Source organism: Acipenser ruthenus, chromosome 14, assembly GCF_902713425.1.
Source record: "Acipenser ruthenus chromosome 14, fAciRut3.2 maternal haplotype, whole genome shotgun sequence".
Lineage (NCBI taxonomy): Eukaryota > Metazoa > Chordata > Actinopteri > Acipenseriformes > Acipenseridae > Acipenser > Acipenser ruthenus.
In genome coordinates this window covers 27,269,477-27,341,565 of record NC_081202.1, presented here as the reverse complement: position 1 = coordinate 27,341,565, position 72,089 = coordinate 27,269,477, and the positions used below count along the sequence as shown (strand labels likewise).

The window sequence follows — 72,089 nt, the reverse complement described above, 5'->3', positions numbered from 1 at the left end:
AATAAAATGTTGGATCATCAGGAGAAAAACACATCCAAAACATTGTTTAGATTGAGGCATATCTGACCAGTTTTAGACTGGCCCATGACACATAAATACCATTATCACGACTCCTATTGTACCATCGTTAAATACTGCTGTACACAGGTTGTGTTGGTTGAATATGGCTTGTTGCACTGTATTTTGGTATGTAACAAGATAATCCAAGTAAGGATTTTTTTGGGGGGGGAACTAACCCATATGATGCCTAATTTCTAGGTAGCTGATTTATTTTCATTAAATAGCAAACTAGACACAAGAGAGGAATCTATACATGTTTTGTGATTTACAGTTATTTTAATATAAGTAAGTCTGACCAAGAGTTTTAAGTCAGGATCATAGGTCAAACCTACTTGTGAACCAGCTATAAGTTATGAACTACAGAAGTGAAAGTCTTCCCGAGGGCTGCTCTTTAAAATGCAGTTTGCACCCTATTTAGCAAATATGTGCGCAACCAATAAGGATTCAACATTCCCTTTAAGAGCACCTGTGCATCTGTGATAGTGAACGGAGGGCATTTTGAAACCCCAAAATAGAAGAAAGGAGACAAAAGCACAAAATAATTTAAACTGTCCAGCAGCCCAAGTGACGAGGATGACCAAGCCCCTCAAGCAAGGCTAACATTTTTAAAATGTCCAGCAGGAGGATGACCAAGCCTCTCAAGCAAGGCTAACATTTTTAAAATGTCCAGCAGGAGGATGACCAAGCCCCTCAAGCAAGGCTAACATTTTTAAAATGTCCAGCAGGAGGATGACCAAGCCTCTCAAGCAAGGCTAACATTTTTAAAATGTCCAGCAGGAGGATGACCAAGCCTCTCAAGCAAGGCTAACATTTTTAAAATGTCCAGCAGGAGGATGACCAAGCCCCTCAAGCAAGGCTAACATTTTTAAAATGTCCAGCAGGAGGATGACCAAGCCCCTCAAGCAAGGCTAACATTTTTAAAATGTCCAGCAGGAGGATGACCAAGCCCCTCAAGCAAGGCTACGATTTTTTTTAGCAGCCTGGAGGTGGAGAGTGAATACTTACAAAATAAAAAAAGTCAGCATGTGTAATCTTTCCTCTCTAAGTTCAACCTCACATCCATTACAGAGAGCTATGTTATGTAAAACACAACCAGCCAGGATGATATTGCTAACCTTCTGAGGAGTGTAATGTATTGCTTCCCCAGAGATTTATGTAGAGGTGCCTATTCTGTGTTGGTGCGCATAGCTGCACATGTGTACAATCGATGGCTGCCAGGACACCAGGAAACCACACCTCGCAAAACAACCCTGCTTTGTATTTTGTTGAAGCCTGTGAGAGACAGGGAAATGGATGAATTCTCCTGGCCGCTTTACTAAAGCTGCAGGTACGTTTCACAATGCACATGATACAGCCGACTGGCTCATGTCTACAGTATACTGTAAACCATAAATATTTGCGAGCCTTTTATTATGCATTTTTGGCCATGTAGAAATCCAGTGCGGACTCCATATTTGTTTTATTTCTCTTTTTTCTCTCTCCCTCTTTTCTTTACCTGCTTCCCCGGTAGTTTCAGCGGTATTTATATTTGACCATGTTATTTGCGCACAGTGTAGACCTGGTTTTCACATGTCAATTGAAACGCAAATGCTAACACAGTTGATGGTTTGCTAAACCGCTAGTGTTTTACGATTGCCTTAGGGGTTTCCAAATGCTGCTAATAGGGCCCCATATGTGCCATTTGGGATTGTTCTGACTCATCTTTTTTTAGTCATGTTGCACCTCCTCTGTGCAAATCTCAGCCCAAGGATACAGTATTAGAAATGCTACCACTCTTCCACTTTCCAAGAAATGTTGACTTTTATTGTAAAATGTTTTGTTGAAATCTTATCCTCATTTAGTAAACTCCACTAGTTACTGGTTGCATTTCAATTTCTTCACCTTACCTATAAAGCTGTAGGTGGCCGTGCTTATCTATATGAATTATTGACAGGCTGCACCTCTTCTTTGTTCCCTGCTTTCTGTCTCATAACACAAAGCAGGTAAGCTTTGTTCTACGCTGCCCCAAGCCAACTAACAAAATAACATATGACGTGAATTAAAGGAGTTTAAATCACATAAACATATATGGATTGTCTTGACAGTCCTTTTGTAAGATACAGAGTCTAGAGATTCTTTTGCTATTGAGGTCCTATTAAAATGTAAATTATACGTAGGATAGATAGAATTCGGTGACAGAATTGTTAGCACAAATGCTCTCTAGATGGACAGCCCATCAGAAAGCAATCTGTTGTAATGCACATGGTGCAAGTCATTAACTTCTTTACAAAGACATGTTCAAGGAGACCACATTAAATGTTAATTAATGCACTTTAAGAATCGCTACAAACAAGTCTTCTTTTTTGAATAAACTGCCAGTCTTTCAAGATATTGCAGAGGTCATTTTCAAAGAGCACCATTCAAGTTAAAATTCAGCAGAAACTGAGGACCTTCGTGTGGGAACCTCTGGGGAAATTACTGAAGATGCGAAATGGGGAAAAACTATTGGTTTTAATCTGCAAATCATGACTTACAGGCCAGACCTTTTGGTCAAACTTGCTATGTAACCTCAGCTTTACAGCTAGTATGGCCAAAAGTGCATCACCCTATAGAAATAACTAATTTTGCTTTGTAAAGTGGAATGAAATGTGCTGAATAATGTTACATTAGCATATTGAATTACATACCGCTTTGTAGTTCTCTATATACTTAATGAAAAACTGACAAAAATAGAAAAATGTGACATTTCACTAACATGAAATACTGTACTAATATTATGGCTTCTGTAGACTTTTGCGATATTCCAATCGGTAGTTCAAACAATAATTCCATCGATACGTGTTTTATGGAAGTTTTTTTACACCACAACTATTGTGGTTTTGATTTGGACCCCAATTTTTTTCTGAATGAGTTTAGTCAAAAATGCCAGTTATCTGTCTGGTCTGACTTACCCAAACAGCCTGTAGCCACTTGATTAACGCAGGTAACGGTAGGAAACAACAGAGACCGGCCTAATGAAAACAAACGATTTAAATCAATAGATAGAGCCCTCTGAAATTCTTCACAAATTTTGTTTTGTCCACTAGAAATGTTGTTTTAATTTGTTTTATTACAGCTACACGTTAATAAAATAACTCAAATAGATGTATATAAATAAAAACAAAGTATACATCATGTTTTAACTATATACATATTTTTATTAAACGTTATCCTCTTTTTTTATATATTTTGACAGAAACAGACCTAGCACAGAAAAAACATTTAATTTCCATCATTTCTCATAAGTGGCAGTAACAGTAACATATGTGAAGTCCCCCACTATTTTTAATTAACTGCCTATTTACAGTAAATACTGCCCATATCCTCTATAAAAATACAATAAGATCAAATACAAAATCTATACTTATATTGCTCTACTATTGTGGGGCTGTCATAATAATTGCACATACAGCAATCTACCAATTAAAAAACAATAGGAATTGTATTTCAATCCCATTGCACTGAAACAGGGCTCAAGTACACAACAAGCTTGGGTTATCTCAGTATTTAAACACTAAGCAAAGCAGATTCATTCATTCAAATCCATTCAAAACCAAAATAGCATTTACTCCAGTGCAAAGTTTGCACCAGTTGAAATAAAACAAAGAATTAGCATACTAATACAAAATACAAGATATATTTTCCCCAAAAAGAATAAACAGCTAATGCTTAAAGACAGTATATTTCGACAGCCATTCCAACCAACAGTTGCAAAATCAGTACATCATTATTTTGTCACCGTCAGCTGCATACACCCCCTCATGCTCAAATTCTTTGCAGTGTTGTTTAATTGTTATGCACGGTTTAGACATTTTAGAGACAAACACCTCTTCTCTTTCATCACAATTTTAATTCCCAAAAGTGCTAGAGTGTGCAAGTGCTAGACAGAGCTACCGTTTCCCTTCAGACCGTGTCTAGGGTAATGGCTGAGCCTTGACAACTACAACTGCAAATATTTATTTAAAGTATTATTTGTATAAACCTCCCAATTAAAAAATGTAATTCTAGCAGCAACTGTCTGTGGTTGAGACGGAAAGATTCTGGTTGGGGATCTCAAGCACAATAGAAAGAAAGAAACACTGATGTACAGGTAAGTAAGCTGGGCTGGGTTGAGTGGGGGACGGAGGAGGGTGATGCTGGGACGCCAAAATCACTGTCGAGCCCTCTTGAGGTGTCGTGGGCTAGTCGATGGAAGGTTAGGATGGAAGGTGCCCACTTGAAGACCCCAGAGATGTATCCTTAGCTCAATCCAGACGGTTGTCATGCTGATGCGCTGGGGAGACCGCACTGTGGTTGATCCCCGGAGCCAGCATCACAGCCGTTGTGTGTGCTGATGCGCTAGGGAGGCAATAAGCTGATCCCTGGAGCCAGCATTACACTTCAGCCATCAACACCAGACAGAAGGTTATCTACAACATCATATGGAAGGAATCGCAAATGGATGGAGACACAGATGGATCATATTAGTTTACTGTAAAGCTACATCTTAGTTGGTGCTTATCTTGGCGAGAGCCGAGTTCAAATCAGCATGAAGTTTTAACATCTAATCTCGTGTAATGGAAATCAAATAATTATGTTTGCTTTATAATGATTTTTATTATATTTTGTTTTATATGTTGCATTTCGTTTTATTTCGTATTTGCGAAAAACACAGGGCTCTATCAATAGATATTGCCGAAATGAAAAGTTTCCTAAAAGACAATGAAAACTAAAATACAGTAAATAAAACAAAATATTATGTCTCCCTCTCAATGATTTTTATCAGCAACATCCTGCTGAATTCAATCAATACATGTCAACATTTCTTGTCTCTATAAAAACAATGACAGTTAAGACTGTGAGCCTTCTTCACTACAAACAATCTATAGTGTGGAAAGGGAGTTAAAAAAAACTAAAATTACAACTATTCACTGTCAACTGACAAAGGATGCTGAAACTTCTTAAAAGTCAAACAAAAAGCTCTAAAAAAAAGAAGGAAAAGACAACTAGAATCACTCAGCTGATGAACTGACTGACAACATGACTGAAAGGCAGCTCGGTCCTCACAACCCTCAAGCTATTATGAATTATTAATGTTATGCACTTTGGCATGAGAGGCACTATCGAGCAGTACAATCTTTGCTGGGGTGACATAATCGCTCTCAAACAAGATGCTTCCGGTTCAGAGTACACAAATGAAAGAGCAACAAAAACCTGCATTGGATTAAACCCTCGTGACAACAGGCTGTATAAACCAAAAGTATGTGAACTACTTGACATCCCAGATCACTGTCCTGTAAGGTTATTTGAACTTTATTCTACAAACTTTTTTTTTTCTGAGCAGCCAACATGAAAGCCCTTATTTCCTCAGTGTTATATGTACTCTCCACTTCACGATCAAGTTTAGTACACAGCTAAAGCACTAGGAATCAACACAACTGCCGGAATCTGTGATACAAAACTCTGATATTTCTACCGACAAGAAAATAACGAATCATTCTCCTAGAAAGCATCAAGTGCAAAAACTTGCAGACTGTAACATGCCACCAACTGACATAATCCAGGTTACTGGTCAAAAAACCTTGCTGGTGTTATCAGCTACTCCACCATGAATGATGAACAGCAAAAGAACATCTGAAAAATGTTATCCTTGACTGATACTGCTGGATGTGACAATGTAGAAAACCCTGTTGCAGCCACCACTATTTCTTTTGGACTCGTCTTGTACAGCACTCTCTGAGATTCTCTACAGCAGTACATTCAACGGGTGTGTTTTTTGGGGGGTTTGTTTCCAACCATTAGCTACCTAACTCCAGCAGTACTTCAAAGAAACAAAAACACCCATGTATGACTCTGATGAATCCGATTGAGATGATTTAATAAATGTAATTTGTTCTAAAACAACTGTATTGAAAATAGTTAATTAAAATTCTGTCAGGGCTTGTGGTTTACTGGGACATCCTCCTGCGGTGAATAAAAAACGTATACCACAAATGATCATTCAGTATCTTCTATATAAACTAAGGGCACAACCCGAGTCAATTATTACCATCCAAGGAAAATGTTCTAAAAAGACAGATCTTCAGATTGAAAGAGACTGGAGGCCTTGCAGATTAATTGTCTTTATAGTGAACTAATCAGTATGTGGTGTTTTACTGTAATAACACAGCACATGTAGTTCCAACAGAAAGAGCCTAATTGGGCAGGATTGTTTGATGGTTAATCCATTTAATGGCAGGCTAATATTTTATGAATTTGGCCCCTCTTTTTTATTGATTAATTGATTGATTTTTTTTTTACAATGGCTTAGTCTGGAAATATCTGCACATTTATTTGCCATAAGAGTCCAGGAGGAGATCCACTGTAACAGCAAAGTGAAAACTGCCATGGGAACAGACCGGTAGTCATTTTGATCCTCTTTGGTGGTGAACTGTAGTAAGTAGTTTATAGTGACCTAGAATATAGACAAAAATGCATCCATTCTGTATGTGATAGGCAATGCAGCTTCAGATTGTTGAGTTCTAAAAAAAACAAAATTCTTATCCTGATCCTCTACATAAAAGACATCTGGTAAATCAATACATTAAATATGCAGTATATAATTTGAAAGGTTACCTAGTCAGTTTAGGAAAGATGCTTATGAAGGGGGCTTAGATGGTAAAGTAAAATCTAATTTGTCACAGCCCCAGTCAGCAGGAGCCTTTGTTCTATCTGCTTCCCTTCTTCAGGTAAATTATAGGGCTTTGCACATTAATGACATTAGACAACCATCTCTATTATTTATATGGTAATGAAGGTATTTACAGTTCAGCAGTGTTAACTGTACAGTATCAGTATACATCAGCATGCCTGGCTATAAGTGCCCATGTCAGCTTAACCAGAAAGACAGCCTAACTCAAGGACCAAATCATCCTGCCTTCAATAATAGGGGAAAACAACCCCCAAGCCAGACTAATCAAAATAGAGAACTTTGACGCATATCATTAAGCCCCCTGTCGTGACCCAATCTCAATATCTAATTGAAATGTTTATGTTTTTCTTTAAAATCATAGCACAATATTTGAAGAGGTTTTCGAGAATTTTAATTAGAGATGATAGAACATTACTTTAGCAACAACAGCTAAAGTAACTTTGCAATTACATAGCACAAGGTATTGTAGCTAATAAGGGTGTGCCAAGTACTTGGATCATATGGGTATCTATTATGATTGTTGGAAAATAGCCTATTACTCATTATTTGTATCGTATTTATTTTCAATGTAAAAATGCATTAAATCATCTCCCAGTCGCTACTTGGCAGTGATGACTGTCAACCTGAATTCTAGGCACAGAGAGCCATTCCATGTGAGGCGGTGGAGGGGTTAGTACTGCACAAATATATTACATGATAAAACAAAATCCACATTCGGTCTTCACAAAAACATGAAAGAACTGCCTTGTAGTTTCTGAAGAAAGTCAATGCCAGAAATGCAATTTGAATGAATCTTGGTTATAAATCTCCCTCCCGATCTGTGAGGACGCTGGGTAAAGGGAACAGTGAGCTCGTACTGGATGGTCTGACGGGAAGCGATGTGGCAACGGCGTATTGGAGGAAAAATGGTTGCACTCACTAACCAAGGGGGCGTGACTGGCGGTACAAAAGGGGATGTGGCTAAGCGATCTGTTCCTTTGTTATGGTTGAGAGATAACCTCTGAAGGAAAATAAAAAGTAACTGTGAGTGTTTAGTGTTTGTTTATTTTGTCGTTTCTAATTGTACTTGTTTGTTCTTATTAGACGGCTAACACTTACCGGGAGCTGTCGCTTAAGGCCAGCACCAACCCGGACAACACTTTACCACTGTGCACAAATAAATTGTATTTCACCACTTGCATGTTAGCACTCACTCTGGACTTGTGATCGTGTGTGTGTCTTTGTGTGTTTTTATACTGTGTTTATTTTTTCAGGACTGTAACCCGTGTTTAAACCTGTGCAATACACATTGAAAAATTGAATGGAAGACTACAGTGGCCCCTGCTCTTATTGGAATTTTTTTTCAGGTTTATTCTGTCATGATGAATTGCTGCTGATTCAAAGTTTTTTTTAGCAAATTCATAATTGCTGCCATGTGACACCGTCGCAACAGATGGCATGCTGTAATCCACGGTGCAGGGGTAGGAACATTTGAATCCCACTGTACTGTATACGTGACAGTGCAAGACAGTGCAAATTGTTACTGAAACTAAACTGTTGGTTTTCTTTCCATTACCCTCACCTTGACCTGGATGTCCTAATCTTATATATAACTATTTACGTAGCTTTTTACGTCAAATGGTCTTTGTAAAAAGGCAGCTCCCTTTTTATGTGCACATCCTTGCACAAAATATTGAAAGATGTTGGCATTTGGCTGGTTTTGCACTGTGGTCAAGGCATGACAGATGAAAGGTCTTTCACAAAGCTCAACCTTTTAGAACACACTTCAAAAGCCCTGTAGGCCAGAGGAGTAAGGATGTGTGCTTGCGTCAATGGAGAAGAATGTGTGCTTGCGTCAATGGCTCCCACTTCTGCAGTTTGTATAACTGCTATGAAAAGGTGACAAGAGCCTCGTGAGTTACAGATTGGGAACAGATACATGTTAGTCAAAGCGAATCCATAATTACGGGACAACAAGTTTGAAGGTACCACTTAATCAATATGCAAAGTGTCCTTGCATCTGGGGCTTAAAATATAAATTGATGTCTTCAAAGCTTAGCATAGCGTATGTTAGTTTAATAAAAACAGGCTCTTAAGGTCACGATGCCCCTTCATAAAAGCTTTTGAAAATCTAATTTTACATAACTGCCTTGCATCCTTGAAAAAAAGCATTTACTAAAAAGAAAGTTTTGGTTCTCGGTCTAAACTGAATTTTGTTTTTCAATGATGTTTACTGTGCTAAAACAAAGTGCATATTGTTCCTCTCCCAGAAGAAGAAGAAGAAGAAGAAGAAGAAGAAGAAGAAGAAGAAGAAGAAGAAGAAGAAGAAAATTTATCACCGTTCATCCAAAATGAAAAACAAAGGTTTTAAGTTTAGGGTATGATTGCAGACAAAATCATAAATTAGTGAACAAATATTGACAGAACTTCAAAGGACAAGTGTTTTGACAATATTACTTTATTTGCTTTTTTTAAAGTCCTGAGCCTGGGCCCCCCCAATGGCATCACTGGTTAAGCCTACAGCTATTTCTCCACCTGGATGTTTAAAACAATATGGCAGATTATGGAGTTGGGTCTTGCAACAAGGTTAATGCTGATTTTGTTGTTCATCATGAAACTAGGGGCTTGTCTACAGTAATAGGTATGCACATTTATAATGTTTTTTGTTTTTTTTTTGTAATGAGAGACCAGTAACATAACCTGCTGTACCACAGGACAAGCAAATCAAAATGACATATGAACTCACAAGCATCCTACACAGGGCTTTGCTTAGCTGATGTTACAGGGATTGACAGCCCTGGAATGAAGGCTAATTATTCAAACCAGTGAGGTGGAAATCAAGTTATTCATACCACCAGCTAAATTCCATACAGTACAGAAAATGTATATTAAGAAAAAAAATAGAAATGTTTTTTTTGCTGATTGTGATATGATAGGGGAATTGCAAATGTTGCTTTTGTATTATATTTAGTATTCTATGCCCTTGAAATTAATGAATCGATGCCTTAAAAGAAGAACAACTGAAGGTAGCTTCAGAAAGTCACAGTTGTGATACCAGTTGTTATTCACATCAATCTAATGTATGCATTTTCACCTTCCATTACAAAATCCACACACAATAAAGGGTGTCTCACGCAAACATGCCTACTCAAGTCAGTAGGCATATTCAAATTGTTTTCTTTACAGTATTCCGCCACCATCATTTATAATGTGAATACTTGAATGGTCAATTTATATACCAGAGGTGGTCAAACCGCGGCTCACGAGACACATGTGGCTTCCGGATAGTTCAAGTGCGGCTCCTGGTGAAATGCTGGGTGACGCACTCTTTGTGGCTCGAATGAACTGAAAAGAAAAGAGAAAGATTTTAATAAACACGAGTTTATTAGTTGTGTTTCTTATTCTTTTTCTCACCCATTCTCTCTTCAGTTTCTTTGAGCCTGCATGTTCATGGCAAGGACATTTTGTCACTTGATGGTGCATACGAAGGTGCATGCGTATTTCGATCGCCTCGAGTGAAAGCCGGCTGTGCAGTTGAAAGTGAATTTCGTGGAGACAATGGCATTGAGTAAACCATCCACGAGTAATAAATGAAAGTGTAAGGCTTTAAGCCAGAATGGGAGGTCACTTAAAACAGTGGTAAACCCCTGTGTCTCATCTGCAACAAATCACTTACACACTGTGGATGTTTTTTATTACTGGCTAGTTTCAATACTCTTTCTTTTTTATCCCAGCAGCTATACTCATTTATAGTTTTCATGGTTTCCACTTTGGTACCTAATGTGTGAGTTTCACCTGATATTCCACTGGAGTTCAACATAATGCCTAGCAATAATTATTTTTATCCACGTTCGTTTTTCATCCACCACAAAATAATGGCTATGTTTATAATGACTTTTAGCAAGCCAGATTGGTATGTTGTCTTCCCATAATTCACTATTTTGTTATGCACTTAATTTAAATGTGGGGTTCCAGGCCATTTTGGCTTGATAAACAGCACACCGTACCAACGTCATATGGTAGGGACAACTGGAAGAATTCTTCATATAGCTGCAACAAGAACAGAGAGAAATCTCAATCCAAAATCCCTGGCTTGTCCTAAAGGTGCAAAAAACACATTTTTAAACATGTTTTGTGGTGCTTGACAAGATTATTTAATTCATATGTATTTAAAATACTCACAGTTTTAATAAAGTATATTTAAAGAGTTCCCTGGCACTAGGAACAGGCTTAGCCTACGTCAAACACTCAGAGGATGTGTCAGGGCAAAGGTCAATGAAGAAAAAGTGGGAGACAGCAGCTGCTAGCAAATCAGGAGCAACTGACATTGCTTTTAAGAAAACGATAGCCCTAACAATTGCCTTTGCTGTGATCTTGATGAACAAAAAGCTGCTCTTTATAGCCTTGCACCATTTGTCAATGCAGTATTTAGAAATACTTACATTCATTCAACAAATTTGGCATATGTGACTACAGGGTTTCATTATATTCATTAACATTTTTATACTTTCAGCCATACATAGACCTACACCACATACTTCATCATTTCTGGAAGTAATTTAGTCCAGTGTGTTTTAAATTTAAATCTGCACTTTATCTTACTGCCAGTCTCCCGAATATCTTTCAAACCTGTCACACCAAGAAAAGGGCCACATCCTCCAAAGCAGACCTGTATGATGTCCGCTTTTGTAATTGGTCGGGTTTTTAACATTTTTAAAAGACAACAGGTGGTACAGTGGTAAAATAGGCACTTTATAAACCTGTTGATGAGGGCTCAATTTCAGTCTTCCAAACCTACAAACACAGCGGCTTTACAGATTTCAAAGAAGAGAGAGAAAAAATGTATTTAAAAAAAGAATTGTTATTATAAGCTATCTTTTTTTTTTTTCAAGAGACCATGCTGTGCTATTTTGCTTTGCTATATGGTTGAGGTATGTCTCAAATGTATTTTACTTTTAACTTTACCATTTTAGCATAGCCACACCTCAATTTAAACACAATGTCACTCACCTCAGGCCACATATACATTTATTGTAAACCCATTTTGCATGATTCAAAAGCATTAATTTAAATTCTGCAATGACTATGGAAAATGTACATGCATGCAACTTCTGATTCTTTTTTATGGCACATATGACATTCAGCCTTTAATTAGGGATTTTTGCATGACAGCTTGATTGAGATCCACTTCATTGTTAGTCATTACAGTAATTGTGGTTCATGGATAAATGCAAATCTTGCTCACTCCCCAGGCTGTGCAGTTCCTCAGTTTCAGCCCACTGTTCAAAATGGTTCGATGCTGGCTACATGAATGGAATGGAGAGCTTGTTGATGTTTGCAGAGGAATGTGGTAGGTAAACAATGCAAACATAAGTCAAAGGCAAATGCAAGGAGAATATTAAAGAGTAGACATTGAAGTGAAGTGTACAGGAGGAGCCTTCGGTTTTTGCCCCCAATATACAGTACTTAATTATCTCAGCAATGTAAAATTCCTGTTCTTGGAGCTAAACATTGTCTCGGGTATGTTGCAGTGCAATTTGTCTTAGATGAGTGTAATTTAGTGTTGGAAACGCCATTCTTAGTTATACAGTGCAAAAACTGAAGAATATTGAAACAGAAGTTACAAATAGAAATAATGACAGCCTTTAAAAAGACCAAATGTCATTTTAGTGCATTGAATCAGGGGCTAAAACATACTTTTTGATATGGAAATCTTGATACTTCCACATGTACTCACTGTTTTGCAGCCCTATACTTCAGGAATATCTGACATAGAGAGCTGCTTATTTCTGTGGATAGATTAATCTGCCATACATCTCAGATGGAAAGTTCAGAATGTTCTAGACTCAATGTCCTTCTACTTGACGGGTAACTTAAATATGTCTTGACAAGATACCAGGTTTCATAAAGTATTTACATGCAAAGAGGCTTTCTCTGGAATGTCAAGTTTTACTGCAGCAGCTGTTGTAATTTTCGTGATAAAATGAACCAAGATACAAAAATGTGTACATTGAGTCTGGACTGGAGGTCAGTTTATTAATACTGTATGTACCACTGACATTAATGTCCATCCCAAGAAGGTTAGGTACATGTGTTCCTGTGATCTCATAAAAGGTTAGCTCAGTGGTCCAGGTATGATCATTTTTTCTCTCAACATTTAACTAATTGCTTATTCCGAAATGTAAAATTGAATGATATTAAAATACAGATTTCTCAAATGACATAAAATCGGACATTAAGAGCAGAGTATTGCAGTGTTGCATGTTCATTTTAGTTTTGAGAGTCTCATGGGCAATCTGTGCTACAGGAAAGGCTTTGGTAATCTTAACACAAAATGGACACTGTTTTGAAACATTCTGGGTGTAAAACATTCACTATGGTAAAAGCAAGGATACAATACTGAACCTGGAATTTTCCCAGAACTAACAATACAGCACCCCTGTCATTATCAAACCCAGCTGAATTCAGTAACTTTGTCATTGCATGAAACATAATGAACATTTCTAAACCAAATTGGAGTTGGAAAGCATGTGAAATGAACTTGGCTTATCCCTCCCAGTTAGGTTGTGTAATATTTATCTATGTACTCACTCACAAGAAGCTATTTGCAGGATCCGTTTCTCAAAGAAACATGCTCCCAGTCTGAAACTCATATTCCAAACATTTCTAAGCTGTTGCAGCAGAGAGCACGTAATGTAGCTTGTCTTTGATGAAATCTGTGTATACATTTCCACATTGAGGGAACATCGCGCTGGTTCTAAAAACAATCCTCACACGCAGTTAGCATTCCGAGGGCAGAACACAGTGCTATGCTGGGAATACACTAAGCTGGAACTCACTGAAACGTGCCTTCAGCTCTTACACTGTGCTATCCTGGGAATACACTATGCTGGAACTCACTGAAACGTGCCCTCAGCTCTTACACTGGGCTTACTGATTCATACTTGATTCTTTCATTTTCGAATTATCTGAGAACAGCCATTAATAAGCCCTTACTTATAGTTACAAATATTTCCTCCTAGACTTTTGCTACCACTTAATATTCCCATATTTTACTAATTTTAGCATGATTTTACTCCATACCTAACGTGCTCTGTTTTCATTGTAGCTGTGTTTTGGATGGGCTTTTTAGTTTGTTTGTTTGTTTTAAGTCTCTGGTTTAACTTTGAATCGTGCCCCTGTGGCAACTTATTTGTGAACAAGCAGCACTATAGCTCTTTCTTTTGATGAATACAATTATCTAAATAAATAAATACAAAATGCAAACTACTTATTCTTCCACAATAAAATATTTATTTCCAGTATTCCCTGCTTAAAGTGACAGTAAAAGGCATTTCTACTAGCTAATACAGAACATTGTGTGTTCTGCAGCTATAAAGTAGGTGAATATAACTTGAGGACCAAGAGAAATGTTGTAAGGAAAGATATACGTTACAGAGCACTTTAATTCTAAAATTAGAGTTTCCACATTATGTTCTCCACAATTGCCGTCAGGGGATATAGTTCTGTTACTAGCATATGTGCTGTATAAACTAAAGGTTAGCTTTGTCCAGCACAGACAATGTGCTGGTCTTGTAAACCTTTATTAAGTCAGTAAGAGCAAAACCATGGCATCCAGGAACTGGGAATCAAGAAGAAAGATGGCCTTTTAATGTGATATATAATGTAGAGTAATATAACTGTTTATAATGTTGTGCCAAGAATGGATACTGTAATTTTCAGCAAACAGAAATCACACTGGAATAAATTCTTGGAATGATGAAGTACGGTGACACATTACACAGTGTGAAACATCACGTGACACTGGAAATTGTCACTACGCAGTGACTAATACCTTTTCTCCCACAATGCTGTATAGTCCCCAAGTGACTTAATAATCGCACTGTATATGTACTACAGGGAGCAACATTTCAATCCCATTTTCTTAACTAGCTTGCTGTAGTTGACGGAAAATGATTTAAACTTCAAATAGCAGTTGTTTTTAATTGAGAATGGAAGTTGCAAATGTTTCTGTTAATAACGAGTCTGCTTTTAGTTTTTAAATATATTATCTTTATTGCTTGTGTGCACTTTCTCTCTGATAAATTGAAGAGTGCATTAATTCAATGTTGGATCAAATTTGGCACACTTTCTTACTCAAGAACAATCATAAAGACCATTCAAATACAAGGACCTCTACTGCTATTCCAAATTCCCACAAGCAAAATCTTACTGCTTCTCCAGACAGAAGTCAAATACCAGCCAGACTGGAGTGCTACTGGCAGGAATTGTACTCCCATTGACCCTGTAATTCAGTCAGACAGTATGCTATTATGCAGCTGAACAGCCTAATGAGCCTTCTTTCTCTTTTAAGACAAGTTTTGTCAGTTTGATCTAATTAAATAAGGTCAGGGTGGCTTACATATGTCCTTTATTGGAAGGTGATTGCCTCTGCAGTCAGACCATTGGGAATCTGTAGCTTCTGTTGGGCATTTTTCTGTACACGTGACACATTTGCAGGTAACAGTAAGTGTTGGATTCAGACAAAAAATCATACCATGTGTGTGTGGAGGATGGGGTGGGGAGAGATTGCTGCATAAAACCACAGATAAGTCCACAGGTCAGGGTGGATGTCGATGACTTTATAGCAGTGGCAATGGAACAATTTTTAAAGTGGGGGGTGCTGAAAGCCATTGAACAAAACTGTAACCCCTGTATAATATGGAAGCCATGCAAAGCCAACCCCTGTTCCAGCGCCCTTGCTTTAAAGTCTGTGGGTATGATCCCCATACATGTTTTACATATTCCTGGGCAATAAAGGAAAGCACAGAATGTATTCCAAAAACAATAAACAAAACTAGCTCATGCATATGAAAAAAGCTAATGAGTTCTTCTACAGGATATTTAGCAGTACTTTTAATATAGATGAATGTGTTAAAATGAATAATTTACCCCGACCTAGACATATGGCACTACACAAAGTAGCACATGGCTGGTTTCTTGCCAGTGATAACCACTGCACACTACAGGCCATTGTCCTCCAGTGCCCACATTGCAATAAATAGAGTCTACCCAGTTCGCCCTACACATAAAGGCTTTGAAAGGACTCTTTGTAAACAACTTTTTTTTTTATCTGCTTGAAATGCGTTGGAACAATTAGTTAATGCAACCACTGCCCCAAAGCCTCCTTGGCAAAGCTAGCCATGTCTGTTGGACAAGACTATTTGTGCCAGCAGGGGGTCTGGGGTTAATTGCACTTTTTTAATGGGACTCTATTGAAGCATGCTGGCACAGGAGCAGGGTCCCCTGGTTTATCCACGGGGTTGACACCATTACCTCCTCTTGTTCCCTGCTGCTGCCATGTTTTGTTCCCGACCGCCTGGTACATTTAAAATCCAATGCTCATCACACAGCTGCATTCATGCTTGGTTATGTAAGAGCAGCAAGTTGCAGTAAGCCCATTAAAAATAGAATCATGTAGTTCTGAGCTGTGTTTCATTTGATTTTCTTTCTTTTTTCCATTTCATTTCATTACGTCCCATCCATGAATTTGGATACTACCTCATATATTTTTAAAGACCTATATGTACTCTGAAAATACTCACTAACTCCCAGTCAGAGTTATATGAACTAAAGTATCCTTCTTGTTTAGATTCACTTTGTAAAATGTTCTTTTTTCTGTTACCACATCTTGTGACTTTTTAAAATTAAGTTTAAACACCCTTGCATGTGGCCATAGTTTTCAGAACCCTCCAAATATATCTGGTATACCAAAGTGTAAACATTCACCTGTCCCCCCAACAACTATCTGCCCCTTGTGGATTTGGATAGAAGTATTTATTACATTCAGGAGGACAGGTTAAAGTTTACACTCCAGCGTATCAAAGGTAATAGGAGGTTATATATGATTCTGAGTGCTTTATTGAGGTCACAGCTGGGATTTATCATAAAGGAAGTATCCAGGATGCAATGGCTGAAATAGAAAATGATACAAAGTGAATCTAAACAATGAAAGTATTAATAAATGGTTAATGCATCAATTTTAGATGTTTTACTTCCTTGAGAGGAACGGGCTCTGTGGAAAAATCCCCAGCCTTCATGGCTCAGGGGACCATTATACTGTGCCTAATCTTCATATGAGCCAGCATTGTATCAGATTGAAGAGTTTAATACCCTGTTTATACCTGGCAAATATAAGCTATTGTAATACTGTTTTAAAGGGCAGAAGTACATGATCTGTTTATGTAAATAACATCTTTTTTTTAATCCTGGTCCATTGCTGAATCAATGCCGTGACAGACACAGATTAAGCCTGGTCTAAAAACAATCATAGCTGACTGAGATTTTCAAATGTTGTTTTCATCTTTTATATTGCATTTATTAGCACATTTTGGGTATTGGAATTGGACTATGAAAGTGGCTTATGCTTATGCTTATACACTACTGAATGCACAAAAAAATAGGAACACAGTCCCATTCAGTCACAAGTTATTGTTAAAAACACATCAATTATTGTAAGATAAACAATAAAAACGCCACATATTGATTGGCTTACGCACAAATCTTGCATATGATAACCTGACAACATCTGTGCCTCATAAATTGTAGCCACAAACTAAAAAATGAAAGAAATTTCCTGGTGTTAAATGGAAAACAATTATTTAGAAAAGAGAAAATACACATAGGTTAAGATATTAAGCCAGTGAAGCTGTAAAAGGTTTCTAAGAAAAAATTTACAGGACGACTTGTGCTTCAGCTTGTGCCTGTTAATTCTTTGATGCTGTGAACCCTCTAACATCTGTTATGCATACTGTGATTATAGACCTTTAGATGCAAAAGCTTTTTGAACACCTAGAAAATAAATGACAGAATAGAGGTTATTTAAAGTAAAGATTCCAGTAACTCATCTAGAGTGCTGTGCAGACACCAGTGATTCTCAAATAAATTGTTCTGAAGGATCTTTAATGCAAAGTGTATTGCAGAATAATTTGCAGCACAGCATTTGTGTACACGAGTATCCCTAATAGGGTTCCATGGCTGAATATCTTTTTAAAAATCTCTTTTCAAATCACAAGGACAATGGTGCAGCATAGATGTTAAGCCTTTCATCCACAGGCTGACACAAGAGTAAATCTGAGAAATATGAGATGGAAATGCAGCTACGTGGGCTATAATCACACTGAGCAAACTAGTAAATGAGACATTGCATGCGTGTTAGAGAGGTAATGTGTTTTCCGATAAATCTCTTTGGCCCCAGGCAGCAGTGTCTTAGTCATTTTCCAAACAGCACATCATGAATGTAATCAGTGGCAGAAAGATGTAAAGAGTTTTTACTCTTTGAAATATTTTAATACTTCATTAGGAAATGCTTTGGTCCTAACATAGTTTATGAAATACTGTATTATTACTGAAAGCTATTTTATGTTGGGTAGCATTTGTCAGGTCATGGAAAATTGAAAAAGTCATATTTGTCTACATACAGTATTAGCTGCATGGCAATTATTAACCAGAAGTAAACAAAGCTTTGAACTTTAATGTAAAATTAAATATTGTAAGAAACTGAGGTGTACCTGCTTTTCCGATTTTCAAACTCACTGCCACTGAGAACCTTTGAAACAGTTACACATGCTCTTTGATTGCCATGCACTTGCCGCATTCCCCAAAGATCCTTCACTTCCCATACATAACATGGCCTCTTTGGAAATAAGCGTGAATTTTCAAAGAACTGCCCTGTCTGTATCTGTGAATAAACAGTGCACTGGCTGATACTGCTTGTGTGCATGTCTATAGCTCCATCCTGACCTGTTCCAATGCAATTTGGAAGGGAAGAAATAAACAGCATATGTATATATTCCAAACATTTACATAGGCTAGCCCTCTAAGGTGCAATATCTCATTCATAAGGGTAACATGTTGGCATGGCAGCAGCAGGTTACCATACAGTAAAACAAGCAAACATGACCCACAGTACTACCATGGAATACTGGAAATATTCAGGAATGCAGTGATAAGTCATTAAAGAGCACGCTTACAGAAAGGGAATGGTGATTCTAATACTATGATGCCTAGAATAGACAGGACAGCTGTTTCTTATGTATAGTTATAACATTTTTTATCCCACTCATCCGCCTATATGTAATAGTGCACTGCACAATGACAAGGCTTGGATATGACGGTAGGGATTTTCAAAAGGTCGTAAATGATTAATCAACAGATCGGTAGGTAGCATTGATTTGGGCATTTTCAAGTGGTCGTTATTTAATAATCGTGCGAATGTGATTTCCGAAATTATGTTGATTTACGAAATAATGTTAACATCTTAACAAGCAGTGCATGCCACTATTTCTTTCGTTTGTGTTGGAATTTAAAAGGAAATCTGTGCTAGTTGTCATAATTTATCAGGAGTTAATTTGCATTTGGAAAAGGAGGATTTTAATTAACAAAAGAGTATATAACTCACCTTGAAACAGATATGTAACAGACTGCAGCTGTGATGCTTACGATACAGAGTGAGAGTATACAGGACCAGGGTTAATTTTATACAGACTACTTAGATAATTCAATATTTATAGTTATGTAAATATTTAAGCCTTTTATATAAAGGTGGCTATAAATTAGATTTATTCTCTTGTTTTAAAATGTACTTATAATACTGTAAGTGTTCGGTGGCTACTTCTAATCATGTTGAGGTTATTTATCACGGAGGTGAGCAAAGAGTAGCCTACCATAGAAAATGCATTCAACATGATTAGAGCAATTATAAACAAATTGTGTATTGAATTTTAAAAGCTTAATAAATATATAATGAAGTGTTACATACATGGTATACATGTATAATAACTAACACCTACAAACACAAATGGCACTTCAAACTTATTTATTTATAGCCTACAATTGTACATATTAAAATACACACAAAAGTAGATGTCAACATAAGAACACCCTTTGACTGATGAGCTTGGAGTGGGTCTTTTATGTCTGTGGCTGGAGCCTTAATTACCTATTAAACCATGACCTTATTAAGGCTCCAGCCACATTCCCATGAGCTTTACCGGGATGGGGATTCAACCCCATCCACACCAGCTACACCTTATGAGACCAGCTTTTTTGCCGGTCTCAAATAGTAAATAACAAAGAAGGATGGCTTTCATCCATACGCACAAAATACAAAATATATACTACTACTACTACTACTACTACTACTAATAATAATAATAATAATAATAATAATAATAATAATAATACAAAAAAATAATATTAGCTTTTCGCCGGCATATACAATATAAATCATAATACAAATACAACATATCATAAAAATAGCGCACAAACATACATAGGGGCGGGGCTCCCCGTCACACCTTGACGTCCAATTATTACCCACACGCCAGATAATCATAAATCAGCATTTTATATGTGAAGTGTTTTAAATAAATGTACATTCTGGATGACAAAATGCACATTTTTAAATGAAATTCACAAATTATACACAAAATAGATATTCCCATTAGTTTTTCTTTCCATTTGGCTGCTGCTCGCTGGTGGGAGAGCCGTCTCCCTGTACACTAGTAGTTTCCATAACAGCGAATTATGCTTCCATTCATTTTTCTTGATCTCGTTAACATACATTTTGATTAACAAGTTTTCCTTATCTAGTCGTTGAGACAGGAAGTGATGTACGTGACCTGCGACAATGAAGCTTTAACGCGAAAATGTGTTCATTATCGACCTTGTCGATTTCGATTGAAAATTACTTGCTAGTAAAGCTGTCGTTATTATACCACGAGTTTGATACCATAACACTGTTTTTGAAAATCCCACGCCCCCCCCCCCCCCCGACAAGTCTAGTTAAAGTTAGCATGTAATGTCTCATACGGACAAATATGCAACATTTTACATTATTAAGAGGTACAACATGGCCCCACACACACACTTCAAGGTTGCAAGGATTTATTCCTGTCAGTCGGGGTCCCCAACGCAATTGCAAGTGCCGCGGGTACACTGAGGTTGCTGCTGTGTTTTTGTGTCTGCACTGCTGACTTTATCACCCTACTGAATAGACAGGTAGCATCTTCACAAAATGCTTTTTTTTTTTTTGCTGCTCCCATGCTGATCAAACACATTAGAGATTAAACCTCCAATCTTCTCATCCAAGGGTGTCTATGCCAGCCATTAAACCACCTGGAGGGTATCAGCTACATTGCAAACTGGTAAAATCCAATATCCCAGCTAGTAAGCACTCAAGCACCTTAAATATATTGAATTAACAATAGAAATGTAGAAAGTGAATGAGGTAGTGTAGGTTAGTGTTAAGTATATGGAAAACTGCAAAGCAGAATTTAATTCAATATGTTAACATAACCTTATTTGGCCAAGCTCCATGTGGAAGTATTTATTAAAAAAAAATTCTGCAGCTGAAGAATCTGTAAAATATGTCTCATCACCATCTCACATACGGGAGCAAAGAATAAAGATTTAAGACTAAAGCCTTTGCCCATAGAGGCAAGTTTGTGCTACCAGCAATTGTTTTCCTTTTTCAATGATATTTTCCATTAGGTTCAGTTTTAAGTATGAAATAATTTGTCGATTTCATTTAAAAATGAATTCCCACCTGTGTTATCATTTATAAAGTACAGCACTGTTATTGCTTTGCCTGTTAACCCCCAAAAGACACATACTGTATAGCTTCCTTTGAAGAAGGAAAAAATCATTGAAGCATTAAGATGAGGCATGAAGCTTACAGCAGTTTAGTCTTGGAGACATCGAAATTCAATCAGCATTATTGTTAACACTTCAGGGAAGTGAATCTATAATTTTGTCTGAGCCTAATAAGCTTCTTCGGAGTGGTCGTCAGCATCATAGAAATAAAGGGTAAGGGAATATTAAGGGAATATAAATATGTGGGGTTGCAAATGAAAAGGTTTTAATATGATTGAATGAGGTTACAGACACATGTGTAGTGCTTCAAAACTAGCCAATCACATTCATTAAGGTGTGGGCTTTATCCAATCATTGTCTAATAGCTACCATTTTGGGCAATTTGTCATATTTTGAAATGTATAAATGAGTTCATTGAACAGCAGTGTAGGTCCTGTAATTAAACAAATGAGCTATGTTGAATAAGTACTGTGATGTTAATGAATTAAATCATACATTTTTCTATTTTTAAAGTAGAAGTGTTTATCAAAGGGTTATGTTCTGTATGTTGCCATATCCAACCACTAAGCCCTTATGGGAGTCACAGCCAACATCAGCTTATTCATTGCTGTTGAGTGAGGCAGACAGTGGCTAAATAGAATGGGGGGGGGGGGGGCAATGGGTTAAAGAGAATGCAGTAAAATACCATTTGGTACTTTATGTGCCTTTTTCTACCATTATTTACCATTTACCGCTGTTTTTAACATGCATTACTACACTTTGCTGTGCTTTTACCATGGTAAAAGAGCCTCTAGAGCAGGGGTGTCAAACTCAGTTCCTGGAGGGCTGCAGTGTCTTCTGGCTTTCATTCCACCCGAGCTCTCAATTACTTAATTGGTCTAATTATTAGATTAACTGGACACATTCAACACATCTCTTCAGTACTTAAGCCTAGTAATTAGAAAATACCATTTTTTCTGTTTTTGTAGGTATATTATGACCCTAACTCAGATGGGGGTACGTGGTAGACTAGATTTTTTGGCAAGGGGTACGGGACCTAAAAAGTTTGAAAACCACTGGTGTAGGAGATACAAAGGGTTGCTTTGAAATTAAATTAAATCTCTAATCATATTGTAAACATAGTACTCTGCTCTTACAGTTTCCATGACTACCTGACTTAAGTGTTTAAACACACCTGATCTAATCTCAGCTCAAATAACTGTGAAACAAAGGGTGCAGAAGTAATCAGAGTGGCAGTTCTCCAGTTGTAAAGCTGTTTGATTGCACTCCACTTGAGGGAAAATGTGCTTTTTTTCCCTTCTTCTTTTTATATACACATTTATAGAGATAAGTACTGTCATTACCACAACATTATCCAATTTAACCAAATATATCTGTATCATTACTGTGTATCAATTAAAGCACAATACTTGTATATTTGCTTGTTTGTTTTATAAACTGGATATTAACATAATATAATATTTGATCATATTTGATTTATTAATTCAAAATGTATTTTGTTAATAAAAAAAAAGTGTATTATAAGTGTTTTTCAATGCTTAATAGGCATTTCTATTAAATATATCCAGTCATTGGTAAATGCCTTTAAAATGATAGATTCACTGTTTCAATAATTAACATCATAGAAGCACTGCCTTTAGAATAATTACTTCAAGAATTTACCAGTGCACATCCCAGTGCATCCTTAGTGGTCATTTGCATACAGACCTCATTCAGAAATTCCACCTTGTTAAGGCTTACTCAGAGATTATGGTGTATATTCAGAAGCACTGTTGTTACCTCAAAACAAATACAGCATTCTCATGGAAACAGTACGGTGATACTTTTGATGCACCTCATTTGAAACAATGCCTGTAAAGTAATCAACCCTAGTGTGAACCACAAAACAGTTGTATTTATGCAAATCAGATCCTTGCCTTTTTTTTCATTGTGATCAATACAGGAAAGTAGGTGGCTTAGAAGGTGGCTGAATTGGTAAAACATATCCTGTCTTGAAAGGTCATAGCTTTGGGTTCTTGATAGCTATCACATAATAGAACAATTGAAGGAGATGCAGGCTTGGTCATCCCAAGCAGACCAGGGAGAATGGTAAGCACTTGTGTTTTATATAAATTGGTGCCGTGCTGATCAAGCTGGCCACTGGTCTGTTTGTGTTGTGTGTGTGTGTGTGTTCTGTGGTTGGCTGTTTATGTTCTGTTAATGTTCTGTTTAGGACTGTCAGTTAATCACAGTTAACTTTGGCGATTAACGCGTTCATTCATTTTTTTTAGATAACTTTCTTTTAACGCGTGTTAAACGCCCTCTAACTTGACCCTCTCAGCAAACCGTATTTAATTCCCATAATTAATTCCCTGTGGCACTATTTTAATATACTCGATTGCATGCAACTCATTAAGACTATGGGCCTTATTCATAAATCTACTTGCCGACTGCCGTAATAAAACTAATTTCATTTAAAACTAATGAAAGTCATCCATATTGCTAGTCATAAAATGATCTGAGAATACAGGCGACTGTCGCAAAGCACTTTGTGAATGGGTACACAGTCATTCAAGAACGAAAATCCGCCTCTTTTTGATAACATCATCAGCATTATTAATGTTCCATGGTTGCCGTCGATAGCTGTTGCAAAAAGAAAAACAGAATCCACCGACAGTACTACCGAAACCCGAGTCTGCACCTGCCAGTCACGGGACGTTTGCAAAACCTGATTCCGATGCCCCTATCACATCTGCCAAAAATTCAGGACATTTCATAATTTAAAAAAATACTTTGTATTTTCGTTTTTGTTTGGCAACGCTGGTGAAAACATTTCCATATGCACACATAAGATTTCCATTCTTAACTACAGGACCAAAAAATAAATCAACAAAAAGCACTGTAGGAGGATGTTTGAATAATACTGTAATAATAATAATAATAATAATAATAATAATAATAATAATAATAATAATAATAAGACTACTTTAAATGTTAATCTTAGAAATTCTCAACGTAATTTCGTGAGAGGGAATTATCATGTAATTATGTGATTACAGATTTCCCACCAACTGCATCAGCAGCACTGGTATACTGTATATTGTAACACTCCATGAAAATAAACATGGTCACATAGGCATTCACATAGGCAGTATTTATTTTACACAAGTAAAATAAATAAAAAGAAAAGGACTGCTGTCAGCCGCGGATCATGGCAAATGAATAATAATAATAAAATAACTGTCTATTTCGACAGGCGTTAACCCTTTATAAATAGATCCCTATTACTTGTATCTGTTAGTTCCAGTATCTCAGAATGCAACTAATCTGCTGTACAACCTGCAAGCTGTAAAAATGCCTCCATATCTCAAAATAAATACACTTTCTACAGTTATTCTGCTACAGGAAGCAAGAACAGAACGACAAATGAAACCTGTCAGTTTCGACTGTACTTTATTTTAAAATTCAGGATCTCTGCAAGCCTGTGAATCAAGCTACATCATGTCAGTATGATGCAGAGTGTCCCACTTGAAAGTAACCCTGTAAGTATTTCAGTTAAGCCCCTGTTACACTGGCATGATCTACCTGGGTCAGAACATACCCAGGCAGGACCTGGTGTCATGTGGGTCAGGTATGCGATTTCACACTGCTTTTAATAAGCAGGGTTGACCTGGGTGACAGACGCAAGTAAACAATACTCGTATCAATGCCCCGGAAGCAGCTTGTTACTGACGCTTCCATCCAAGCTTCTCTGGATTGAACCGTCGGCCCAAATGTTGATTAGAGCAAATGTTAATTCATTCCTGCTGCAGTCTGGCTCATGGTGTGTCTCAGTTGCACTTTTTGTCAACGTACTGTACTGTATACTTGGGCAGACAATATGAGATTTTGAGACTCAAATGCAGAAGTGCTAATTTTACTGGATTTCTTTTCAAGGGATTTATAAAGGCTCCATTCAGGGCCCTTTAGAAATCGATGCTCTAAAGGCTTTAGCTCCAGGTAATGCAATTTGATATCACAAGGTGACAGGCATATCTATTCCATGGTAGTATTAGAGTACAGCTTAAAGCAAACACAAAACCTGTTAGCAAGAACTAAACTTGTTTTTTCTTTTCACAAAGAATAGAGTATATCAATAGTGTTTGATTATCTCGCAGGTGCTGTGTTCGTCTCTGAAATCAATTCATCTGGAGGAAATTAAAGCCTGATAACAGAAGCTCAATGTTGAGGGGCATCAGCAACATATGTTTGAGGTTTTCTTTGATCAAATACTTTCAAGCTTGATACCAGCTGGAGTGGGACGTGCAGTAGCAGGACCATGTTCTCTAAAGCAATATTATATATAACTTATGGGAGATAAGGGGAATGTGTTTTGAAAAAAAAACACTGAAGCTGCCAAATTCCCCTGTAAAAATAGTAACCATACTGTAACGACCCTGGGTCTGTTGTAACCGGGTTCGGGGAGGCTCTGTGACCCAGAGTCAAAGGTTCAATTGCAGCAGGTATTCAGGGACATCAGAGACAGGAGAATCACCACAAATCAGAAGCTCAGCTTGCTGCGTGATTGGGACCCGGTTGCAACATTGTTGTCACAAATCAGGGGATAAGATGTTGCAACAATCAAGGGCTCAAGAGCGGGAAGCTGTGCATGCTTGGGATTGGTGGCTGGTGCACTGGGGGTGCTTTCTTTTCTTTGATTATTTGTCACAGTCTGAGTAGCACTACGCTGCTCATCTGTAGTTGTACCCCTGGCTGGTAAAGCAGCACGCTTTACCTGTCAAGTGTAGAGTCCTGGCTTAATAAACCACTGCATTAGAGAACCTGAAATACCTGTGTGAGCCTGCCTTCATTTCCCACGCAACGCTACAATACATCTGATATGCTTCTAATATACAATCACACCCTGCTTTAACCTTTGTTATGTTCTTTCTTATGTTTGCTTATGCCAAATTGAATGGGATGGGGTCATTGAATTCAAGGTTTCTTAAGCTTCAAATGCAACCTCTGAAAACACAAAATAGGACTTAATTAAAGTCTAGAGCAGGGGTGTCAAACTAGGTTCCTGGAGGGCCGCAGTGTCTTCTGGCTTTAGTTCCCTCTCTTCAGGCCTCAAAATGCTTCATAGGTAGTGTACCTAGTGTGCATTTTTAAAACAATCAACTGTAAAAGACCTTGAAAAATATTAAATCTATCTGTTAAGTTGGAATGAAAACCAGAAGACCCTGCGGCCCTCGAGGACTGGAGTTTGACACCCCTGGTCTAGAGCTTTGAAAACATAAGTTGCATATGGTTTTAATATTTATAGATAATTTATCTATAAACATTTTATCTTTACATAATATTAATGTTACCCAGATTCTTCTATATTAATGATTACAATGAATAAGACCACTGTATGATGGAGTGTTTATGGCTTCCAGGATTTGCCCACCCAGGGAGTCAGCAGCAGGAAGGAAGGGCTATTAGTTGAATAACAGGAAGTCTGGCCAAGATTATGACATCCCCAGTACATTCCTCATTGCTCCAGGTTTACCTGTCATCTACCTGGCATTTAGGGATGCAGGCCTTGCTTTCTTAGTATGTATCTGTGAGGACAGGGGTCAGTAGATTCAAACTTGGTTCCAACCCTCTAACTCTTTGTAATAACATTTTACCAAATAGTACCATATCATTTTCAAAACTGTCAACATTAAAAAATATGGCATAGATCAGTATTTTAACTTTGTAAAAACATGCAGATGAGTTGTTAGCAATCCTGATCAGGTTCACCAAAAAAAAAAAATGCTTAAAGGCCACTGAAATAGAAAAAAAAATGTTTCTAGAAATACAAATATCTAATGCTGTATCTAAATACCATTTATTATAACAAATTCTCAAGGAAAATACAATTCTAACAAATGAAAAATGATGAGGCATACCCAAATGTTCATGTAATGCACAGAAGATATCCTACAATGAGCTAACCTGGCTGCATCTGACGGAAGAAGCGTGTTTGCTTGCCTTCCAAAGAGTGTCTTCATTCAAACGACTCCAAAATAAAATCTGTCAACATCAGTCTGATAAAATGTATACTGGTCAGGAGGGGTTGTACTGGGAACAGTTTCCTTTGTATTTATGGGTTTGAAATACATTACCTAATATTTCCACTAAGCAACAGCTGCTTTGTTGTCATTTTCTGTCAAGGGTCAATGTAAATGTCCACACATTATTGGTAATAAGAATTTGAGTGTATCTGCAGATCCTTAAGATATGATTTCACTCAAGTGTAGTAAATGAGCAACATAAATAATCTAGTATATGTTTCCAAGTACAGTGGAACAACCAAGGGGTCATTTTGACCCCATTTAAAAAAAATAATAATAATATTCAAAACTTGATATTAAATCCTCTTACTCTGGTACATTTTTTCTTTATCTTATCTTTATCTATATATATATATATTTTTTTAAGTAACACACACATCTACCCAGAAGGATCAAGAGGTCATTTTGACCCCTCATAATATTCTTGTATTTGAATGGTATTTGGAAATGGCATTTGATGCCAAATGCATTTTTTTCACACAATGAGGATAGCAGCTATAATAAAGGGTCTTACTGCAACACAAGCTGAAAAACATCTAAGACATTGATTCAGATGATGGTGACATATCCTCTAATTTCTAGCAATGGGAATAAGAAAACTAACACACACATTCAGTGCAAGAAAACTAGCTGTCTGTGGTTCATGTGCATCAAAGGAGTTGAACCAGTTCATATGCAAAAAGTCAGACTCTTGAATTAAGAGCCATACTGCATCTATCTGTTCAGTGATAAATCTTTCTTGGGTTTCTTGGTCTTTTTTTTTACTTCATATTTTTGTTATATTCTAGGTGATAGTTATAGTTGAATGTAAAAGAGTACATTACACAATCATTTGTTAAATGTAAATGTTTTGTTTGAATAAATAATAATAAAAAAATTCTAGTCTTTTTTGTCTTAACTGAATTCCTTTTCAGAAGACGCAATGTCAATAGAAGAAAAGCACAGAGCCTGTCAAAATGACCCCTCTGTCCTTCTAGATAGGCACATTTTATGGCTGTCTGGTTTAAAAAAAAGACTGCAATGACACATTCTTCTTCTCAAACCAGTCTTCTTTGGGAGCTCTGTTGACGAACAGGTAATAATAGTTGAAAATTGCTCCCACGAAAATATGACTATTGCCAGAATGTGGACCCTATTCCCAAAATGTTGTGAAAGGTGAAAAGACTCCTGATAATTTTACAAAACTAGAATAAAATAAAATTCCATTGATCCCTCTCTGGTTGTTGTTCATGTGGTTACAGTCATATTAATAAGTGTCAAAAACTAAAACTTGGTAGAAAGTCAAATAGAACCCATGTCCAGAACCCTGGATTGCAAGTTTCCAAGTGAGTCAAAACAACACCAATCTGTTCAAAAGATAGGAGTAATAGTACATACTGAAAAATGTTAAAGAATAAAAGTTAAGATTTGTTTTGGCCAACCAATGTGAAATTTTAAAGATGGATTGGACTTATACATACATGCATTTACCTACATACCTGTGTTTACCACTGACCTTTAAGATAAAAACAAATATTATATTTTCATATATTGCATACCGGAATCTAACATTCCAAGGTATTTAAAGGTATGAACTTGTTTAATGTCTGAGATAAAAGCCTATTTATACTATACTTGGTGTAGATAAAGTCTTGCTGCACTTTTGAACCCTAAATCACATTCATCTAACTTTTGGTTCCACATCGTAGCTTAGGAGGCACTTTGTATATGTATGTATTATGGTCTTTAAAAAATAATTCAATAAAGCACTGTTTAATATTAGATTTCTACTCCACATACAATAACATAATCTGTAAATCATTGAGAGATTATTTATACATGACACGGTAATATAAAGTATTACCAGTAATTGTAGCTCATCATAAACTTATCTAAACAGTGCTTTTAAAAAAAATTGTTTAAGTGATCCCCAACACTTAAACAAACCCCCCCACCAATATATCCAATCCCATTAAACAAAGTGATAAGTGCTGCTTACTAATTAATGATATGCTCCAGTGTTGTACTTATCTAAACTGTAAATGTTAAAGTGTTTAATAATATAACATGGGAAGGCTTGGGTTATGTTTTCTCTGTATTAAGGCCACTGAAACACATTTGCAGAACTTCAGTCACTAAAGAGAAACTTTGACAAGTGAAAGCTTGGTGCACGTGACCCACAACGGAATGAACAGCAGTGGGTGGGGGAATTACCAGTGGGAGACAGATGATTGCATCACTTGCTGGACTGTGAGTTGTGAAATTCCCTTGGCTCAAACAGCGATACAGTTAACAAGGGCAGCACAGCACTGTAGGGAAAGGGCTGAATCAACATTGCGAGTAAAATATTGTTTACTAGCATGGCCTGAAGTCATTTCAGCAACTCATTTAACAGGAGAGCATTTCCATCAAAGTTGTTGTCTTTGACCAGTTTGCAATTCTGTTTTGAAGTGACAGTGTAATTCTTGTTTCTTTTTTTCTCTTTATTGTATCTTTACTGGTCCAGTGAAAAAAACATTATATAGGAAAAGCATTTTTGGAACATTGGTAAATTTATCAGGATCTTGAAACCTGTGATTTTCTTTAAAATAATTATATAGGACAAAATATAACAGAAAAATTGCGGGACAAAATCTTGTGGGACAAAATTAAAAAATACATTGGGTTTTAGTTGACTAGGTGTGTCAGGGCTGTAATTTTAGGGGTGGGTTTGTAAATAGAATGTGTTTAATTTGTATAATTTGAACATTTTTGTAAATTAAAGTGTGTGCTAGATATGGCAGGGCTGGGAGGTTAGACCTAATTTCCTGCCTAATTAAACCTAATGTTCATCAGGTGGCCAGGTGACTTTGATTAATTGATTATCAATTAATCCTGGCCACATGCCTTTAAAAAGGGGCTGAAAAGCCAGTTTCTTTGGTCTTTTGTAAGCCTGGAGGTGGCTGGGAAGAATCTTTATGACTGTGTGTTGAACGAGGGTGAGCTACAAATGATCACTGCATGTTTTACCGGGATCTTAGGAATGTAGAAAAGGGATTCATTTAGGGGACTGTAATCTCACCAGTTTATTTAGATAGTGCAGGGAGAAGGTTCCTGGAGCAGGGCCTCCCTTTTAGTGGGAGCAGTGCACGGCTTGAGCTTGGCCACCTTTTGTTTATTAGTTGTTTTCCCACTGTGTTTTGTACTGTATTCATGTACATGTGTGTATATATGTCCTTCTGCACTAGGGATATAATTGTTTGTACCAAAGTGGTGGCTACCAACTGCTGGAACTGCCTGCAGTATTTGTGAATAAATGAAACCTGGATGCCTAAGCATCATTCTCAACATTGGAACCCTCTCTCTTGTGTCTCAGCAGATACCTGCACGTAACAGAACACCCTTGTTACACTAGGGTAATTGACTGCATTTAAAAGCCTGCTGGGTTTCTATAAAGGAGAGCAACCTTCAAGTACTAGTCTTGCAAATAAAATGGTTTACAAACTAATGTGTCATGCTTTTTTAAATTATATTTAGGAATTGATAAATAACAATATGTAGCTGACTGAATGCAGTAGAGAAGGGAATATGGGTATATCATGCTAAAGCATGCAAGTATTTAATGATTTAGGCTATTAGTAAATGCTTTCCTGTTATGTGTTTTAGTGATATTTTGAGAATTGTTGGCACCAGCAAATGTTTAAGGAAGCTTAGGGTTTATAATAAAAAATAATAGTTTTTGAAGTATATATTTGAAACGCATTGTGTTTATTTTAGTCTGAGAACTCACAGTTGGTGTACATTTAAGTTGCCTTTTTTGTTGCTGCCTTGTCACGCTGGAAACTGTTGTGGCAGCTGTTTTAACATCATCATATGAGCTATGTGTATTAATGACAGGGAATGAATGCACTACACTGGTGCAATATCTGAATAAAGAGGGGTCATTTTCCACATGTTACTGTAACTGCATACATGAGCTGTATATAAAAAAAAATATATGGTTCCTTTGGAGTAACATGTTTAGGGTAACCTCACTCATTTAACAGAGTTGTCCTGACAGATTTTCTTTTCAGCATAAAACGCCCATTCAAGTCCAACATTTAATCTCCTTGATTTGTAGCAAAGAGAAATTATCTTAAACCCAGTCTTTAATTGCTAGTTTTCTCTGGATTAGGATGCAGACCGAGCTATCAATGACTAACTTAAAGGGAGGTAGAGATTTGGAAAATAAAAACAGAAGTTCAAGCCCAAGTTAAGATTGAGAAAATAGACCAAGATATACCAGGAACCTGCAATGCCCAAGAGGCCAATGCAAACTAAGTTGTGAAATAATCCTGGCTCGGCTCAAAGAACAATAGTTGACCAGGGCAGCACTACACTGTAGGGCAAGGGCAAAATCAACATTGCAAGTAAACGATTTTAACCCTGATTTAACACAAGACTGACCATAGCATCACCGTCATTGCAGCATAAAATATTCAAAAACCTATTACAGGCCTAATGCATACATTTGATTATTTTAACCAGTGTGATATTGTTTACAAGGCTGACCTCTCCTTTTTTTTCTTTTAAATCCTTGAACATCAGTGAAATGGAGCTGTCTGGTTTCTATGAGGGTCCTGCCAGGAGTCTTGCAGCTAAATCTACTGTGGTAGCAACGATCAAATGTAAACATTCAAGCATTTACATGCAATTACATGGTAAGTCAAACAAATGACTTAGATTCGAAATGATTGAGGCTGGTGGAAAACTCTTCTGAAATAGGAAACAAATTACAAAAAATGGGGTCACTTTAAATTTAACAAATTACCAAACACATACGTCCACTAAAACTACTGCAAAAAATTATGTAGGATATATTGAAACAGAAATAAGCAAAACAGAACAATACCAAACAAATCTATCATAAGTTTACAATGTTTGAATGAAGGCACAACACAATGTATTGATCTGCATCCTAATTAATTGTAATGTAATTCTTCTCAATCTTATATTGGTCCAGCCCTAGATGTCACTTCAACTACCTATTTAGCTTTCAAAGCTTCTTTCATTACAAGATATTAGATTTTATTTTATTTTTAAAATTATCACCAGCACATTGATTCATACCATAAGTTTTCTGAGAAATTTAAAAGGGATGTGATGGTAAACTCTATTTGGTTTGCCTGGTCTTTTTATAATGATGCTCACAATACAGGCAGAAGTAAAGTGTCTACAGTACAACAAACAAACCTTTTTTTCACAACTGGATTTACTTGCCATCTTTTCCTATTTCACTATTTCCACAGCCGGCTGTTGCAGTGCCAGTAACCATATTTACTGCAGGGGTTTATCAAGGATAAGGTGACTACATTACTTGAGTAATGTGATCTATTAGGCATCTACTGCTGTCCTCTAGACATAGAGATGATATCATACAGTGAATAGAACAGAGTGACTCATACTTATTGGTGAGCCTTGCCACAAGTCTCTTTAACATGCTTAGGTTGTCTTGTAATGAAGTCCCCATCTGGCATGCCGGTTTTCCATTGTCATGAAGGACTGACAACTAATATTTAAAAATATATTTTCTGACTTATGAAGATCTTTTGGTGGTTTGCATTTATTTTTTTGTAACTAATTTGGAATAGGGTGACTAACTTCCTGGTACTTAATTGTGGTCTGATAACTGACCTATAGGCACCAGGAATCGGTAAAAACATAAATTTGTGTGTTAATCTCGGTGGGGGGGGGGGGGGATAGATACAGAAAAGTGCATTCAGCCACAGCGGTGTCCTAGCGCTAGCAGCTACACAGTCTACAGGTTTTCACCCCCCTTTCAATACACCCATTGAGCCAGTTCCTGCTCTTGTGGTGAATTGGTCTAGTGGTGAAAAGTTCACTTTCCCGGCAGTTTACCAGCTGTCCTTGCATTTCATTATCCGTTAAAAGAGCATTGAGGGCATTTATTATTATTATTATTATTATTATTATTTTATTATTATTATTATTATTATTTATTTCTTAGCAGACACCCTTATCCAGGGCAACTTACAATTGTTACAAGATATCGCATTATTTTTACATACATTTGCCCATTTATACAGTTGGGTTTTTACTGGAGCAATCTAGGTAAAGTACCTTGCTCAAGGGTACAGCAGGAGTGTCCTCCACCTGGGATTGAACCCACAACCCTCCAGTCAAGAGTCCAAAGCTCTAACCACTACTCCACACTGCTGCCCATTGCTTAGGATAGGAGGGCCTGAGCCCAGTTGAGTTTGGAAGGGACCCTGGGGTTGTTTACAAGTAGAACATTCTTCTGCATTGTCCTTGCCATCTAACTTGCCAAATCTATTCGCTCCCACCCCTTCCGCCGAAATCTGAAAACCTAGCACACCCGCCTTTGTTTTCCTAAACTGTTTATGCTGGCAGAACATGAACTTCAAACTGCTGGTATTGTTAGATTGCAAACATGTTGGCCTTTACTAGTTTTGTTTAATGGCCTTGTTGTCATAGATAGCAGCAGGTACATTGTTCTCAAACACCCTCATTATAATCCAAACCATAAAAATGTGGTGCCAGAGATATACTTTACATTGTTTTACATTGGGGTTACTTAGTTCTTTGAATTAAGTTGGATGAAGACTGTTTTGATAAGAATGTATGTTTTTGTTAAGGTTACACTAACATTCATGAAAGCACATCTAGAATTCAGAACTTAAACCTGTTTTGAGGTCAGATCAGGTCTCCAGAGTACCTCACAGGCCTTCTGGCTCAAAGAGTAAACATTACATATTCATTTTCTGTTTTAAGGGAGATTTAATCGTGTGTTGGGAGGGTGTTCTGAGGGTGGGTAGGTGTAGCTCAAAGTTAAGCGCCACTCAGATTATTAACTCGAGTCCAATAGGTCAAGAACAAAAAACAAAACAAAAAATCTCGGTGGTCAGATAAGAAATAATTTTGAAAAAGCTGCCAAACAATTTATTTCCTTTTTCATTAACTATGTTATGCAATGCAACATGGGTAAAGCAATACACATAGAATTTTAGCATCATGTGAAACGGGCAACTGTACACACTTTACAGGGAAATGAGGTCCCTAAAATGGATGCCTGTCACTGAGAGAGTGAGTCACCATGATTGGTTGAAAAATATATACAGTAGAATTAAAGCAGCAGGTATAGTAGCCAATATTCTGATTGGCTAATTAGTGAACATATAAAAAGGATAGTTTCACAAATAAAATCAGTTTTTGCACATATAAAAGTAAATGTATAGCCTAGTGGCAGTTTTATTCAACTTGGTAATGGATATTGTATACTTATAAGTGAATTGGATTTATTATTATTATTATTTATTTCTTAGCAGACACCCTTATCCAGGGCGACTGGATAAGGGCGATATAGAGTATATTATCATTATTTTCTACATTTAGAAGTAGTTTGTAAATGCAACATTCAATTCACAACTTTAATTAATTGGTGGAAAGTACATATTGAATACAATTATAAAGTTTACTGAAAATATTTATGAACAAGTATTGCTTTGTTTTGACTGCCATAACTGTGACCTTTTTAATATGGTAGTTTTGTCCGTGACCAGCAAAGATTACAATAGCTGCTTTCCTGTTTGTCAGTCAGCTCGCAGGTGTTGCTACTAAATAAACTATCTAGACCTCCATTCCAAGGCTGAAACCAAGCATAATAGAGAAAAGAATGAGTGTATTATAACGTTATATAATCCCATCAAGGTTATCCTCATCAGATCCCCTGGATGGAATTAGAGGTAAACACTTCCTGTAATATGTTTATTTATTTTTTTACCATATATACACTACTGTCTCTTTAAAGAAAGACTGTCAATTATGTAAGGGAGGAGGCATAGCCAGTTGCATGTGTAGACAGTAGAGAGCCAATCATAAGAATGCAGTTCCGTAAAAAATGTTTACATTATTAAATGTTATATATGACATTTTGTGTGTGATATATATATATATATATATATATATATATATATATATATATATATAAATGGGTTGCAGTGCATTACAGGAAAATATTGAATCGAGAGTTTGCGACAAACGTACAGAACCACGAGATGAAATATTTTCTTGAAGTGCTATATTATCAAATATGATGTTCAATATAGACGACTGGAACACAATAGATGTTAAAACAGGTTAAAGCTTTTTAATTATGTATCCAAAACTCATTTGCATTTTGTAAAAATAATACTATGAAACAATGTGTTGCAGTTTCAGTTCCTGTCTGCGGCTATGGAAATTTAGTTTATTTAAGACAAGCCAGTGGCTCTTGAAGGTGTTCTACTTTATACCCCTTGGGGGGGGGGGGGGGGCGGCGAAATCTTACTGTATCTATTTTGTTAAAAAAAAAAAAAAAAAAAAAAAGAAGAATTTTATAGTATCCCTGTGGCAGGGTACTCCTGCCCCTGTGTGTATTTTGTTGTATTATTATTATTATTATTATTATTATTATTATTTAAAGTCTGCAGGGAAGGGTTAATTACCTTCCAGACAGGCTTGGGGCATTGTAACATTCACTCTCTTTGTTTCTTTTTTTGGGGGGGTGGGGTTAATACTGCTTGATTTACCTATTGTTTATAACAGTAGAAATGCCTGGGTGGACCTTCTACCCTTTCAAAACCTGTTACCATTTTTATTTCCTTCCTTTGCCAAAGCTTAAATCACTTTGCAAGCCCATTGAAAAACAACACTCCTTAAACAACACTATGGTGTTGGTGCCTCCTGTTAACTTTACTACAGCATGGATTTACCTTCAAATGTTCACCTTCTGAGTGCACATTGAGCAAACTTCTTTTACTGCCCAACAATGGCCTTTCTGCCTTTTTTTAAAAAAATTGCGCAACATCTCCTTTGTCAATATTTACGCAGCCTGCCTGTATCAGCTTAGAATTGCCTGAAAAAAGTGCATGTGACCGTTTAACCATTTTGCAATCGAAATCAGACAGTGCCAACTGATAATGACAAATACGTGCTTTAATGCCACACTAACAGCTGCCCTTTCAGTGTGTGCATTGTGGATACAGCCATTTCAGAGATATCAGTGTAAACCGTGGTCCAAAAATATCCCTTCTACTGCTCAGTCAGTGGAAAATATTGAATGCAACTGGCCCCCAAAGACACAGATAAGGGCTCTATCTCTCTCACATTAGGTGAATATGAAGTTATGTGTAACAAAATTAGGCATGCCTGACACAGTCTCCCTAAATAGCAGTTAAGGGAACAAAATGAGATTTAAAACCCAATTTTGTTTTCCTTTTGGCACTGTGCAGTTGCTGATGTGTGTGTATGCTGTTTCTGTGCTTGTCAACCTTGACATAGATGGCAAGATAAATTTATTTCAAACTTCCATTTTCTTTTTTTTAACAGAGTGTCTCATTATTTTACCTCTGATTTTCTCCACAATTTAGACTCTGCAATTATGTTCTCTCACCGCAGCAATTCCCCACACAACTCAGGAGACCTGAAGGTCAGTGGGCATCCTCCGATACCACGACCAAGCCAACTGCCTCTTTTACATCCAGAAATTTGAGAGTGGATTTCGGTGAGCTACCAGGTGCCTGGCCAGTCGTCAGCTGTAGCTCGCTGACGAGAAAGGACAAATAGCCAAGCCCATGCTCCCTCTGGAATCCCCAGTGAAGACTGGTGATTCAGCCGGGACTTGAACCTGCGCTCCCCTGACTGTATGACTCGCTCTTCACACCATCTGGCCCTTTTACCAGATGACCCACTTGGGGTTCCCTGAATATACATGTTCTACTTGATGTATACAATATTCTGTATATTTATTGTTAAAGATGAGAATTAAGGTAATTAAAGTAATTCTGCAGTTAGCGAACACAAACACCCTAAGTAAAAGCACAACTATCCATTAGTATGTTACGGTAATAGTCAGAATATTGGGAAATCTTAAGATTTACTGGTAAATGACTGAAATAAACATCATGCTTTATTTCGAACATTTACCAGTAAATCTCAACAATAACTAAGTGGCTTTGGCTAATGACCAAATGTCTTTATAAAAGTGAAATGATAACGCTTTACTTCAGACATTAACTGGTAAATCTCAACAATAACCAAATGGCTCTGGCCAATGACCGGATGTTTCGCTTTTGCGCATTGTAAGGCTCAAGAGTCCTGTGTAACTCCAGGTACCACAAAAGCATACCATGCTGCCATAAGTAAATATATGTTGACATTTACCGCTAAAACTTAACATTGACCAGATGAGATATATAATGAAATGTCATACAGTATAAATTCAGTATAATTTGTGACTTGCAATACAGCAAGCCACAAATGAAGTGATTCTAGAAGTTTCCAATATGTGGATCTATGAAGTGTATTTATTTTGCTAGCTTTTCTTGTACTGGCTTCACAGGATGCTACACATACTAAGAAACAGTAACAAAAATAAACCCAAAATTCAGATTTTAATGTAGGACTATTCTACTCTATAAGAATTTAGCTGGAAAATAAACCTAAATTGCTTTTCCTATTCCGTCATTGCAAACCAAGCAATGTTCTCAATATCCGACTTAAAGTCTACAGTTCAAGGCTTATAGAGTAGGCACAGTAGTAATTATGAGAAATATGATGGCATGTAGCTCTGTTCCTTTATTGTTCGACGTAAATAGGCCAATAGGAAACATATGTCTGAGAAATGTTATAAAGCAGTGCCCAAAGATGAACAGCTGCTAATGCACCGAAACTCAAAACCATCTGGGACTGATTTGAAAGCCTGTCCTAATGCCTACTACCCCTGTAAAAGTGCTTTAAGGTAGGACTGAAAATTACAGTTAACGGCTACTCGTACAAATAGCCACTGTTTCTGTTCATATAAAGGAGCCCTTCTGTAAAATGGCCTGATTCTTTTCAGTTTGGTTAATATTTATATGTCTGAGTTACATATACATGTGTGTGTGTGTGTGTGTGTGTGTATATATATATATATATATATATATATATATATATATATATATATATATATATAAACAACTCCTGCCACACTCCCTCTCAGTGTGCACTTCTACCCATACTTGGATGTCTCTTGTTATCATAAGAGATCAAACAAAATGGCAATACATCTCACAATTACGACTTCCATTAAGCCTGCAATACATAGCAGGTTTAAACATCACATGCCATTTCTGGTTAGGATCTAAAGAAAACTAAAGAAACTTAAGAGGAAATGAGTGTAACCACTATATATGTGACACCCACATACCCAATATGCAACATAAAAACTGTGCCTTCCACTGCAAGTGGGCAGGCAGACAGGCAACAAAACAGAAGAAAAACAAGCTCAACAAAAAAAATGAAACCCATTATTTGAATATGTACGCTGAACATTTTGGAATGCATGTTTATTTTCTTTCTATCGTGTTTTCTAAAACAGACATGGAGAGAATCGAACACCACTAGCAGTAGTTACACGATTCAGTGAATCGCTGATCTTTAGTTACAGCATCATGTTTTTCCTGTACTCCTTTGTGTCCTGACTTGTCTCGGCATGGGGCTTAAGCACATGATAGGAGTGTGGGAAGTGCTTCCGGGTCTCTGCAGGCCGCTCAGGCTCATCTTCCTCTGCAAGAGAGGAAATTGGAAAGTGAGGTCTTACATGTTGCAAAACTGGGAGCAGGCAGTGAGTGATCATGGGTGAACCTGCAGCTGCTGCTGGTGCATTAGCCCTGGAAGACGAAGCCAGAAAATAACAGAGAAAACAGTTCTGAGTGCCAGCAGATCCAACACAGAGAGCTCAGTGCTGGAACCAGCAATGTCTTTAAAGAGAAATCAGCAAACAAACAAACTACATCTACTACTGTTTAAGGTTCAATTAAGGTTGCAGTGTGGTTTTAATCTTACATTAAAACATAATCCTTGTTGTCTGTTTAAAACATTCTTCCATAGTTAAGCCTTCTATTCAACTTTAGTTTATCTTGTAAACAGTCCAGTCCAGTACTAATAAAAGTTCATATTGAGCTGCTATTTCCAACATAAGCTTATAAGGTAACAACCAGATGTAAAAACTATTTTTAAAAATGAATGTGCCACTACATCTCCATGTTTAAATATGGATAAAACATATTGCACGACTTGTCAGTATATTTAATCTACTTAAAAATAAATAAACTGTCATGACAGTGAAAGTGTCTTTATAAAGGTGTTGTGCTTTATTTCCTAATTGAACTGGTGCTAACAGCATTTTATTTTTAATTATCAGTAAATCTATTTAAAAAGCATTAATCTTAAATATTAACATTCCTGTATACATGTAAATGGCCAATCTCCATTCTGTCAGGACAAGATGAATACACTGAAAATCCGGTTTGTCTCTTGTTTGTTTTTCGAAAATCCCCCAAATGTCACATCAAGGATATAAAAACAAATATACTAACTAAAAGGGAGCTGTACTGGCCAGTACTGAAGCAAAATAATAGAAATTACAAATGCTAGACACAGCAAAACTCCACTAAATGAAACACATTTAAACATTATTCACAGAACCACATCATTTTATATTCGTGACTGGACCCTGCCGCACAGCCTAATATACAGTTAGTTTTTAGTCAAAGAATACACCAGCCATTCTATTGTTTTGTTTCATTCATTCAGCAGGCTCATTTGTCTGGATTAACAGCATGAAGGTTTATTTTGCAGGGAGTAACCACACTGGGAACAGTGAGTACATGTTTAGCCAGACCTCTCAAAACAGTCACGTACAGTAATACTGTGAAAGCATGCAGACCATGTGACATTACAGAGGGAGGTGGGGTAAGTGTTTGTCATAACTGGGGTGATTTATATTTCACTCCTAATAAGGCTGGGGCAGATTCATTCATGTCTGCTCCTCAGTTTAGCCAGAGGGAAAGGAATTGACTCTCACTACGCCTGTAGAAACTATTTTAGTAGTTGTCAGCAGAACTGCTAGAACTTTTTGTTGTATAATAAATATGATATACCAGACCTCTGTACTAAAGTTTAATAGTTTATAATTTAGAGAACTGTCTGTGCTAGGCCTGGAGACCTTCTCACAATCTGTGAAATTATGCTGATATCTGCAAGAAATGTTTTGACGTGTGTGAGTTGAAATGGGCAACAGAAAGCATCTAAACATCCTGGTTTGTACAAAAAAAGTCACAAACTAATACTGTATTATAAGCATTATAGGTTAATTTTAACAACTATACTTCTCAGCTCTAACTTTGCACTGCAACACATCTTCAGTTATTATTAGGCTTATATTAAATTATTAATATGTTTTTAATTTGTGTATCTAATTGATTGTTATTAATGGAATTTAGCTGTGAACCATGCCCAACATGAAATTGGTTCTGTTTTTTTTTTATATAAGCAAAATGGAAATGCAGTATGTTGTTATTGCTGCTGCTGCAATTCTAAAGTGGCTTGTGTTTTGTGCTGCAGTTCTTTAAGTGCGCACTTCCTCACTGGTAGTTCAGTATCTCTGTCCATCTCTCATTTGCTATGTTTTGATACTGTGAAGCAAGCACATTGTGGTAACTTAAAAACCAAAAACAGGAAGCAGCTGAATAGCCTTGTGCATATGTTCGTTTTCAGTTAAAGACAAAAAAAAAACAACAAAAACAAAGCTGGTAAATGATGCTCTGTTTAGAGACCTTCAGCTTTAAATAGGCCAGTGTTTAAACAAGAAACTGTGAAAGGTTGTACTGCCCTTTTGTATCTTTGGGACTACAAAGTGCTTCCAATTTTTGTGTGGACAATACTTTAACCTGTCGGTTTAAATAGAGAGAGATCAGTCTCAACATTAATGGTAATTTATAAAGCAGATCTCAAAGCAGTAATGTTTGTTCTGGGAACAAGTTAGGCACCAAAGATGTCTTAGTGTGGGTTTAATATCAAAAGGTATTTTGTTTACCTCATCAAATCAGTTTTATGATACAGGGCGATAGATACACAACTTACTGTAGTTTCATTGAAATACCCTGGAACATTGCCAAATTACCAATAAAATATATATATATATATATATATATATCTAAAGATCTAAAGCTTTTACGCATTCTATCTTTTAAACCCAGATTAGATGTATTCTGTGCTCCTGTCTGCAAAAAAACTAAAGAGACTAGAAGAAAACCAAATAGGTTTAGTCAACACAAAGTTAATATAATAACTAACTAATCTGCATTTAGGTGATGAAGGGTTAGTCCTCTTCTAATGTTTCAGAATTATAGGTTGTGTTTAGTAGCTGTAAGATGTTTTCCTCGCTGTTGAAAGTTTCCTAAATGCCCTCAATGACCTTGAGACAAGCATTTCTCACCGTTAAACACCCCACTGTGGTCTTGTCAGTCAAGGATGTTGTTAAAAGATGGGTAAGACTGGGTGGAGAGGTTTTTGGTCACATGAGCTCATGCCTATTTTGAGGCACTGCGTTTAAAATGCTTAACCCCTGAAAATAAATTACTAGAATCATTTTTTCAAAAGGGTGTTGCCTGACTTCGACTTGAGTATAAAAAATATTAGAATTATTAAAGTAGTATTAAAAGTGCAGACTCAGACTTATGTTCTGTTTAAGTACTGTGCAGTATGTCTCACCTGGAAGTAGCTCAATAAGTAGCACATAAACGTGTTGGACTTCTGGTTATTTGCTTCAACCTGCTTCACCTAAAGCAGTGTGAGACTTTTGTTACTTGTTTATGGGAAATGGACACACATTTTAAGAGTTACCCTCCCATGCACATCAGCAATCAAACACACAAACTGGCACAAAATCAAACTAATACAAATGGGTCCTCTTAAAACCTAGTCTGCATACAGTACGTACAGCCCTTTCCTTGTTTAAGTCACAACTTTGATATACAGTATATACATACAGCTGTACTAACCAAAACATCTTAGCAGCACCTCTCATTGAAGTTTATTCAGGATAACCCAACAACTACCAATTAAAAGCTGACGTAGGTTTGCAAAACTGGTTTAAATCAACACCTTTGTTTGTACAGCAAATGTTTTCCGACTTTCAAGCCAAATTAGGGGTGTTTACGAAGCTGAAGACGATAGGCTGTGGAAGTTGCACAAGGATAAGAGAACAACAGTTGTTTTGTTATGGAAAATTACTGTTTTTGAATGCCAGTATTTTGTGTAAAGTTAGCAAAATTTTTATTCTCTATTATATTTGTATTTTACACAAATATATGTGTAAACATTACCATTCTAATACAACAAAAGCCAAGAAAAGTTCAAATAAATCTTTTGTTCTTTTTTCATGAATTATCGCATTCGCATACTCATCTAAGAGATTGAGGGTTCACAATACATAATTTCAGGTGCCGTAGAAAAACAACACACTGCCACCACAGGTGTTTGTCACCTGTTTCTCACACACAGGAGATTCAGTGCCAGGTTCAGTAGTTTAGGTAACTGATCGGCAAGTGTTTAACTCTTTTGACACTGAAGAATAAAAACACACACACACACACACACACTCAAAACAGCAAACTCAACACATCAGACCAGTTAACCAGTCACAGTTTTGAGAATGACCTTACGTAAATACTAAATGTATGAATTCATACTCTTTAGTGATACAGAAATGTGGCTAGTCTGTCTGTATTTTCAAAATCAAGACAAACCTAGAACCTCCAGAAAAAAGTCTGCTTCAAAGTCTGATCTTGAGCTGCATGCAGATATCTAAACCATAAAAAACACAGAACGGGAAAAACTAAATAGAAATTTGCCAACCATTGCCACTCACTAGCCACTCACTGTTCTTTCTGGATTGTGAGCAGCCATTTCCCCAGTTTTCATAAAAGGTTACTACTGACAGTGGTTTGGTGTGCTCCACTGGTTGCATTGTGTATCATCTCTCAGGCAGCCCGGCTCCGAAGCCACCCTTGTGATCCCTGCTTCATGTTCAGGTTAGCAAGTTTCCCCACTTTCTGTGTTCTTTGTTTTTTGCTGTGTTTATGTGCTTCTACTGTAATAAGAGCTCAGAGGGAGGTACACTGGCAGGAGCTTGTTTGTAATTTGTTTTGTTTTGATGGGAACTGACCTGCATAAGCCCAGCCAGAAGAAAGTCATAGTATATTCAGCTAAATGTCTAAAGACTGAAAACAAAATTCAGTGTAAACCCCTGAAGGGAAAACACTTCAGTCATGCTTCACATTTGCTGTAAACCAAAACCAGCCTGACAGGAACACCTGAAAAGCACTTAAATTAAGGCAGCTGCTTAGCTTTTGTTATTAAACAAACTATCAGATTAACCAGTAAAAACTTGAATTTGATACATTGCAGAGGCATGCCTGCTTGAACCACTTTATAATGTGGACTGATGAAGCTGCACCCCTTTAGAAAAGCAACAAAAGAAAACATTACTGTGACCTGAAGATCTTCCTTCCCAGAGCAAATAACAAAACAACATGGCATTTGAATTGTGAAAAATACTGTGAGACATAATGTTTAAAAACATAGAAACCATATTGAGATGATGGTGAGGATGTTTTGGGACGTGAAAAATGGGATACCATCATAAATGATCCAAGTTGCTACCTAAACCTTATTTGATGTCAATTGAATTCAAACTTTAATAGGCCAGCCAAGTTAATGAAATGGCTACAGTATAAACGACTCTGCTAACATTATAAAGCACATTAACAAGCCAATTAAACCAAAAGCACTAACCATACCCTCATAGGATATTGAAAAATATAGTCAACCAAAGGTGGATATTTACAATCACAAAGGAAGAAGATGGAATGTGCTTATTTGCTATTTTCACGTACAAACTAATAATTGCCGTTATGCAGCTCACAAAACACATGCATTTATTGGTACTTGTCAAGATGTTAATTACATTTAATTTATATAACTATCAGCATATGTCCCAAAACCAGGCAATTCCTGTACAGAATAATCCAAAACTATTGTACCGTATGTTGGTTATTATTGTACTGAGCTGCAGTTAAAGGTAGCTCAAGGTGACTGACTGTAAATGTATAATGCAATGAAAACATAGTTGAACATTGAAGTAAAGTTTTGGTTGCATAATACTGTACTGCTTAAACTCATTTTTATTTATATTCTATATATTAAAAACTATTATTTTTGAGATTGTTTAAAATATTTTAATCCATGGAAGGAGTTTAATATTTTTAGGATCCATTTTGTAGCCCCCTCCCACATAGAAACAGGTCTTCCCTTGATCTGTGCTGTGTAGTGAGGCACATTGCTCAGTCTTGTACTATAGCTCTTAACCTGCGGCACCTCAATTGGCAGCCATTTCCCTGGGTCTTGAAGCTGCATCCTCAAGCAGTACTTGAATTTAATCATGTGAACAGGTTTGCTTCAGTCTTTAAGGTCCATCTATAGGTATACTGTTTGACAGAAAACTCTCATTGTCAGAAGCCGGCATACTTTCCCAGCAGCAGAACATTGTGTAAAGTATGCATATATTTTTGGCCCATCAACATAGTGGCAAGGAGCTTGTGGAGTTAATAAGGTCTTCTTTCTGATAAAGATAAGAACACACACTGGAACCAAGGGATTAGATATCATATTACTTTAAAAATGAGCGTTACTCTTGTACTGTGCTCTCTGACCACTGGCTATACTAAAAATAGAAAATTTTATTATTTGGTCAGATGACAGATTTCAGTTTAAAATAAATAACCCACTGATGAAATGTTTGGCATTATCACTGTGTTTATGTCATGTCATTGTTTTTACCACCACCAGACATTTCTTAGTAATTTCAATTAGGCTTTAAAAGAGATCCATTCCACGGTATTAAATTGGATGTCGTCAACTAATAGACAGCATTAGCACTGGCTTTGCTTAATCTGTGAACGCAGACGTCATAAGACAACAGACATACCTATGCGTTGTTTAATGAAATATATGTGTGGTTATCTGTGGTACCCAATTATTAATGTAGGTCTGGTATGTTTAAATTAAGGACAGCAGGTCTAAATACAAATTTTGCATGCAAGTTCATTAAATGTATGACCATTGTGCTCACAAGCAATAAATTACTGATTCTTGAACGTCCAGCTCTAGTACGTTATTTTGCATAATTGTATTATATGCCAAGCAAAGTAGAAGAAATGCAATTATTTGTTCTGGTGTCTGCTGTAATAGAAGATACTGTACAGTATGTTCAACATATAAAAACAATATGGTTATCCCTATATTCTATGGGGTTTTAAAAGCCTGGAGAGGCTTTGGAGAATAAAACTAATAAATACATACATAAATAACAATAGCAAAAAGATTACGCAGGGAATTTAAACCTACTGAGAACATGAGTGCTTACAGTTGTTGGTGTAAAAAAAATTATACCGTAATGTAGGGTGGATCGCAAGGGTAACTTGCACTGGGAGCTAACATACAGTAATGTGTTGCTGCTCCAGGCAATCTTCTCCACTCCAAAATAGAATGCAGCACTGTTCCCATTACCACTCTGCAATATCCTGAATAACTTAGTGGATCAACGTGGCAGGATATGAACCCATTCACACTAGAGTTGGATTTAAACCAAGGTAATCTGTAACTAATAAGCAAAAGCTGTTTAACTGTGCCCCCCCCCCAATTTGAAATTGGTGATTAAATTGGAACAACAGGAGGTATGTGATATAAAGGTGTACTTTATAAAGAGGGGAGGGGTGGAGTAAAAACTGCCCAGATCAAAAGGACACCACCAAATACCATTTACTGGTACTTTTCAACAACAATCCTAAAATGGTCAAGCCTTATAGCTACTTAAAAGACACCGTCAATTTAGTCCTAGGAATGACTGAAGCAACTGACATGCTAGTGTCGATATTTTTAGATGTGTTGTTTGCAAATCTCACTTTGTCTGGCAAACAATTACTTCAAGAACTTTGTTGTAAAGCATAAATTGAAACAGACAAAAAATGAGAAGTTCTTTGCAAAAAAATGCCAAGATAGGAAAGGTTTTATTACAGAGAGAGAAGAAAATTTCTCTTTCAAAATATAGAAATCTGTACAACTTCCTCACAATGAATTTACATGGACTGTACACATGTACAGCAGCTCATAACTTACCCAAGGAAAAAATAAAAGTAGACCAACATTAGTTCACAAAATAGAGAGACACACTTTTTCTTGGGTATTCCAGAATTAAAAACAGGACACTACCTGATAACAGAGCATGGACATAATGAATCAGTCTACCCAAAGAACTTGCTTTGGTCCTTGCTAAGACTTCTATGACCATGGATCTGTAGAGGGGTTAGGGGAGCTGTGCAGTAGGCATATGATACCACCCAATGCTGCAAGTTTATTAACCCATCTGTTGATGTTAATAACTAACTCTGTGAACTTAAAATATATTTCATGAGGCCTGGCCTCTGCAAGGAAAATTTAAATACTTTCTCTTCATTTATATGCATTTGTAAGGCAAAAATGCATGTAAAAAGTAAGTTATGCATTTTAATTTGACAATGTGCAAAAAATGATTGAAGGGCTTAATTTTGCCAAATAACTGCAAGGTCTTATATGAATTTTAAAGCAGAACATTATTAAATGGTTTAAGGTTTAAAAAAAACTTTTGGCCAACTCTGGAATAAAAATGTGATCAAGTGCAAATAATCAACGTGTTAAAGACAACAAGAATTCCCTGAAATTTTGGGTGAAAAACTGTATGGAAATTTCAATAAAAGGTTTAGAATCTAAAGAAATAAACCTAGGACATTTTGAAATAATAAAGCAAAAAAGTCTTGGCAGTTTGGATAAAAAGGGTTAAAAACCCATGCCTATTTCCCCATGAAAGATCTCTGCAGTTTTCATCCAAAATGAAAGTGAATATATATATATATATATATATATATATATATATATATATATGAGATTCATGATAATGCTAGATAAGGGTATATTATGACCGTTTGTAAAATGTCTTCCAATTTCATCCTCAAACTGTGACTTGGACTAATCCTGTCTGTCTTTTCCTTCTCATTTATTTAGATGAACTGGGTTTCATAGAAAGCATAAAGCGTACCAGGGAAGGGACAACTCAATGGGACCCGTTTCCCATTACAACGGCTGTCATCCTTGGTCTTAGGAGCATTAACACAAATACAGGACAAGCACAAGTACATACATACACTCCAGCTGCTAATGGCTAAAGCCACAATTCAGGAAAGTACCCAAAACTCAAAAAGCCTGTTGCCACAGTTATCACTTTCACATTGTGACGAGACGTTCAGGAACAATCTTTTAAGTGATTCAAGAAAAGTAGAGAAATAAGTTCAGTGCATACTGCTCGTCTGTCACAAACAAACAAAAAATGATGTGTTAATTTCACAGCCAGTGTGTTTTAGCTGCTCTTATCTGGTCACTGGTTGTACACATCCATATTAAAAAGGAAAGCGATAGGCTGCAGTACACATTCTGCTGGGTATAATTCATAGTCAAATTAAGAGGACATTGTGGGAATAAGTAGCAAAACCATACACTGTACTAAAAACTTTGATCGTTCTCATGGCAACGGTTTTCTTACACATTCCCTGTGAATGTCTCCTGACTCAAATGTGTCCTCTGTAAAACAGTGACATGGTGAAACTGAAATGATGAAGTGCTGCAATCTGTCACCCTACTATCACATTGGTGCTAGGCCAAAAGAGAAGATTTACTTTAAAACAGATCAGCCATGGTTCTTCCTTTGCATCCATGCATTACACAATCACTTGTATTGCCATCTCCTACATCCCCCAGCCAGTGCGTCCCACTTAGACCTGCATTTTTACACTAACATACCACCTGAGTACAATAAACTGTTAAGTGCACGAAGTTTGGCTATAGTGACATAACATCTCTATCCCAACACCCACAACAAATAGGTGATTTCTCCAAAAGAGCCAGATGCAGGGAGTACAGAGCACAGCAAAAAGCAAAATAAGGTCAGAAGTGGATCAGCTGGCAGTGGGAATGCGGCTTAAATATAAATATTTAGCACAGGAACAAATGTTTCTAATCCTGCATTAGAGAGGTTTGCCTGGGTTTCAAACATGTATTTTATATAAATCAGGAGTATCTGACTTGCGAGCCCTAAAACTCCACGTACTGCTTGCCGTTTTAAGGTCAGCAAAATATATTTAACTTGGTAAAAACCAAAAGCAATCAGTACATTACCAAACTGTGTAGTAGTGCTTGATCCTAACACCAGAGATATATGTATGTAAAGCTTCTATGGCAACAGGCTATAATATATATATATATATATATATATATATATATATATATAAACACACAAACATTTCTGAATGATAAGAAGTATCCTGGAACATAATGAAATTGGTCCCAGCAGTACCAGACATTAATAACTGTCAAAGGCCCGAAACTTGCATATTGAATGGGGAGATTCTTTACATACAATTATGAATGTTTGGTACTGCTGAGACCAAGTTATGGACTTCAGAGATGCAAGGAAATACTTCCAGGATGTTTAAACACGTTTTCTTAAAGTGTCTTCAGCAAATGAAGACTCTAGGAAATATCCTGAAAGTAATTCCTTATTCTTGGAAAAAATATACAAAAGTGCAAAGTCTACATAATAGGCTGCCTTGATCAATTTTCAATTGTGGCAGATAGTCAATGTCACTTATTTCTCCCATGGAAAGAAACATCTTAGATCTTCACAGCTGCAACATCACGGATTCCAGAATCCTTCCCCAAAAGGAAGCCACAAAAAAAAAAAAAGATAACCTACAAGGTTTTCCATCCCCCAGACCATAGATTACCCATCAGACTTCCATGCCTAACTAGACACAGTCATCATGTTGTATGTTTTAGAAGGGATGGTTCTGCCCAAGCGCAGTTCTTCCTTGCAGCTGATGTGACTCTCCACCATTTGCAGGCTGCTGGACACTGGGATTTGGCTGCTGATTACTGGCTGTGATTCGTACAGTACGCAAATGGAGCCATCCTCCCCGATGCGGTAGGACACTTCGAAGGGATCCACCCAGAGAGTGAGCTCGCTAGGGAGCAGCTGGTAGAGCTGCTGGATACTTAAGCCAATTCTCTGGGCTGCCTGCCCTACCACTGGGTCCATTTTGTGGTTGATACGGATACAGCGGTAGCCTGAGCCTTTGCAGGGTCTGTCTGGGAACCAGTGATGTTTGTACTGTTCTGTAAAAAGAACACAGGAAGTTGGTTAGAAAAGTTATTGTATGAGCAACATTAATTCACCAAATGCCACATAGTTAGCAGTTCTATAAGAACTGGTATTTACGTGTGTTGATACTGAAACAAGCTTCACATACTGAAATACAGCTTTACAACATAAATGCATAAATAAATAAATCAAATCACACACCCCTTTACACAGGGCAACAGGGATGTCATGTCTAAAAGTAGCACTAAAAGACACTACCTAACGCCTCCACATACAGCAGGACAGGTTGCTAGATTAAAGTACAGCCAGATTATCGCCAGACTGGATTTAAACCTTTCAACGTCAGGCACAGACATACTGTACCTACCCTACCACCAATATACCCACTTATACTTTACCAGCAACAGTAGGCAACTGAATTTACTTTACTTCCAAATGTGACAATGCAAATTAGAATCATCTAGTATAAACTCAAGTAGTCCTTTTTGCATTATCCTGTTTTTAGAGCTGGATCAGTAGCAACAGGCCTCTAACACAAAACAGGTGATTATTATTTCAGCAAGCAGCTAAACTAATCTTGTAGTGGTACCTGTTTTTTTTATGGGCATTACATCAAAACTGAGAATGACTATTATGTACTACAAAGGGTATATTAGTTCACAATAAAGTGCCTGTACAGTAATTTGGAAAATGCCAGCTAAACAATTTATTTGCATAAGGCAGAAGATTAGTAATCTATTACGTAACTAGCTAGGCATATGTTGTGCAATATACAATTGCACAGTGTACAATTTGTTTTGCACATCAGATCTGACAAGTCAATACAAGTTGTTCTGTTTGTCTCCTCACCAGCAGTCATAACTGAAAGTCAACAGACGGTGGATATGTGAGCACAGAAACAATGATCCACTAAATGACAGAGCAATCCAGTAAACTGCAGGAGACAAACTCACATGCAAGTAAATGTGCCAACTTAATAGGGCAGTCAACTGGCTTATAAAAGAGTAACAAAAGTTCCCCACAAGCAAGTTTGGATCACTTATCTAAACCCACTAAAAAAAAAACCTGCCTGCCCCCCAACGTAATCATTCATGCAGGGATCCGATAAGAACACAACCATAAAAAAGTGCTTTTACTGTGACAATGTAGACTAAAACGTTTGTAATCACTCATTGCCAAGCAAACGGCAGAACAGTGTGTTACTGACCTTTCACAGAGGTGCTTATAGCTGCACAGTACAGTATAGTAATCATACACCCACCATGACGAGCAGTCTCAATATATGCCCAGTAGTAGTAGGCAGTTAGTGGGACTGACTAAACGGCAACACTAGACCTAATCAAATTTGATCATAGAACATACAGCATTGAATGCATCAAACATCTGTCAAGACTTCCCAAGGATAATAGATTGGAGACTTGGTGGTACTGTAAAAAATGAGGTAATCTTGCTTTGGAAACTCACTCCTCTCAAAATGTGTATAAACAGGCTTTCTGGGTCAGCTAATTAGTTTCAAGTTCAGGAAACCTGAAGATTTACCCTGGTGTCTGTTGACATGTCATAAGTGAGCAAATCTATGATTCTCCCTATGTAATGAGAAAGCTTAATTTGAGACTTGGAGAGTTGATTATGCCATCAAGCAAAGAAACAATGAGGAAGGGTAGGGTTTTATTTTTTATTTTATTTTTTTTATTTTTATTTTTTTTAAGGAATGCTTCTTGGTCTCAAACATTAAATTCGTATTACCATTAAACAGAAACTCACTTAACCCAAGGTCAGTCTACAAATCAGAAAACATTGGCCATTTTGGTCACTGGCAGCCATGTTAAATAAACACCTTTCAGTTGGAAATGAATAGGTTACAATCTTAATTTTGTTGAGGAACAAACTGCTGAGGAAGTTTTAATATAAGATTAACATTAACATCACACTTATAGGCTACGTTTTGAAGCCCTCACTAAAAGTACATTCTAAAGTTACTGTATGTAAAGTTGTGTGGGTATAAATGTTTATTGTTTCTATTCATACAGACAAATACACACTCAACCAAAAATAAACTACTTTCTGCCATCTCAATTTGAACACAAACCTAGAATAACCAAATCTTAAGAGAATTGTGTTCGCTTGCACATTAAGCTTGTGCGTAACTTACAATAAATAGGTTGCCCGGACAATAAAGGAAACTGTTTACACGCAATGGTTGCACTGAAAGTATTTACGCGCATTTTAAGATTTAATCTACGTTACAAACTACAACTGCAAACATCTAAATGCGCTTAGTTGAACAGAACATTTTTTTAAAATACCTACCCTGTTTCAAAAAAAATAAATGCATATCTGTTCAAAATGTACAGAAATGTCAAAATTGAGTTCAGCCCAAATCTAAACAAATTCAAATGAATACTACCCAATGCCACTGCCACGTTTTGTTTATAAACCATAGTTTAAATAATGTAAACACCACTGAAACTTTGTATGCATTTGTTTTTAGCCGCCGACAAGGTACACAGTGGTCGTGTAAATACAGCTCAATTAGAATGTAGCCTACAGAAGGAATATTTTAACACCGTTGAATTTTACAGATTATGCAAAACTAATCTAATTTATTGTGGACTCGGGGGATCTACTGAGTTGTAAAATATTAACTAATCTTTTAAATATACAAATAAATAAACACATACATAAATAAAATAAGTTATTTCCAGTGCAACATTTCAACACAAACAAAACTTGATCCACAGATCAACACCGTTCCCTCAATCATGTAAAACATAAAACATTAAACAGAACGTAACCTGCCTGTCAAAGTCCAATGCAGCAATATTGTTCACCATGTTCGTGGTTTTATTGTATGCATTTAACTGCAGTGGACCCCCCCCCCCCCCGCACCCATTATTTATTATATATTTGTATCTATGCAACAACAGATGTGATTTAAAACATATAAAACAGATCGGTCTGCAATACACAATGTAATGCACGTAGTTGTGTCTCATTCAATGAGTCATTGTAGGAAAAACAATTAAACTACCTCCTATTAATCATGTAGCTACTATAACCCCACCAACAACACACTCACTCCTTTGTTTTCGTCTTATAGCATTACCAAAGACCATCAAATCTTTCGGTGGCTCTTGATATGAACGACGAAGCCGAGTGAATAGTTTCCTTATTTACATGTATACACAAAATATGCATCTTTAAATACAAATCAAATACATGTAGTAATAAAAATAAAACGCACACATATAAAACATACTATCACTATGAATCGACAAACGTGCCTTTACATAGTGAAAAACAAGTTTACAAACAAAGACATGAGAAGCTTTAAACCCAAATTACCTCAAAAGTTTCTGATCCAGCTCGTAGTATTGCAGAGGCAAGGTGGACATTGCGCAAGATAAGAAGCCATTTGTGTTTACTTATCGAGTTCTCTTTCCTTCTGGTAAAATACATCACCATTTTAATATTTGAAAATCGGTTTATCCTGGGTTAAGGAAATGCTGCAGCACACCTACACACAATAATTGTTCGAAACCATACTGGTCCCGTTAAAATTATTATTATGGTTTTGGTTTTTTGTTTTTATAATCCAACACAAACTTACCTGACAGCAGATCCTGGAGAGACTGGCTGAATGTTTGCAATTGTCGCTCATTTACGAGTCCCTTTGTCCTCAGAAATCTCGATAGAAATCCTACCGCTGCGGTGATTTCTGGTTTCATACTGGCTAGTGTGTAAAGAGTATTCATTGAGAAACCAAAAATAAGAGCGAGGAAGAATTTTGCACGGTATCTTGTTTTTTTTTAAAGGGGATTTGATGAGACTTCAGAGGTTTTTGGTCCGTTGTAGGCTTGGGGTGTTTTATTCTTGAAGAAATACGGGCATTTATTATTTCATTTATTTTTGTTTAGTTCGTGAAAGGTGTTTGCCAAAAGTGAACGATGTTAAGTACCTTAGTTGGTAAGGACTCTGTGCCACGCAACCTCATAACTCTTTTTACAACCTCCGCCACCAAAGTGAACTCTAGTATACAAAAACAAGGGTTTTATGCTCCGCACGCCAAACCTTCAGCGCGACGTCAGCAACAGAATTAGGCCAATCCTGGAATCGAACCATTGTGACGAATTTAAGAGGGCGGGGGTGCTGGGGGGTATTTGAAACGTCACTTAGCTGGATATAAACAAACCATGAGAGAAGGAACACAGTTTGCTCGCACTTAAATACATTTGGATCTAATATCAGCAAAAATCGTGTGAACTCCCACTATTTTAATTGTGTTATAAAGAGTGATAGAAAATGTATCATTCCTGCTGGAGAATATATGTATATTTATTGTATTGGATATCGTATATGAAAACTATGTCTCCATAATAGAGATTCACACATGTAGACACAGTACATACTAAATGTGACAGACTGGTTCTGGGACAGACTGTTAGTCTGGCTCCAGGTCATCAGTTATCTCAATATAAATGTACATATGTACATGCTATATAAAATATATGTTTTACTACCCTACAGTATGGTGTGCTTTAGAAATATAACATGTAGTATCCCATCATGCAACAAGTTACAAAGTAACATCGTACGGTTGTGCACAATAGATGCTTATTTAGGATTTATTTTATTTGGAAATAAATTTGGTTCCTTATGCAAACACAAAAGGTTTAGGTACAATAATGCATTGAGCCAAAAGAGAATGGACCGTATACATACCACATGAGCTATCAACTGTAGAATAACTACTAAGTAATACTGCCAATCTTAGTATTGCATACAACATATTATTATTATTTATTTATTTATTAGCAGACTCCCTTATCCACAATTGTTTGCAAGATATCACATTATTTTTTACATACAATTACATTATTATTTTTTTTTTTTTAAATACAATTACCCATTTATACAGTTGGATTTTTTCTAGAGCAATCTAGGTAAAGTACCTTGCTCAACAGTACAGCAACAGTGTCCACCACCTGGGATTGAACCCACAACCCTCTGGTCGAGTCCAGAGCCCTAACCACTACTCCACACTGCTGCCCTATATTTGCAACAGGGCTACTGCTAATAATAGGAGGCTGTGTGGTCCAGTGGTTAAAGAAACAGGCTTGTAACCAGGAGCTCCCCGGTTCAAATCCCACCTCAGCAACTGACTCACTGTGTGACCCTGAGCAAGTCACTTAACCTCCTTGTGCTCCGTCTTTCGGGTGAGACGTAGTTGTAAGTGACTCTGCAGCTGATGCATAGTTCACACACCCTAGTCTCTGTAAGTCGCCTTGGATAAAGGCGTCTGCTAAATAAACTAATAATAAATAAACTAATAATAATACTGAAGTGACAGACTTATAGCTTTATAATAAAGTAGTTGCTTGTTTATATTTATTAAAATAGATACAGTAGTATGAAAGTGGATCTCCTTTGACATCCTGCTTCCCCAAATAAAATAAAGAATCAAATGTTTTAATGCTGTCTTTATATGTTCTCTAAACAAGTCTGCAGCACTTCCCATCCCTTTGAAGTAGTGTCTTCAGAAAATGTAATGAGACAGTTAATGCCGATTGAAATCTCTTTAGTATACAGCATGAACAGCCTATCTGCCTAAGAAACGTGTTTGATTATCATGCATTGGTAGAGTAATGATCCTGTTTCACATAAACACATGTCTCTGGATACCTAGTGTTAGAACAGAGGAAGAAAAGGGCCTTTGTTTTATAGGGGTTAAATTAACCTTTAAAGGTCTGAAACTTTGGATATTTCTAAACCATCATGGGAGCTAAAGCAACTCTTTTTTGTGTCGAGGTTGGTTGTATTTTATTTCTTTTCCTAATTGTTGCTGTCCTGAGGTGTAAAATTTCCATTTAGCCTTACAAAAGTTACCATCCCTCAGTAGTTAGGTTGTTCTCGGTTCTTTAGCAAGGCTACATGCAGAGAAGTATGAGATGCCTGAGTGACTAATAATATATTTATTTTTATATAGCACCTTTCATAGTGGACCACCATCACGTTGCACCTACAGTAGAGCACCGAGGGCGCCGAAGCACCAAGGGTACCAAAGGTATCGGGGGTCTGAGGCTCTGAAGCCTAAGGGTGCAAAGCAACAAGGGTGTCTAAACACTGGAGCGCTCAGGCTCCGAAAAGTGCCGAAGCACTGAGGAGCGTCTAAGTAGTGGAGTACCAAGGCACCGAGGGCGCGAAACACTAAGGGCACCACGTGCACCGAGGCTCTGAGGCCCCGAGGGCACCGAAGCACCGAGGTGCGATGAGCACCAAGGGCATGTAAACTCAGGAGCACCGAGACACACCGAGGGCACCGAAGCACTGAGGGCACCGCATGCACCGAGGCTCTGAGGCCCTGCGGGCGCAGAAGCACAGAGGGGTGACGAGCCCTGAGGGCATCTAATCTCTGGAACGGTGAGGCACGAGGGCGCCGTGTGCACCAAGGCTCTGAGGCCCCGAGGGTGCCGAAGCACAGGGCGTACAAGACCAGGGCACCAGGGGCGCCGAAGCACCAAGTGCACTGTGTGCACCGAGGCTCTGAGACCTCAAGGGTGCAGAAACACAGAGGGCACTCCAGTGGCTGCGTTTAGGCAACAGAAGATCAGTTTGAAGAAGTGCACGGTGCTGCACCGTACACCGGAATGGAGCACAGGCTCAAAGAGCTGCGGTAGGCGTGGGCTGAACTGCTAAGAGACAGTTAAGTCAGAAAAAAATAAGTTACAACCGCACGAGGTGGGCAGGCCAAGACAGCCGGTGAAGTCTATTCAACAGTGGGGCAAGGTAGAACAAGGCCCCGGTGGACGAAGCACACATTGTAGTTGTTATTATTTATTTATTTATTTATTTATTTATTTTTAAACTGCAAGAGCAGTAGAAGAAAAAAAAACACACAGACAACAGCAAAGCTGTGGGGGTAGAACAGTCACCACGCCGGCGGGTAGACTGTGAAAAATAGGTTTTTTTAGGCCAAGCACACCAAGCGGACAGGCCAAGACAACCGGCGGAGTCGACTCAACAGCGGAACATGGCAGAGGGCCCCGGTGAAGGACATCACTTGCCCATTTTTTTTTTTTTTGTTGCTGCAAATAGCAGGAGAAATACACACACAACAGCAGATGCTGTGGGTTAGAAAGCAGTCTGCGAAGCGCAGTTGCACAGCGATTATAGCTCAGTTCACAGAAGATAAATTACTGATTGCAGGGAAGTGGCAAGCCGACTTCCAGCAATATTTTCTTAAAAATAAAGCAGGGGAACTCCAGTAACCTTGAGTGAGAGCTCTTTCATACAGACTCAATCACAGCAACTGGACAGGTTAGTAACTTACCTTACCACAGTGAGAAGCAAAAGAGGACGTGAGCTCTGTGCAGTGACTATTTGTTCCCTCAGGAGACGGGACCGAGGACACCAGTCCCAGGAGGGGCCTATCGGCAGCTCGGACATAAAATGCTCAGTGAATACCTGACCTGTGCCAGGCATATTGCAAAAGTATTGTTGGTGGTCGTCTTCGAATTGAAAGGGAACAAGAAAGTGTATAACAACTGTATGGGCACTACAGGCTTGTGCATATAACATAGAGAACAGTAATTTAAGTTTATCTAGTTTCATTATAATGCAGGGGAAAGCATCAGCTGTATGGTACTGCAAATTGAAGGCTCAATTATAAAAAATTTAAAAAAAGCTTAATCAATTCTGTAAGTTTCCCTTCTTAAATATGTTACAGTTGGGCCATGTTGAAGCAGTTGTTTTTGTATTTTTTTATATAGTTATCCCTGATAATTAGCTTTTTTACTGTGTGCATTAGATTGCAAATTAGCAATGGAGTTCTGTTCAGTTGTTTGTTTTGCTTATCTTTGGTACAGTATGTTTACAGACTAGTTGAATGTATGTGTGTGTGTTTATGTGTGAAGGGTGCTTTGCAAACCTTTTCACTCAGAAAGTGTTTCCCACAGCACCTGCATTCTCATTGGCAGTTTCAACCCATTTGTCCTCAAGCTTACATCTTTAATAATTATTCAAAATAGCAACCTCAGAGAACATAGTGTTCCGCCAAGCAATTTACAAAAACAGACAGAAAAAAAGAACTGATGGGGAAGTAGTGCGTGGCTGCGGTGACCTATTTGCTGGGTTCTTGTTCAACATTGTAATCTAAATGTAATCTGTTTTAGTTGGAGAGAGTAACCACAACCTGTAAATTTCAGGGTTTCCAAGAAGAGGGGTCGCTCTTAGAGGAAACAAGGCACTAAATCTTTGTCCCCCATCTTACATAACCACACACACGTGGCACAAAACCATGTTTACCTTTTGTAACCTGGTGGAATTGCATATACTTTTACAAATACAAGTTATGTTTATCTGAATTAATATGAAATGCTGGCACCAATGATAAGGAACCCCAGAACACTCATTGCTCTAAGCCCCACTGCTTTGGTTATGAGTGTGTCTGAAACAGGTTGAAAGATATACTTTAAAATGTATTTTTGTTTACGACTGTAAGTCGCCCTGGATAAGGGTGTCTGCTAAGAAATAAATAAATAAATAAATAAATAAATAAATAAATAAATAAATAATAATAATAATAATAATAATAATACTGACAGAAATTCAACCTCCTGATTCTAGGAGGCGCTGAAGCTAGTTGAGGGCTTTCCCTTATCAAGATCTGCAGAACTGTGATTCTATCACTGTTTAGCAGCTGCCATCTTGGAAAGGGAAGACAACAACTAGCTTCAGCGCCTTGTAGCATCGGGAAGTTGAATTTCAGTCAGTATACCTTTCGACTTGGTAAGGGAAGACTGGAGTGGCAGTGCTCCAAGTTCTGCCACTCAAGTTAGCCAACATTAAGAGCACCTGCCCTGTGGTGATTGATGTTAGGCTGATGTTTTGAGTTTCCAAGTCTTTATTTTCACTTTGACTCTAAGTTCATTTAACCTGCCACCACGATGCAAGAAAGTTATGCTACTAAGAAGTAAGAACATGGTTATTACTCCTCCATCGAGTATTAATGTGAATCAGTGACACTTCAAGATAATCACCTTATTTATTACTCTACAATTATTTCCTTAAGCTTAACCTTAATGTCTAGCCTTTTGGCGTCAGCAACCCAGAAATAGGTGATGGTTTAAACTTCTGGGTCTTGATGAGGGCGTGGCACCTGATCCAATAGTCGCTGAAAGGTAGCCGGAGCCCAATGTAATCACAAGACATGCCTCAAAACCACAACATGTACCTAGCAGGAGAAGAGATCAGTTTAAATGTCCTTGATTTCTGGATCGGCAGAATAAGTAATCTCTTTGCATCACTTCGGACTCCTCTAAAGTGAACTCTTGGCCTATACAGTAGTATGGGTTATATAATGTGCTTTCATAACTGAGGGCTGTCCACATTACTAGTCTCATGAGTGCATTTATGACTCCTACAGATAAATAAAGTCATACAAATTAAAATCCTTATTACAATTCTGAAGCGGCCTTGGGTGCTATTAAACCCTTAGATATGATGGAATTGCAGCCTTTAGTAACTAGTCATTGCTGGGTATGGTTCGATGAAATGGGTGGTGTTCATTTAACTGCACGGCACTCGGCAACATGATGAATGCAGAATATTCACAAAAAAATTCCAGTCTGTGTGTTTTAGTACTAACATTTCTGTGTAGGTTTTCCCCTTAATTTGCCTACACACAGGACCAATCATGTTTAAGTACAGTGTAATTATCCTTTCAGTTTCTTTTATTTTATGAGTAATTCTTCAAAAGAGAGGGATTGACAACAGTGGAAGGGAAATTCCTCTCAGGTCTGTTTTCTGTCTAAACAATCTAAAAGCACATGTGTATATTTGTGATAGTTTATTTTTCTTTTATTAAAGTTTTATAATGTTACAATCCAGGGTCACCCAATATAGGCTTAATATGCATTACTGATGCTTCAGGAACATTCACATTTCCAACAGCATTTCCACAGAAAACATGAAATCACAGTTTTATCCCCAATCCTTTAACTCAATCCTATCCTTAAGAGTCTCAGTAGTTCAAATATTATTTTATATATACAGGAGATTATATTCAAAGTGTGGATGTTCCCACGGCATTTAGTACCAGACAAATTTACAACTAAAACAAGGGCTTAAAATTGTGTGCACTAAGACCTGTGGTTTTTTTTACTGATTCTCTTATGTTTATTTTACGTAGTCTAGAATATACAGTTCTCTCTATTTTGAATATATTATGTTATCATCTATTTGAGCAATGTTGTGTTGTGCAAGTGTGTTGCAATAGCTAGACTACAGTGCTCGTATTGTTCTTTCTAGTTTGGTCAAAGTGCTTTTCTATGCAGCAAATATAACCAGCTGGCTTCAGATCTATTTAAACCCCTCAACATTGTCTGCAGGTTCTTGAAATGCCACTGCTGGGGACTTCAGAGCTGTTTACATATATTTTTTATACATTTTTTAAACCAGGCAAAATATGAAACCACATGAACATGAAGTAGAAATGTATTTACATGTCTCAGCAGATTTGTCCTTTTGCTAAACTAAATGTGTGAGAATACTTACAATAAAAAGTCATATGTTACAAGGTTGTTGTTGTTTTTTATTGTTATTATTTAGCTTTTACTATTTTTTTTAAATATGTTTATTCAAATATCCAGGTTAAACTGGAGGCTGCTACCAAAATGCTTTTCCAGATCTGAAGGCCAGGTTGGGATATTTCGGTTCAGAGTTGAATTAGGGTTAGGGTTCAGGGTATTTCCTTATTGATGGTTCTTAGGCCACGTAGACAGTAAACTGTCATAGCATATACTTTACTCAGTGTTTGTATGTGTTTGTCAGACTATGAAACACTGTGTTCATGGCGGATTGTAAGGCTTGGTATGAATAAGGGTAGAATGTGTGTGTAGGGCAGTGAGACAGAAGGTGTCCAATTTTTTGCTGTTTATTTCTTTATGACAGTTCTTTATAAAATAAGAAGCAAATGTTTAATAGGTATAGTTATGGTTGGCATGTAAAATGCTCACAATTACTCAAATGTGAACTAGGTATTCAATATTTTTACAGAATAATTTGTATTTTGACAAGTGGAGAAAATTGCATTTATTTATGTTTTTGTTTTTATTATTGATTGACATGTGTCTTTACATGTCTTTGTATTTAGATGTAGCTTATAAATATATGCAGCACAGCAACAATTATAATTAAAGAAGAAACAATTACAAACAAAATATATAGAACTGCACCAAATAGTTGTGGACAATAAACACAATCTGATATATACTGTAATAGAATCATTATGAACTCCCTCAAATGTTCAATATATAAAATCCTCATCCACTCTATTGACAATGTTGCTTTCTTGATGACAGTTTATAGGACGAGTTTATTCTTACTAGTTTTGTAGCATTACAAACATCTAATTTAGAAATAAATATTGAATAAATATTGAATCCTGGACATACCAGAAAAGGCAATTGTGTAAAACTATCTGCAACAACTGAAAATGTATTTATGAAAATGGAAAGGGTGGATCATGTTCAAAACAGCAGTGTTTTGAGAATGAGTAACAACTAGTTTATGTTGATTTACATTTGTATATACAGTTCACAATACATTGTTGTAGGGCAGGGTTTGCCATTTTGTAACCAGTAGTTTTTTGGTAATATTGCTCTGGTCATCCACTGAAACTGTGAATTAAGGAGTCAGGGTATTAACACTGAAATTCATCTAGAAATTTAATGGAATTTGGTTTTATTAATGAAATACCTTCACAAGATTAACTTTAATAATTTGTTTGATTCAGGAAAAATGTATCAATTTAATATTAATAAAAATACTGTACTAATAAATACCTAAGCACAAAGTTTATTTTATATATATATAAAGCACCTATATGGCCCCTGTTCACCAAGCTCCCTTTTTTTTAATGGTCAGTTTTTATGAATACAGTTCAACATTCATTAAACTTTTTTAGACCATTGCTGGCTTTCAACAGCCTGCAAATCAAACAGATTTTCATAAATTAGCTTGTGACTGCTTGTTTTTCCAAATTAGACCCAGCATGATATTAACAGCAGGAGTTTGCCAACACCCCCTCCATTGGTGGGGCAAAGCTTCCCTGAGGGACTGACAGCTAAATGTGCCAGGAAGTTACTATAAGTTTTGGAATGTGAACACTTGGCAAAACACTTTTGCATAAAGTACCGGTGCTGTCCCAAAATCAGTAATGGTACTGTGGCAGGGCAGCAGCCGTGCCCCTGTAAATAGTGTGTGTGTGGAGGAGAATGTAAGATTGGCAGGGATGGGGTTAAATCTACCCCTGCTAGGTAATGGCCACATGTATATAAGGAAGGAGAAATCCTTTGTTTGGTGTGTGTGCGTGTGTGTGCGTGCATGCGCGTGCGTGCGTGCGTGTGCGTGTGTGTGTGCGTGTGTGCATGCGTGTGCGTGTGCATGTGCATGTGCATGTTGCTTAAATCTATTGTTTTGGCTCTTGTACCTGTTTATTTGTTCCTGTGTTTGGTTTGTTTTTTTGTTTAATAAATGTGTGCAACAGAGTTAAACTGCAGCTATACATACTGTCACATGTACATTATTTACAGTTCCTCTTTTTACATTTAATTAAATTAAATACACATATTTAATGCTTATTAAATAAAGTGCTCTATGTACACCTTTGTTCATGAAAGTACGTGTTAACTATGGCAAGCCAAATTATCATTTAGAGATATCTCTAATTCATTTATAGATATCTCTAAATATTTGAAGATATCTCTAAATCATTTCCAGATATCTCTAAATATTTGAAGATATCTTCAAATATTTAGAGATATCTCTAAATCATTTTAAGATATCTAAAATGCATTTTTAGATATCTTTAAATCATTTGAAGATATCTTTAAATGGAGCTTTAAATGAGATATCTAAAATGCATTTTTAGATATCTTTAAATCATTTTAAGATATCTCTAAATGTTTTTGAGATATCTTTAAATACTTTTCAGATATCTTTAAATCATTTAGAGATATCTCTAAATGATCATTTGGCTTGCCATAGTTAACAGCACATACAATGAATTGTGGGTTGCAGTTTCATCAGCTGTGAAACAATATAAATATGAAGGTGAAAACTGAAAGGCTAAGCAATTCTTCATATTGTAGGTAATCATTAGATACAGATGAATTGCTGTTTTTCATAGCCTTTTGGAAGTGTACAGTATTAAAAAATATTAATTTAATACATCACTCTGAGATGCTTGTGCTGTGTGACTGAGGTGTTTACTGTGGGCTGTGTGACAGTGAGTGACAGTATGTTATGCTGTGCAACCATAACGAATGTGAGTTGAGCCAGGATCCAGGAAAAGTGCCTGTATTAAAATGACTTAAGTTAATAATAAGTGGCAGAGTGGCTCCCCACCACAAACACCCCTGCTTCTCCACTTGAAAGTGGGCAGAATCTGTTCAATTCACATACTATACAGACCTCTAAACCTCTAACAATGTACTTGTGTTCCACCTGAAAAAGCATAGGGATATGGTTTGGCATGCAAGGCTAAGTAATGACTTGTCTGCTGTGAAGTTTATTTTGGTCATATTCCAACTGTTTTTTTCCATCACCAAGGGGAAGGGGTTAATAATTCAGAGAAAACAGTCACAGCTCCCAACTTCCTGGGCAGTCAATAAGGTCAACAACATAGCCAAAATGCAAGTTCACGGTTAACACAATTTTGGCACCCAGTTTGTTGAAATAATCTATTTATCTAATTCAAAAGTTGCTTAAAAGCTACTGGTTAAATACACTACCAATGGAATGTATTCATCTTCAAATATAACCTTATAAATCCATATAGGATCCATACTGTCCAAAATAAACACCTGAGTACAGTTTTAAAACAAGACACACCATCTTGCAGAGACCCTGAATGAGTGTATAAGGCAAGCTGAATTCAATAGCCAAATTCAAGCAATTCAAAGCAGCCTTGAGTGAACTGAGTTCTTCAATGATACCACTTTGCTGCTTTTCCCAGGTTACATTTTCCCCAGGATAGTAAACATTTCTATATTAAGGGTTCAACTGTTAATATCCTCTGGTGATCCAAGCATTACATTTGAGGAAAATCTGGAAATGAAGTAATGGACTATTTCAATAGCAGTTTTCTGAAACATGTTGGAACATGCCCAAACTGATTTCTCTGTGGACAGGTTATGTCTCGGCACACACTTTACATGTCAAAACATGTTCCCGTGCCTTCATCTGCAGGAGGCAGACATCACATCCTTTTGGAATTTGATGTGGTCCTCTCACAAAATATCCATCGCAAATTAAACTAAAAATAAAATCTTTTATAGCAAGTTGTGTGCACAGAGGATAGGTTTCATTTACCAGTATTTATTAAGTTGAACTGAAAAAACTGCACGTTCATGTTACGCCATGATTAATCGTTGATGGCAGTCTGTGCTTTTGTTTATTAAAGGTAAAGAGCCCAGTAGTACATCTGCACACATAAAAATCCTTTATGGGTGTGTGACAGAGAGGACCCTGTTGCTGGTTCTTGCGTAGATGTCTGCAGCTGGGATGTGTAACAGGAGAAGCATTGCTAGGCAACCAATTGAGCAGGTAGGCTCGCCCGGCATTGAGGAGGAGAGTGTCTGCTCCGCAGGATAACTGCTACGGAACACTTCAACTGCAAGATGGTGCCTGTGATGTTGATCCCAACCAGTATAGAGAGGATTTTCGTAGTGTAGTAGGTTCCTGGAGCAGGATGTCTCCTTTAAAGAGGCCATTGCTGGTACCCAAGTGGCAGCACCTGTGTGGTAATTAAATTTGTGGCCTGTGTGTTAACACCCAATGCTCTGTGTCAGACTCATTATTATTCAGTGACGACCCACAGGGGTAACATCCCCTTGTTAGACAGTGTTTATCCAGCTTTGTATGACGAAACAAATTATGTGGGTCTATTTTAAAGCAAGTGTAAAGTTTATGTGATTAAATCTACTACTATGTACCATACCATACCTACAGTACCAATTTCATTTATATATCATCCTTAATGTACAAGCGTCCCAGGATGATTTCCAAAAATATAACAAACTAAACTAAAATAAGAATACAGTTCCAAACTGCTTGCTCAATTGCTCTAAAAGCACAAAATAAAAATAAATATAGATATATGCATTCTGTATTCTGTGAAATGGATTTGTGAGTTTGAAAAGGTGTAACTTCCTTGAATGTGTGTTACAAAAAAACAAGAACCACAAAGGATCTGCTGAATATGTTTATAAAATATACAAGCTTTCAAAACCTTTGTGTCCAGACCTATTTTACTCCATTATAAGAAACTCTTTGTAGCACTCCAGTTCTGCTCCACATCTGCTTCTGAGCATGACTGCTGGGATTACACAAGAGTGGAAAGAGCTCATTATTCTGAAGAGTCACAAGTAAACCTATCAAACCTTTCACTCCTGCCAGCCTCAAGCTTTGGAAAATAAAAACACAGAAGCCAACAGGTTCAGCGCCATGCAGTGTGGAGGTTACTCAATTTCTTTGCAAGGCCAGCTTTGTTTAAACAGATGATAGTCTAGCTGTGTTTTCCATAATTCGGTATGTTTTATTACTATTCCATTTCAAGTCTGCAGTTAATGTAGTTATTCTCAAACAGGACCTCTATTATTCTTTACCTTTGTGATTCTTTGTAATAACATCCTAATACTGTACTGGGATAAACAACACTGTTTCAAATTCAATTCAGCACTTGTGTATGTGTATACACCTTTTGAAATTGAGTGACTTTGAATTATGTTGAATTGGTGACTGAATTTGTTAATAGTGTTTTTTTTTACACATGCAGTTTACTGTGGATAATACCCTACCCACACTACATAAATACTGCCCAATCAACACATTTACTTCATACACAATCATCGTTTCAAATCATGATGATCACACATTATATAGGTAGTGTAAATAGGGGTTTATATGACAAATCCACAATTTTAAAGTATAAGATGCATTTCAGTTTAATTCATCAATATTGGAATGCTGTCATATAAATGTTTTTTAAACTATTAATAACCTTTATTTATTTATTTATTTATTTATTTATTTTTTATGGAAGTTACATGACTTGAGGGGAAGTTAAAGACATTTAACAGCCAAACAATTATCTGTGGATCAGGTCATTGTGGTTTAGCCTGTAAATATCAAACAAGTTCAGTTTTGGGGAAAATGCAACTGGAAGGTGAAAATTATGGGAAAAAAACCTCTGGCAGACAAGAGATTAGCTTTTTTTTATTAAACACCTTTCAAAATAGATAAAACCATTGTGCTTTCTTTTTGTAACTTTTTCTCTTCTTTGCTGTTTTTTGTCAACACAGCTCTCCTTGTAAATTACTGAGATTTCTGGGACGAGAATATCACCACTACCTCAGAGAGCTGGCTTTCAGGGAGGGTTGTGCTCTAGATAACAAGGTGTGTTAACAGCACAGACTGCTACAATATACAGCATTCACTAGTTATTTATTAACTAGTGAAGTCTGTCTATTTGCCTGTCTATTTTCGATATAACCGTATTATTTTCTGTGCCGTTCTAGGGTGAAATCATAATAAAATGTAAAAAATAAATAAATATCATTTGACAAAAATGATAAAACTAAATGAGAAGTGTTGAATTTAAATCAAGGGAAGTAATGTTAAAACTCTACAATGCATTAGTAAGACATCACCTAGAATATTGTGTTCAGTTCTGGTCACCTCGTTACAAAAAGGATATTGCTGCTCTAGAAAGAGTGCAAAGAAGAGCAACCAGAATTATCCCGGGTTTAAAAGGCATGTCATATGCAGACAATCTAAAAGAATTGAATCTATTCAGTCTTGAACAAAGAAGACTACGCGGCGATCTGATTCAAACATTTAAAATCCTAAAAGGTATAGACAATATCAACCCAGGGGACTTCTTTGACCTGAAAAAAGAAACAAGGACCAGGGGTCACAAATGGAGATTAGATAAAGGGGCATTCAGAACAGAAAATAGGAGGCACTTTTTTACACAGAGAATTGTGAGGGTCTGGAACCAACTCCCCAGTAATGTTCTTGAAGCTGACACTCTGGGATCCTTCAAGAAGCTGCTTGATGAGATTCTGGGATCAATAAGCTACTAACAACCAAACGAGCAAGATGGGCTGAATGGCCACCTCTCGTTTGTAAACTTTCTTATGTTCTTATGTTCTTAAATGTGTAAAATGTTAAAGCAATATAAACTACTCTCTAACAACAATTGGTATTTGTTATTTTCATTTTTAAAACAACAGTTAAATGTAATTTGATTTTTATATTGGAAATAAAGAGCCTCATCAATCTCTTTGAAATACCATTACACAGTAGAAACACTTTCTAGTGCAGTTTTGTAAAATAAAGAGGGTGGCTCTACAAAGAGGCTTCACATAGAGGGTAAGGGAGGGGGTACTAGGGGCGGAAGCAGCATAGAACACCTCCACACGTTTTCCAATTGAATGTGAATTGGGTACTAAGGAAATTGGCAATGCAGGGTGGGGTTGAGAAAGTACATGGCAGACATCTCCTAGATTACACAGGAAAACTGTTTTGCATACAATGCTATTGACAATGAGTTCCTAAATCCCAAGTGATTTCTGTTGCCAGTGAAAGTAGAAAGTGCTGGATGTGTACAAAACAAGAATCAACAGCTAAGCCTTTAGCCTTTAATGGCATGTTCTTTGTACTATTAAAGTTGAACTGAATCTGAGTTTTGGGAAGATGATTAAATGCCACTAAATGTATGGCATGATCAACAATTCAACTAAGTAACTGGTAGTGCGCCTTGCCTTGAATAGGCACTAGGAACAAAAAAATCTGTGTTAGATTGCCCAGGTGCCACTTTTGATGGTAGACAATCATCTTTTTAAAACACGATGATCATAGATTATATAGATATTGTATATCGGTCAGTGCAGAGACCCGGGGATTGGAATGAACGACTGCCCTTGCAACTTAGTATGGCATTTTGTACCCTGGGGATAACACTGTAAATTGGCAGGGGGAAAAAGTATATGTTAAGCTATTTGGTGGGCTGAAATGTGCGCCCATGTTTTTCCCCGACTCCAACCAAATTGTGTTTTTTTTTAAACCAGCCAAAAGATTGCACTTACATTTAAGATTTAATATATATTACAAAAGCATAACAAAGTGGTACACATTTATTTCAAATAAACACAGGTAAGTAATGTTATAAACTATTGATTTATTTATCTGCTTTGCAAGTTTTTTTCTCACTATTATTTTTTTGTATCTGATGAGATCAAATGCGGTAGGTCCAGGATTTTTTTTATTCAGAATGTCGTGTAAAATGAAATTGTCCAGAACTGTCGGCGGATACAGTTTTTACAAATAAATTGAGAAACAATTATAATTATTGTACTGATACAGTTCTTAAATTGGTGACGAATTAAAAAGCATTTGTGTGATTCGTAATTTTATTGGATGCAGAGCTCCAGAAAAAAGATGGGGGTGAGGACGTGATGTACTATACAGGGCATCGTGGTGATTGAAGTTATGCGCTCTTGAGGACCTTATAATCGAAAGGAATAGAAACATGCATGATAAAAAATAGTCAAAAAATAACCAAACCACCAAAGACAATATTTACCCACCAGATGCTTTCAAAACAAGCCAAATTTGGTTGGAAAACCACCAATCTGTCAAGAGTATATAGTTGCAGAACGAAGGCTCCCACAGGGTAGCTCACACAGGGTAGCTCACACAGGGTAGCTCCCACAGGGTAACCCACACAGCGTAGCTCACACAGGGTAGCTCACACAGGGTAGCTCACACAGCGTAGCTCACACAGCGTAGCTCCCACAGGGTAGCTCCCACAGGGTAGCTCCCACAGGGTAGCTCACACAGGGTAGCTCACACAGGGTAGTTCCCACAGCGTAGCTCCCACAGGGTAGCCCACACAGCGTAGCTCACACAGGGTAGCTCACATAGGGTAGCTCACACAGGGTAGCTCACACAGCGTAGCTCACACAGGGTAGCCCACACAGCATAGCTCACACAGCGTAGCTCACACAGGGTAGCTCCCACAGGGTAGCTCACACAGGGTAGTGCTGTGTGCGCAACTCGTAATTTATGTAGTGTTTCATTCACCCTCAACACCCGTACCACGTGACCATAATACGCCACGAACCTTAGGTTTAGGGTAGGTTAATGTTATGAAATAAACTTCGTTTTAGTACCTAAATTTATCATCCTTATCATGTGATCGGGCTGTAGCATATAATGATGAAGTCTATTATGAGTTGCGCACGCAGCACTACCCTGTGAGAGCTACTCTGTAGGAGCCTTCGTTCTGCAGCAATACCCCTCTCAATCTGGCAGCACTGATCAAGGGGGAGTAGCCTGTAAAAGTCGCATGAGAGATGCACCTATTAAATGTTACCTCAAGTTCAATTTACAAATAAAAGGTGAATTCCTATTTAGGACTACGCCACTGTATACAACACTGTTGAATTTGTAAACACTCCAATCAAGCATTACTGTTTAAGATCCTTTTGGCTTTGAATATTGTGTGTACTCGTCACAGCTGAGAATACACACCTGTGTTCCTCAACAACTATGAAGTGCAATTTCAGCTGCAGAATAATTATTTTCTCTTATCTTGTTTTTGTTCTGGTGCTTTGTCATAACAGCTGCATTGTCCTGACTGCAGGTCGAGCACCAAAAGAAGTTTTTAGCTAGAAAGGCTGGAGTTCACATGTCTAACTGATATTACATTTGCAAGAAAAATACATGTTTAATTATGTAAATTCTCAATTATAGGATTTGTTAAAGAGGAAATCTGTGAAAGAAATTATTACATAAAAAATCATACATTTTAATGAATATGGCCAGAGAAAGTGGAAGGGAAAATAAACAGAATTGTGTTCATTTAATAGTAATGCAGAAAGAGGAAAATCAATTTACCCTGAGTAATGGATCTCCTCCTAGTGGCTGAGTTGTTAATAATACTGACATCAGCATAAGACACATACTTACCTATTTAATTGAATAGTAAGATGTTTGTTAACCGTTTTGGTTTGCGTTTCACATTCGCTACTTGCCTTTTCATTCAATCCAATGGGCTGAGATGCCAATTCATTACAGTGGTGCCCTATGGGAAAGAATCCTGACTCCTGTGGTTGAAACAGGTCATTATTATAAGCTGTAGCATGTATGCTGGTTTGTGAGACCTGTGAGTCTCTAAAGTCAGATCCTGGGGGATGGCGAGTGGTCACAGTGACTCCGGATAGCATTATGCAGAACTATAACATTTTATTTTGCAGAATTAAAGAATATAAGTGTCACATGGATAGAAAGAGAGAAAAGCAAGCTGCTTAGACAGCTTGATACATACTGTACCTAGCAGTAAGCATTGTATAGGGAATTACATGACTTTCTGATAAGATGTATACCTGACTGCAGTGCATTATCAGCACTGATACTAAAGGGCACTAAAAAAGTGATTTCAAACATGCACAAAACCAATTGAGAAACAAATGGATGCCAAGATCATCCTGTGACAGATAATGATATTGCAAAGGATTGCAAGTTACCAAAAAGAAAAACAGTTTTTTTGGAGGAACTAAGAAGACATCTGCAAATCAAATTCCTTGAATATTACAACCCTAACAGTGGAGTACAACTTAGTATCTAACACAAAATTTTTAAAAAAAGTATTGGCTCTTCTTCATGCAACATATTTTAATGTACAAGCAAGTGGAAACAAAACCCAAATGCCCAGGTTAATTGATAATGAGCTACACAACTATTCCTGTAAGCCTAGAGCTGTGTACTCACCTCTCTCAGTCCATTCCACACTAGAAACTTCTTCCAGCAACAAACTTACTTGGTTGGAACATGGCTCTGTACTGCTTAATTACATTTGTGATCTATGGAGCTGTTGTTACATCTCTACATAAACAGGTTTAGGGGAAGGTACAGGACATTTGAAAAAATACAGAAAAACAAGCATTTTTTAACTGATCAAACACTTTTTTAACTTACCTTTTTTGTAGCTGTATACCTTATATCCTTTTATCACTTTCAGTAGTGTGCTTGAGGATCAATGCAATTGCTGTTTTAAAATATTTCCACCAAAACTCTCAGTAATGTAGTTTCCTATTCACAACACCTAAATAAATAGTTATTTGAAAACTGGTGATGTATTTTCAATATCTAAAAAATAGTTTGAAATGCATTCATCTGTTCTAGGATGATGCTGAATGTTGTCTGGAATAGTTGCATGAATATCAAAATGTGCATTCCTAAAAATGTAAAGCTTTGTGAATCATGTCCATAATTGATAATCAACAATGCAGATAGTATGTGGGCAGGGGATTGGATCAAAGGAAAGACATTTCTGTGTCTTTGTTTGTCCTGAGACAGATGTACATTAAAATTGGAAGTACAGCTAATAGTAATACTGGGTGCAGAGTACAACCTGAACTAATTTCACACATCAAATGAAAATCTGACCACAGCCAACCTCTTGAAATGAACAGCACCCCTACCCAATAAAATAATCTCCAGCATCTTGTCCTCGCTTGCCTTGGCTCTTGGCTGGGCCTGGTCCACTGTGCGTCCCTGGAAGGAAGCAGGAGGGCACAGATGCTCGCCATGCAGGAAACCGGCATTACCCCCAGGTGCCGTCAGGAAAATCGTCCTGTCTTGATCCAGAGCCAAAGAAACCACAGGGTGGCAGAACACTGAAGTAGAAATGAGTGTGACAGCAGTTAACGTGAGACGAGACAGTAAGACATGGTCGAAGGTACCAAGTACCCTGCTTTCTCTCCCGGTCTACTTTCAACAACTGCAGCCTCACTAATGCAATAGTTTTGCTTCCAATTAGTATTACACAGTCAGAGTAAATTGCTAAAGAGTTAGGATTATAGCTGGTAGACTGGGCTGTAATTACTTTTCATATAGAAAATATAAAGCAAAGTTAGTTTGTCATAGAACTGTATTTCTTCTATACATTTCTTTATAAAAGCTTATGGATTACTCACGTAGTTAACATTAAAATTATATATTGGAAACTAGTACTGACTGTTTGTTTGTCAGTATTGCAGATATGAATACACCACAAGTTAGAAAGCTACAGTATGTCATGTTAGAAAAAGAAGCATAATCAAAAGATTAACAGGAATACACTTAACGCTAGTGCAAAATACATTTTAGCCACAGACCAGGGTAATTGGGTCTACTAAAGAGCACTTGTATAAAAGGACCACCTTTCTATATAGTCGGATGAACCCCTGTACCGTCTGTAAAAACAAATCCAACACCTGTCTATAAAGACCACTCTTAGACAGTACTGATTTTGTAATTGGTATAAACTGTATATTGCCCTGAATATGCCCTGACAGAATGAATTAGACCATAGCATTGGACAACACCAATGCCATGAACTTTGTTCTGGCTGATCAATTTAAGAATATTGTTTTGGCAAAAACACACACCTTTAAGATTCAGCACGCAAACCATGCGCATGTCTGTGCTGTTCAAAATGCCCTCAATGTGGTAACATTTTCACTACAGT

The 72,089-nt window shown here is 37.1% G+C and overlaps 1 protein-coding gene and 2 long non-coding RNA genes across 4 annotated transcripts; 1 reads left to right on the top strand and 2 right to left on the bottom strand.

The window, feature by feature from the left end:
* Positions 1 to 30,332: 30,332 nt before the first annotated feature.
* LOC131697445 (uncharacterized) lies at positions 30,333 to 37,195 on the top strand. 2 transcript variants are annotated; one of them, XR_009307283.1, is made up of 4 exons: positions 30,333 to 30,380; positions 30,761 to 30,797; positions 31,969 to 32,081; positions 36,810 to 37,195. It is a non-coding gene; the product is annotated as an uncharacterized LOC131697445 (long non-coding RNA). The 2 variants fall into 2 exon arrangements; XR_009307284.1 differs by lacking the exon at positions 30,761 to 30,797.
* A 1,553-nt stretch (positions 37,196 to 38,748) lies between these two features.
* LOC131697444 (uncharacterized) lies at positions 38,749 to 43,132 on the bottom strand. The gene is made up of 2 exons (XR_009307282.1): positions 41,974 to 43,132; positions 38,749 to 38,985 (listed from the first exon to the last, which is right to left on the bottom strand). It is a non-coding gene; the product is annotated as an uncharacterized LOC131697444 (long non-coding RNA).
* Positions 43,133 to 46,312: 3,180 nt separating this feature from the next.
* LOC117419840 (protein BTG1-like) lies at positions 46,313 to 53,583 on the bottom strand. The gene is made up of 2 exons (XM_034033107.3): positions 53,121 to 53,583; positions 46,313 to 49,524 (listed from the first exon to the last, which is right to left on the bottom strand). Exons 1-2 carry the CDS (start codon positions 53,263 to 53,265, stop codon positions 49,154 to 49,156), a joined length of 516 nt encoding a protein of 171 aa, XP_033888998.1. The 5' UTR covers positions 53,266 to 53,583; the 3' UTR covers positions 46,313 to 49,153.
* Positions 53,584 to 72,089: the final 18,506 nt, after the last annotated feature.

Bases quoted from the DNA above. Each gene is read 5' to 3' on its own strand.
- LOC117419840 (XM_034033107.3), bottom strand. From the start codon at position 53,265: ATGAATACTCTTTACACACTAGCCAGTATGAAACCAGAAATCACCGCA. The intron at 49,525-53,120 runs GTAAGTTTGTGT...TTCTTTTTACAG, and splicing joins TCTCCAGGATCTGCTGTCAG to AACAGTACAAACATCACTGG.